This window comes from Halichoerus grypus, chromosome 5 (genome assembly GCF_964656455.1).
Source record: "Halichoerus grypus chromosome 5, mHalGry1.hap1.1, whole genome shotgun sequence".
NCBI lineage: Eukaryota > Metazoa > Chordata > Mammalia > Carnivora > Phocidae > Halichoerus > Halichoerus grypus.
The window spans coordinates 24,136,444-24,208,532 of NC_135716.1; the positions used below are offsets into that span (position 1 = coordinate 24,136,444).

The 72,089-nt window shown below is 35.2% G+C and overlaps 1 pseudogene; it reads right to left on the minus strand.

Annotated features, from left to right (window-relative positions):
• Positions 1-19,571: 19,571 nt before the first annotated feature.
• LOC118549530 (mitochondrial import inner membrane translocase subunit Tim23 pseudogene) lies at positions 19,572-20,188 on the minus strand (annotated as a pseudogene).
• Positions 20,189-72,089: the final 51,901 nt, after the last annotated feature.

Genomic DNA, 72,089 nt, shown 5'->3' on the forward strand with positions numbered 1-72,089 from the left:
TTTGATCTCCTTGAAAGTATTTCAGGATGAAGAATAATATCTCAAGAGGGTTGAGTGGTATGTGATTCTTAGGAAACAGTTTCTTCCCTGATACACAATTGTTAGATGATTACAAGTGTTTCTTTCTTCAACTTTGAATTTATAAGAGCAACTGACAATTCATTCTTTGTGAGAGGTTTTGTCTTTTCTACTTATCTCTAGGGATTTCATGAACTTATGTTTGCCAGAACTGGGAAATTTTCTCCAATCAGGTAGTGGTGAATAATGTCTTATTGATTAGTATGGATGTAGAGGGATAAGAAAGGAGTGAGGAGGGTAACAAACTGAACAATGGAATAGCTTTTTTCATGATAATAATCTTAGGAAAATTGTACATTTCTACGTTAATGTTAGATACAGATTAAAATGTTTTGGATTGCCAACATGAAGGAAATGCACTCAACTCTTCAGTTGCAAAGTCTTTGCTTTAAAAGTTCTTCTATAAATTGTTAGTTTAGGATGATAAAGGAGTACTTTAAATTATGGCAAAATTTCTGGCAACATAGAAAAACTTATTTTAAGTGGAGGAAAATTGTTATTACTTAATAAAGTCTCTGAATACAGAATGTAGTCAGGACAAATCTTTAGCCATAGTTCACTGTTTAACATCTTTCTTTTTTTAAGTCTTAATCTTGAGAATCCAAAGGATTGGTCAACCTGTACCTCTTTTATTTTCCTTGTTATGTTTGACTAGGGATATTTTCTTGAGTCAGGTGTGTAGATAGAAGTAAAATAGTAAACACAGTCAAGGAGACTTAAACATTTACTTTGAGGGGAGCCTGGGTGGCTTAGTCAGTTAAGCATCCAACTCTTGATTTTGGCTCAGATCATGATCTCAGGGTCCTGAGGTCAAGCCCCCAGTGGCCTCTGTGCTGGGTATGGAGCTTGCTTAAGATTCTCTCTCTCCCTCTCCCTCTGCCCCTCCCCCCACTCATGTGCACTCTATCTTGAAAAAAAGAAAGAGGAAGGAAAGAAAAAGAAAGAAAGAAAGAAAGAAAGAAAGAAAGAAAGAAAGAAAGAAAGAAAAGAAAGAAGAAAGAAAGAAACTTACATTGAGGAGTTGTATTTGGGGAGGAATGACCATGAGTGACTGGAAGGTTTTCCTGTCTGTCTTCCCTTTATTTCCTTTCCAACACCACTGCTGTGCACTGGACAACACAACTTCAGGCCATTTTTTAAATGTTGTTTTGCAAATAGGGGTATCTGTATTAGCAGAAAAAAAGGAAAATTAAAAGAAAATCCCAAACGGTGTTTATGGGGAATAAGCAAAATGCTTGAAGATGTAGATCCTAGCTTAACTAGACACACCACTTAGGAAGTCATGCCTCAGAGCCATTTACATGCAAGGACTATTTTCTTGGAGCAAAACTCCACAAACATAGCATAAACAGTTCAGGGTCTTGAATGCTAAGTTTTTGGTCCAAAATAAATTACTCTGTGTACAAGATGTTACTATGTAGAGTGATAATAAATTACATGAATATGTGAAGTTTTTATTATTACATAGATTTCGATTTCTTTTTAAAATGAATGGAGCCCTTGTTTGGAGTCACTGTTACAGACCATTAGAGAAAATTATACTATAATGGCATTTAAATGCAGGTAATACTGGATAAAATATCTGTCATTGGGGCGCCTGGGTGGCTCAGTCATTAAGCATCTGCCTTCGGCTCAGGTCATGATCCTGGGGTCCTGGGATCGAGCCCCGTATTGGGCTCCCTGCTCTGCAGGAAGCGTGCTTCTCCCTCTCCCACTCCTCCTGCTTGTGTTCTCTCTCTTGCTGTGTCTCTCTCTGTCAAATAAATAAATAAAATCTTTAAAAAAAAATATGTCATTACTGGGAGAATAGAAGTGCTTCACATGTTTGGATCCTGTAATTAGGAGCCAGGAATGATTTATATAAAGAATGAGTTCCTTAACTCAGAGGAAAAACTGATTGTACAGGAAGAATGTTTTTCACCTAGGGCAATTTCACAAACTGATGAAAATGGCAAATGGTAGAAGTATTAGAAGGAAATATTTAAGGAACCAAACTACCTCTATTATATTCAGTCTTGGTTCCAGGACTCAAATATACACATTATTGAACACATACCAATCTCATCTGGACAGTTCAAATGTCTCTGTACAGGTTCCAGATTGTTATGTTTTGCAGTCATGGTAATTCACATGTTGAAATTATTTTCACTTTGGTGTATTATTTTATTAAGGTTTGTCTTAGGAAATAGGATTCACCCAAAAATGGAGGAGGCAACATGACAGATACGGCAATCACTTTGGTCCCTTCATTCCTAGATTAGAGGTTAAGATTCAGCTAATTGCCTTTTCCTACAACCGATGGAATAGCAAGTATAAAATTCTTATGACATACATTAATTTAAGGTTTAAGATTTCATTTTAATGCCTCTTCTACTTGATCACTTTCTGGAGAACTGAGGATGTGGGGATGAATCCAGGACTATAGGGTTGAGTTAGTAGATAGTATTCTAGGGGGCAAAGGAATTAGATTTATTCATGGAGAAAATATTTAAATACATATGCAATGCTTACAAAAAGGCATAGTAAATGAAATGTTAGTCTGTTCTCCCAGACCCAAGGAAGAAACTATTTGTTTGAATGGATCTTTGCTTACCTCTTTTGATCAGCAAGAATGAGGTGTGGGCATGAAGAGAAGGCCTATGTTGAACGTAGGCCTATGTCAGATGAATAAAAAGGTATTTTCAAGCTGATATGGGAGTAAATGAATTAGCTCAACATGTCTAGAGTTTTTGCATTGGAGATGGGCTGAAGACTTACGAATATATTGAGGAATCATATGTAGCATTATCTCTCTGCATTTTTTCTTATTAAGCAACGGAGGCAGTAAATGCCTGAAAAAGATCTAATATTCTCACAACTGAAGGAAACAAACAAAACAGAAAGAACTTTGTACATGACATATGATGAGAATACCTCCAGTCACAAGGTTGAAATAATGCTAAGTCATGAAGCTCCTGACAGTTTTTCTACTTAGACACTGCATTGTGCTAAGTGCTGAGGAAAAGTTCACCTTGCAGAGGGAAAAGAAATAGCACACATGGCCAGTTTCACTAATTAAATTCAGATCAAAATGTAAAAGTGAATCCCAAGCAAATTCGTAGTATTCTGAAATATTTTATCTTATTCGGGGAAATCAATCAATCTGAAGGTAAGTAGACAGTGCCATTGAAGTAAGAAGGCTGCAAATTCTTTTTAAAATACCTAACTACAATTTACATGAACAGTTCTCCAAAAATATTTAAAATTTTGTTTTCTGGATTTAACATTTAATGGTTCATCCTGAAGAAAATGCCTAGATGCTTCACCAGGAAAAATAAGGGACAGATATCAATAAAGAAAATGTGTTTTCATCTTTGAGATACTTTGGAATATTTTAGTCATGTCTAAAAAATCTTTTGCCAGTCTTTTTTTTTTTTTTTTTTTTTTTTGCTCTAAAAAGTAAAGTAAGGACGCAGAATAGTAATTCAGTAAGATCTAAGTTGGTTATAAAATTATATAGTATGGGATGCTAAGACCAGATCATTCAAATGGAAAAAAAAATCACACAGTTTCTTAGCAGGATCCAGAGTGGCCATGCAAGTTACAATGAAGAAATCATAGCCCTTTGGAATGCGGAAGAAATATGTCAACAACAGAAGAGCAAACTGGTGGAATAACCTGGCAAAAATGGTATTTGACATTACCATCACAAAGCCTAATAAGGACTTGCATGATTAAAGCAATAACCATTTATTCTCTAGTGGCATGTTAAAGGTGATACTGCATTATAGGAAAATTGATAAATTTTAGAGATGCAATATTTGTAAGGGAAATAAATTTATAAATGTATTTTTTTGTTTTAGTTAAAAATGTTTTTAGAAAGTAATACTGCCCCAAATTCATTGCACTTCAGATCTATCATTTTTAAAAAATACCTACTCTGGAGTTCCACCACTGGCCTAATGACTCAGAGTTTTCCTGGGTGAAAGTCTCATTTTAAAAGTCTGTGATTTAAAACCAAACAATGAGCAAACAAATAAATAAACAATAAAAGAACTCTCTAAGGACCACTGTTCTTAAGCTTCATTTCTTCTGTAGTTCTTTCTCTGTGTTCTCTTAAGTTTTATGTCTGTATATAGTTAGATTACCATAGTTTCTTGAAATGTCTTGTTCTGCATCTGATAAATTTGCTTTCACAATACTAGAAACTTAATATCATCTCAGAAAGTATACTGCTGCTACCCAAGCCAAAAAAACCCTCCCAGAAAACAAAACAAACAAATAAAAAAAACGAAAGGATAATTTGGCGTTGGAGACACTTTGTTTCAGTGTATCTTGTATTTGTGACAAAGGATCAAGAGTGTAGTTGCCATAGAAAGTGGTTTGGAAATATTTCACACCCTTCAGGAATGTATTGTTTCAATTAATGTATTCATTCATTTATTCTACAAGATACATTGATCTTCTGAATGATGACAGGTGCTGTGGTATGTGTCGGGAATAGGGTAATGGACACTCCCTTCTCTTGCAGAGTTTTCAATGTAGCTCAGTGGTGGGAGTATCTTGTATGGAGATATGTTAAGATTTCTTTACAGATCTTAAGAATGCCAGGGTGTTGGGTTTTTTTTGTTTTGTTTTGTTTTGTTTTTCGCTTTTTGTTTTCCTAAACTGGAGGCTTCTTGAAGGAGCAATATGTAGCCAGCAGTGTCTATAAGGTATATTAGTTATGAGGTCTGGCTGACAGCAAAAGCAGATCACACCAGTGTTTGCTGCTTTGTGTCACAGTTAGCAAAATTCGGATTCCAGAGCAAGAAGACAACTCTCACAACTTCGGGCCAGTGTTACTTATTTAGGCAGTATTTTCTAGCAGTTTTGATATTATGCAGCTTCCAGTGTAAGCATATACATACTATAGAGTGTGCACTAGGTATATAATCTTTTCTGTATATGGTTTGCTTTTTCTTTTTCTGCACCTGGCTGTTCTTTTGTTTGTTTGTTTTACTTTCTTCATGATCAATTCAGTGGACTGCGTGTGATAAATTAGCTTTGGAGATTTGCTCTGATGGAAGACTGCAACATCAAGACCACAGGATATGGTATTTCTGCAATGGAATATTACTCAGCATTAAAAAAAATGAAATCCTGTCATTTGCAATAACATGGAGGGACCTACAGCGTTTAATACTAAGTGAAATAAGTCAGCCAAGAGAGACAAATACTATATGATTTCACTCATATGTGGAATTTAAGAAACAAAACAAACGAACAAAAGAAAAAAAAAAGTGACAAACAAAAAAAAACCCAAACAGACTCAAATACAAAGAACAAACTTGTGCTTGCCAGAGGGGAGGTCAGTGAGGGGGAATGGATGAACTAGAGAAAGGGAAGTGAGAGGACATTAATATTGAGGAACACTGAGAAATTTATAGAATTGTTGAATCACTATATCATACACCTGAACCTAACATAACACTTGAATATACTATATACTCTATACTGTCCCGGGGTCTGGAGCTGACTTACACAGAAATTCTATTGCAGAAGATACTTGGGCTTCCTTTGGATAGAACAACATGGCTTGGTGTTGGTTTAGGTTGCTGTTTCAAACTTGGACTGTTTGGCCATAACCTGACCTCGCCTCTGGGAAGGGTGAGATGCGGTGATGTGCACGTAAGCTACACTGTGGACTACCTCATACCATGGTTTTGGCCCCTGTGTTCTTTTCTTTTCTTTTCTTTTCTTTTTTTTTTTAAGATTTTGAATTATACTTGAGTAATAGATTATACTTGAAAAATGAAGAAAGCTATTATACTTGAATAATAATAAAAAGCTATTTAAGACACTACAACATTAGATTGAAATATCTGTCTGTAGTGGTGATGTTAGGGTCACTGGAGAAATATAATCAAGGAGGTGACAGGATCAGATTGGGTTGGAGAATCAGTTTGGCAGCAATATAAAAAACTGGAGTAGAGAAGTAGGAAACTAAACTCAGGCGGATCACCTAGTCTCCTTTTGATTGTCCAGGTGAGAAATAATGAAAATTTGTGGAGTTGGAGAGAAGGTTATCCAGAATATATTTATAAGGCAGATTTAACAGTTGTTAGGAAATAAAAGTATGGGGTAGGTGAAGTTTTACAGAGAGAAATTGTTAATATCAAGGAGGGTTGCAATTGTTTTCCTCTTCAGTAAATAGGCAGGTGGAGAAGCCACTCAATGGGTAGAAGGGAAAGAGTTGGTCTTGGGGAGAAACTGTCAAATTCAATGTTGAGTTTGCAAAGTCTCTGACTTTATATGGCAACAATAGGATATCTTCAGTAAGCAGTTAATTAAAACGAATCTCTGTCTCAGAAGATAAGTCCGAGTAAGACATGCACATTTGGGAATTACCAGTGCACAGTAGAAATTAAAATCATAGGTGCAGCGGAAGGCAATAGGGAAAATTATGTATGCTAAAAATAAACAAAGGCAAGGACAGTACCTTGGAGAATGAGAACACGAACAAAGAGGAACCTGTGAGAAGTAGTTGTCAGGGATGGAAGCAGAAAACAAGAAAACCAGAAGAAAGAGAAACTTGAGGTCCTAACAAAAAGGATTTTTACCTCACACATTTATATGTAATCTCTATGCAAGGATCCCTAAGCAGAAGATGTACTTTGAAGTAACAATCAGATCAGAGGGTACAATTGATAATTTTGCGGTTAATTTGTTATGACAATGTGATTTCTACTGGAGATCTTAAAAAGGCATAGGCAATCTCTTAAGAAAAAAGACCAGAAAAAAAAAGTAGGAGAAACAGGTTTTTTCCCCCCATTTCTCATTCCTTCTTTTCTTGCTCCACGAGCATCTGCTTCACTCTTCTGACTCTGATTTGTTTGACTTCCAATTCCCTTAGTGATAAATTGCAACTGGCAGCTCTAGAGTTAATAGCTTTTTTTGTTTAAGGGCATCAAACCGATTGAGAAAAGTTTGTCCAAATATAACAATGGATGGGCTCACTAATTCATCTGATGGCAGGTGCCTGCCAAAACCTCATCAAAAATGCCAAAGGGAGGTCATCCTTGTGGATGAACACAGATACTCATTCCAAACAGGCCTCCCAATAGAACTGAATTGCAAAGCAATATTCTTGGAGAACTTGAGTGCCTGGGCAGACAAGACTATAGATGACCATGATCTTAAAGTAGTGAAAGGATAATAGGCAATGCAGTGTTTTAAGACACAATTACTTTTTTTTTTTTTTTAAAGATTTTATTTATTTATTTGACTGAGAGAGACACAGCAAGAGAGGGAACACATGCAGGGGGAGTGGGAGAGGGAGAAGCAGGCTTCCTGAGGAGCAGGGAGCCTGACGTGGGGCTCGATCCCAGGACCCTGGGATCATGACCTGAGCCGAAGGCAGCTGCTTAACTACTGAGCCACCCAGGTGCCCCACGACACAACTACTTTTAATCACCAATCTGTTTTGTTCTTTATATCAGATAGCAAGGATTTGAAGACTGAGTATGGAGAGATAAGATGACTTTGTCATCCGGGGCACCTGGGTGGCTCAGTCGTTAAGTGTCTGCCTTTGGCTTAGATCATGATCCCAGGGTCCTGGGATCGAGCCCCGCATCGGGCTCCCTGCTCTGCGGGAAGCCTGCTTCTCTCTCTCCCACTCCCCCTGCTTGTGTTCCCTCTCTCGCTGTGTCTCTCTCTGTCAAATAAATAAATAAAATCTTTAAAAAAAAAAAAAAGATGACTTTGTCATCCAAATATATATGACTTTTGAGTTTTAGGTAAGAAATAGGAACAATGTAGATAGCAAGGGATTTTGGAATTTATGCAAATTTAACCAGGTAGCATTTGGAGAGCAAGGGATTCCTATATATAAATATTGACACTAACATGGAAACCAGCACAAATCTATGTCCTTTGAAAAAATAATCTGTCATGGGATATTTTCAAACTTATTGGTCTCAGGATCCAATTAGAACCTCAAAATTATTGCTTAGCATATAACAGAAGTGTTTTATAGGTGCTATTAGAAGTGTTTTATAGGTGCTATTTCATCACATAGCATTTTGAAAAGACATATACAGAGTGGTGGAGCTTTAATACAATTAATTTTTACTGCTTTGAAGAGCTCTTTTTGTTTTGTTTTGTTTTTGGTACTCTCTACTTACATTAACCATATTAAATATTAAAACAATAATTTTAAATATATTTCTTAATTCATTTAAAGTGACACAATAAACCTATGATATGGTAACATAAATAATATTTTTATAATACAACTATTTTGGAAAATAGAAACAAATAGTAAAGACACTGGAATTGTTTCGTATTTTTTTTTAATTTCTTTAATGTTTAGCTTTTAGAAGATATCTGGCTTGTCATAGCTCTGTCTACATTCAATATGTGACTCTATGTTGTGTTGGTTGAAGTTAATGAAGAAATATGTAGTTGAAAAAGACTTACATTGTTGGAAAAAGATTGACAGGGTACTTGAATATTGTTGAGAAAGTGAGAAATATATCAATAGCCTTTTCAGATAAGTATGAATATTTCTTATTTGATATCATACCAACAAGTTATAGTAGAGTCTCGTGTATCATATCAAGGGAGTCTTATAATAAATCCTGTGGTCTTTCTTGCACTCTCACTGCATAATTTACTCTGGGTTGATTTTGTTACATCATCACTGATCATTTGGAAAGCAAAGGTTCATTGTTATGCATATCTTCCAAATGTTGTCACATTTTACTATGGAATGTGGAAAATTATTTTTGTTGATATCACTACACATTTTACCAGAAAATAATTTAAGTGTTAGCAAGTCTCAGAGTGGCAAACTCTTTCACTTAAAAGATCAAATTCTATCATTAGCCATAAATTCTGTCAGTTGCTTTCCTTAAAATGACAGGCTTACTTTGTTCTTTTGGGAGAAAAGGCTGCCAAATACCCCAGTCTGAATAACCATTGATTGCTGGTCATTCTTTCAAGTAAGAACAATTTACCATTACAAAAGAAGCAGCTAGTTCAGCTAGCAACTCAATTGCACAGGTGCTTTTCCTCAAGACAACTCTTACATTTTAGTACATGACGGAAACACTTTATATGTACTTTCCATTTCATTACAAAAAATTTTAAAAAGCACATAGGCAGGGAGAGAGATTTAGTATAATTAATGTTTTACTGCTTCATCAGGACATTCCTAAGTAAAACGTGTTTTCATGTGAGTGTGTAGAAGTAAAAAATAAAAGGACTACTGTAGTTTAGTAACATAATTTCAATTCATGCTTTTTCCTCACCAATTCATTTTCCACCATCAGTACAACCAGTGAAAAAAAGGCAATAACGTTTTAGTATTGTGAGGAAAACAGTTTTGACCTTATGGATCCCTGAATGTATCTCAGAGACACACAGGAATCCACTGACTACACTATGGAAACCACTGAAATATAATCTCGACAAGATGAGAATATTAAACACAGACAGAAGGAACCAAAGAAACATGTGAATGTCGTTTGCTCTTTATAGACAGAATAAAATAAAGAGATTCTATCTAGGTGAAAACTTATCTGAAGGCACAATAATAGAAAACATGACTTCACTAGGTGCCTTTCAAGACTAAGATTGTTGTTTAAATGTAAAGGTAAAAGCTAATAGCTTTTTGAAAATGAAAATAAAACAGTTCAATGATGATATACTCTGTGTGTTCTTTATTCTATCATCTTGCTTTTATGACACTTAGTAATTCCAAATGTTTCCATGCTTCTCTGACTTCTCCATTCTTTTGAATGTACTGAGCATTCCTTACCTGGAACTGATATTATGTACCATTCATTACTGTCAAAGATATATGGAAAACCTATTTGTGTGTCTTAGCTACGGCTCCCTTATCATCTCTTCAATACTATCATTCTCTCCAGTCCTGTCAAAACGTGTCAGCTGTTGATTCTTCTCAACTCTATTCCTTATATTGACCAAAATACTTAGACATTAATGTGTGTTCAGAGAGCTCGCAATGACCACTAACATTAAGTAGAGTCTAGCTTTACAAGGCAATTTGGCTGTGTACTCAGCACACACACACATATGTGCGTGTGTGTGGAGAGTAGTACACTAGGTTTTCTGCCCACGTTATAACTGTTTTGCTGTTATTTGTATCTATAGTGCTTAGTTTACTTATAGAAGTAAGAAAGAAGATGTTTAGTGATTTTTTTGAACATCTGCTTTTTTCTGGTTACCATATATAATTATTTGACATTTTAAGTAGCTACTTATATGAGTCCTGGTTTTCCAGAGAAACATAACCAATACTCTGTTGCACACATAGGTATACTCATACATTTACACGTACATACACAGAGAGAGAAGAAAAGAGAGATTTAAAAAATTGGTTCACATGATTGTGGCGGTCGGCAAGTCTGAGATTTATTGGGCATATCAGGAGATCGGAAACGCCGCCAGTATTTGAGACTGCACTGTGGCAGCATTTCTTCTCTGGAAAAAAAATCAGCTTTTTGCTTTTAAGGCCTTCGACTGATTGTTTGAGGCCCACCTGTGTTATTGAGGGTAATCTTAACTTAAAATTAACTGATTGCGGGGCGGAGCAAGATGGCGGAGGAGTAGGAGACCTGGATTTCGTCTCCTCTCAGGAATTCAGCTGGATAGGGATCAAACCATTCTGAACACCTACAAACTGAACAGGAGATCGAAGAAAAGAATAGCAACAACTCTCTGAACAGAAAAGCGACCACTTTCTAGAAGGTAGGACGTGCGAAGAAGTGAATCCGAGGTGTTATTCGGGAGGATAGACGGCGGGGGAGGGGCCTCCGTCGGCCGCTTCTGGCAAGTGATAGAGCCACGGAGCACAAAATCGCAACTTTTAGAAGTCTGCTCCGCTGAGGGACGTCACTCTGGTGGCGAAGTGTGGGGTGGAACCCTCGCGGGACAGTGTGGTCTCAGGACCCTCGGGGTCACCGAAAGACCGGGGGTGCCTGAGTGCGGCAGAGCTCCCAGGTATCGGAGCAGGGAAGCCGGCTGCAGAGACGGAGCCGAGGCGCGGGCTCTCAGCTCGGGGTTGCTATAAACCGTGATCCGCGGCACAGTCGGGCCACTGCTCCTCCAGCAGGGACCCAACAAGCGGCAGATCCGGGGAGACTCACCTTCTTCCCCCGGGAGGAGAGGTGCGGGAGCGCACTGTGGGGATCTGCGGGGTTTGGAGACTCCACCCGGGGTCGGGTGCCAGATAGAAAGGCGCGGTCACAGGCCGGGTGAGCACGGAGTGTGGCCGGAGACCGGGGAGACGGGAGTGACTGACTGCTTTTCTCTGGGGGCTCGCTGAGGAGAAGGACCCCGAGTTCTCGGCTCCGCCGGGGCGGAGACTGGGAGGCCGCCATTTTCACTCTCCGTCTCCAAAGCTGTACGGAAAGCTTGCAGGGAACAAAAGCTCCCGAGAGCAAACCCGAGCAGATTACTTAGCCCAGACCGGCAAGGGCGGGACAATTCTGCCTCCGGCAAAGACATTTGGGAACCACGGCAACAGGCCCCTCCCCCAGAAGATCAGCGAGAACAGCCAGCCAAGACCAAGTTTACCGATCAATGAGAACGGCAGAACTCCAGCGCTAGGGGAATACTGCACATAGAATTCATGGCTTTTTTACCATGATTCTTTAGTCTTTCAAAGTTAATTATTTTTTTTAACTGTCTTTTTTTCTTTTTTCCTTTTTTCTTTTTTTTTGAATTTTTCTTTTTCCCTTTTTCAACCAACATCTTATCAATCCCTTTTTTAAAAAAAAAAAACATTTTTATTTTTCATTTTTAAAGCCATATTCTATCCCTTCATAGTAGTTACCCGTATTTTTGGCATATATATATAAGTTGTTCTCTCTTTAAAATCTTGAGATAGTTTCTTCTAACAGATCAAAATATACTCTAAATCTCTAGTGTATGGTTTTTTTCTACTCCCCTGCCTGATCACATTCTCTCCCTTTTTTCTTTCTTTTTTTTTTTTAATCCTATTCTTTCTTTTTTCAAACAACTTATCAAATCCTTTTTTAAAATTTTTTATAATTTCCATCTTTACAGTCATATTCCATCCCTTCATCATATCAACCCTTATTTTTGTACATATATAAGTTTTTCTTTCTTTAAAATTTTGGGAGGGACTTTCTTTTAACAGACCAAAATACACCCAAAATCTAGTGTGTGGCACTGATCTATAATCCAGCCTGATCATATTTGATCACATTCTGTTTTTGTTTTGTTTTGTTTTGTTCTGCTTTTGTTTGTTTTTATCTTTATCTTTTTCTTTTTTCTTTTTTTCTTTCCTTTTCTTTTTTCTCTCTTTCCCTTTCTTTTCCCACTGCTTCAGGTCTTTTCTGATTTGTTTAGAGTATATTTTCTGGGGACGTTGTTACCCTGCTAGCATTTTGTTCTCTCATTAATCTATTCTCCTCTGCACAAAATGACAAGACGGAAAAAATCACCTCAACAAAAAGAACAAGAGGTAGTACCGACTGCCAGGGACCTACTCAATACGGACATTAGTACGATGTCAGATCTAGAGTTCAGAATCATCACTTTAAAGATACTAGCTGGGCTTGAAAAAAACATGGAAGTTATTAGAGAAACCCTTTCTGGAGAAGTAAAAGAACTAAAATCTAACCAAGTCGAAATCAAAAAGGCTATCAATGAGGTGCAATCAAATATGGGGGTGCTAACTGCTAGGATAAATGAGGCAGAAGAAAGAATCAGTGAGATAGAAGACCAAATGATGGAAAATAAAGAAGCTGAGAAAAAGAGAGATAAACAACTACTGGATCACGAGGGCAGAATTCGAGAGATAAACGATACCATAAGACGAAACAACATTAGAATAATTGGGATCCCAGAAGAAGAAGAAAGAGAGAGAGGGGCAGAAGGTATAATGGAGCAAATTATAGCAGAGAACTTCCCTAATTTGGGGAAGGAAACAGGCATCAAAATCCAGGAAGCACAGAGAACCCCTCTCAAAATCAATAAAAATAGGTCAACACCCCGACATCTAATAGTAAAACTTACGAGTCTCAGAGACAAAGAGAAAATCCTGAAAGCAGCTCGGGAGAAGAGATATGTAACCTACAATGGTAGAAACATTAGATTGGCAACAGACTTATCCACAGAGACCTGGCAGGCCAGAAAGGACTGGCAGGACATATTCAGAGCACTAAATGAGAAAAATATGCAGCCAAGAATACTATATCCAGCTAGGCTGTCATTGAAAATAGAAGGAGAGATAAAAAGCTTCCAGGACAAACAAAAACTAAAGGAATTTGCAAACACGAAACCAGCCCTACAACAAATATTGAAAGGGGTCCTCTAAGCAAAGAGAGAGCCTAAAAGCAACATAGACCAGAAAGGAACACAAACAATATACAGTAACAGTCACTTTACAGGCAATACAATGGCACTGAATTCCTATCTTTCAATAGTTACCCTGAATGTAAATGGGCTAAATGCCCCAATCAAAAGACACAGGCTATCAGATTGGATTAAAAAACAAGACCCATCAATATGCTGTCTGCAAGAGACTCATTTTAGACCCAAAGACACCCCCAGATTGAAAGTGAGGGGGTGGAAAACCATTTACCATGCTAATGGACACCAAAAGAAAGCTGGGGTGGCAATCCTTATATCAGACAAATTAGATTTTAAACCAAAGACTGTAATAAGAGATGAGGAAGGACACTATATCCTACTTAAAGGGTCTATCCAACAAGAAGATCTAACAACTGTAAATATCTATGCCCCTAACATGGGAGCAGCCAATTATATAAGGCAATTAATAACAAAAGCAAAGAAACACATCAACAACAATACAATAATAGTGGGGGACTTTAACACTCCCCTCACTGAAATGGACAGATCATCTGAGCAAAAGATTAACAAGGAAATAAAGACTTTAAATGACACACTGGACCAAATGGACTTCACAGACATATTCAGAACATTCCATCCCAAAGCAACGGAATACACATTCTTCTCTAGTGCCCATGGAACATTCTCCAGAATAGATCACATCCTAGGTCATAAATCAGGTCTCAACCGGTACCAGAAGATTGGGATCATCCCCTGCCTATTTTCAGACCACAATGCTTTGAAACTAGAACTCAATCACAAGAGGAAAGTCGGAAAGAACTCAAATACATGGAGGCTAAAGAGCATCCTACTGAAGAATGAATGGGTCAACCAGGAAATTAAAGAAGAATTTAAAAAATTCATGGAAACCAATGAAAATGAAAACACAACTATTCAAAATCTTTGGGATACAGCAAAGGCAGTCCTAAGAGGAAAGTATATAGCAATACAAGCCTTTCTCAAGAAACAAGAAAGGTCTCAAGTACACAACCTAACCCTACACCTAAAGGAGCTGGAGAAAGAACAGCAAATAAAGCCTAAACCCAGCAGGAGAAGAGAAATAATAAAGATCAGAGCAGAAATCAATGAAATAGAAACCAAAAGAACAGTAGAACAGATCAACGAAACTAGGAGCTGGTTCTTTGAAAGAATTAACAAGATTGATAAGCCCCTGGCCAGACTTATCAAAAAGAAAAGAGAAATGACCCAAATCAACAAAATCATGAATGAAAGAGGAGAAATCACAACCAACACCAAAGAAATACAAACAATTATAAGAACATATTATGAGCAACTCTATGCCAGCAAATTAGATAACCTGGAAGTAATGGATGCATTCCTAGAGATGTATCAACTACCAAAACTGAACCAGGAAGAAATAGAAAACCTGAACAGACCTATAACCACTAAGGAAATTGAAGCAGTCATCAAAAATCTCCCAAAACACAAAAGCCCAGGGCCAGATGGCTTCCCAGGGGAATTCTACCAAACATTTCAAGAAGAATTAATACCTATCCTTCTGAAACTGTTCCAAAAAATAGAAATGGAAGGAAAACTTCCAAACTCATTTTATGAGGCCAGCATTACCTTGATCCCAAAACCAGACAAAGACCCCATCAAAAAGAATTACTGACCAATATCCCTGATGAACATGGATGCAAAAATTCTCACCAAAATACTAGCCAATAGGATCCAACAGTACATTAAAAGGATTATTCACCACAACCAAGTCGGATTTATCCCTGGGTTGCAAGGTTGGTTCAACATCCGCAAATCAATCAACGTGATACAATACATTAACAAAAGAAAGAACAAGAATCGTATGATCCTCTCAATAGATGCAGAAAAAGCATTTGACAAAGTACAGCATCCTTTCTTGATCAAAACTCTTCAGAGTATAGGGATAGAGGGTACATACCTCAATATTATAAAAGCCATCTATGAAAAACCTACAGCGAATATCATTCTCAATGGGGAAAAACTGAGAGCTTTCCCCCTAAGGTCAGGAATGCGGCAGGGATGTCCACTATCACCACTGCTATTCAACATAGTATTGGAAGTCCTAGCCACAGCAATCAGACAACAAAAAGAAATCAAAAGCATCCAAATTGGCAAAGAAGAAGTCAAACTCTCACTCTTTGCAGATGATATGATACTTTATGTGGAAAATCCCTAAGACTCCACCCCAAAACTGCTAGAACTCATACAGGAATTCAGTAAAGTGGCAGGATACAAAATCAATGCACAGAAGTCAGTGGCATTCCTATACACCAACAACAAGTCAGAAGAAAGAGAAATTAAGGAGTCGATCCCATTTACAATTGCACCCAAAACCATAAGATACCTAGGAATAAATCTAACCAAAGAGGCAAAGGATCTGTACTCAGAAAATTATAAAATACTCATGAAAGAAATTGAGGAAGACACAAAGAAATGGAAAAACGTTCCATGCTCATGGATTGGAAGAACAAATATTGTGAAGATGTCAATCCTACCTAGAGCAATCTACACATTCAATGCAATCCCCATCAAAATACCATCCACTTTCTTCAAAGAAATGGAACAAATAATCCTAAAATTTGTATGGAACCAGAAAAGACCCCGCATAGCCAGAGGAATGTTGAAAAAGAAAAGCAAAGCTGGCGGCATCACAATTCCAGACTTCCAGCTCTACTACAAAGCTGTCATCATCAAGACAGTATGGTACTGGCACAAAAACAGACACATAGATCAATGGAACAGAATAGAGAGCCCAGAAATGGACCCTCAACTATATGGCCAACTAATCTTTGACAAAGCAGGAAAGAATGTCCAATGGAAAAAAGGCAGTCTCTTCAACAAATGGTGTTGGGAAAATTGGACAGCCACATGCAGAAGAATGAAACTGGACCATTTCCTTACACCACACACAAAAATAGACTCCAAATGGTTGAAAGACCTCAATGTGAGACAGGAGTCCATCAAAATCCTAAAGGAGAACACAGGCAGCAACCTCTTCGACCTCAGCCGCAGCAACTTCTTCCTAGAAACATCGCCAAAGGCAAGGGAAGCAAGGGCAAAAATGAACTATTGGGACTTCATCAAGATAAAAAGCTTTTGCAAAGCAAAGGAAACAGTCAACAAAACCAAAAGACAACTGACAGAATGAGAGAAGATATTTGCAAATAACATATCAGATAAAGGGCTAGTATCCAAAATCTATAAAGAACTCATCAAACTCAACACCAAAAGAACAAAGAATCCAATCAAGAAATGGGCAGAAGACATGAACAGACATTTTTCCAAAGAAGACATCCAAATGGCCAACAGACACATGAAAAAGTGTTCAATATCGCTCGGCATCAGGGAAATCCAAATCAAAACCTCAATGAGATACCACCTCACACCAGTCAGAATGGCTAAAATTAACAAGTCAGGAAATGATAGATGTTGGCGGGGATGCGGAGAAAGGGGAACCCTCCTACACTGTTGGTGGGAATGCAAGCTGGTGCAGCCACTCTGGAAAACAGTATGGAGGTTCCTCAAAAAGTTGAAAATAGAGCTACGGTATGACCCAGCAATTGCACTACTGGGTATTTACCCCAAAGATACAAAAGTAGGGACACGAAAGGCTACGTGCACCCCGATGTTTATAGCAGCAATGTCCACAATAGCCAAACTGTGGAAAGAGCCAAGATGTCCATCAACAGATGAATGGATAAAGAAGAAGTGGTATATATATACAATGGAATATTATGCAGCCATCAAAAGGAATAAGATCTTGCCATTTGCAACGACGTGGATGGAACTGGAGGGTATTATGCTGAGTGAAATAAGTCAAACAGAGAAAGACATGTATCATATGAACTCACTGATATGAGGAATTCTTAATCTCAGGAAACAAACTGAGGGTTGCTGGAGTGGGGGGTGGGGTGGGAGGGATGGGGTGACTGGGTGATGGACACTGGGGAGGGTATGTGTTCTGGTAAGCGCTGTGAATTGTGCAAGACTGTTGAATCTCAGATCTGTACCTCTGAAACAAATAATGCAATATATGTTAAGAAAGAAAAAAAGAAGAAGAAGAATGTAGCAGGAGGGGAAGAATGAAGGGGGGGAAATCGGAGGGGGAGAAGAACCATGAAAGTCGATGGACTCTGAAAAACAAACTGAGGGTTCTAGAGGGGAGGGGGTTGGGAGGATGGGTTAGCCTGGTGATGGGTATTGAGGAGGGCACGTTCTGCATGGAGCACTGGGTGTTATGCACAAACAATGAATCATGGAACACTATATCTAAAACTAATGATGTAATGTATGGGGATTAACATAACAATAAAAAAATTTAAAAATAAAAAAATAAAAAAATAAAATTTACCTAACAACTAAAAAAAAAAAAAAAAAAAAAAAAATTAACTGATTGCAAATGTTAACCACATCCACAAAATTCTTTCACAGCCACACTTAGATTAGTGTTTAATTAAACAACCAATACTATTGCGTTTTCAAATTGACACATAAGACTAATCATTATATCATGAGTGGGATCCATGCTACCCAGGAGCTTCTCCTTCAGCTCTATTTCCTGATTGTTAGATATACAATCCAATTTCACTTTTTTTCCCTTCAATTTCACTTTTTAATCAAGGACTAAAACTGGACTTTGTGATAATTGCACCTCAAAGGGAATAATAGGGAAAACTTTGGTTCCTGGATCGTTTGGATTATTTTGAGAAAGAGGGTTTGAGCTGTCAAAATTCTATCTCACATGAGGCTATGGAGACTACTCTAAAGATTAAATCATAAATTGTAGTCCTCACAGTACCTTGCACTGGACAGATACAGTTATAATGATCCCACCCCTGCCCCAGGGTATTGGCATAATTTCGCTGAACAACTGTTTTATTTTAGTAAATAGAGCCCAGCTGGAGACATTCCTGGATAGGAAGCGTGAGGAGCCAAGCAAAATAGAACAGCAAAGAGCTTTATGTTGTGTTACTAATAATCATTTACTCTCTATCCTTTTTCACTCTTGTAGGAGTGCTCTGCCTAGTTTCTTTTTATTCTTAATCCCTGAAAGCGTCCCATTTCCGGCTGACACACTTTTCTTCCTCTGGGAAACAAAATACCTCTTAAAAATCTGTCTGGAAAACTCACGCTTGCTTTCCTGGCTAGCCTTGGCTTTGTTTTGTGTTCAGCTCTCTCCACTGACACTCAAACCTCATGAAGATCACAACTGCTGTATTTGGAGCCACAAAGAGTTTAGGGTTTTTTTTTTTATTATTATTAGAAAGTGAATGATTTATGATGTGCAATATTAAAACATTTTTTTTTTTTTTTTGGTTACCAAGTAACAGAGAAAAACATTAATGACCCAGTGCAAATTTCACATTAATTTGGACAAACCACTCAGAAGTCATAAATCAGTACTTTGAATACACTATATTATAACGAAGTGTCTGGATAGCACTCCTAACAACATAAATGAAGTTATTCTAATTATATAAATTATTAAATCATGCATACTAAATTGATTGTACCTGTAAAGATATTGAATTTTAATATAATAATATTGCTAAATTATGTTCTAAAAGTAGTAATTGTGGTTCAAGGCCATAAGATACTATAATGTAAACCAATTGCAGTACAACCAGATAGTTTTTATAAAATAGAAAGTGGAGCATGTTAGTAACACAAAATTTGCAATAACTTGGGGTTCTGTATTTTTAGGTTGAAAATAATGTCATGATTTTATCTCTTCCAAATGTACTAAGGGACAAGGTTTTCTTTTTTCTTTTTTTTCCCTTCTATTTTCACCTTTTATTGGGAATACAAGGCAACTTACAGCTTCAGATCATTAAGTAAAGAAATGTGGGGATACCTTACTGACAACAATCATGACCTGAATTCTGTAAGTAGTTTTCCAGTTCAGCGGGTAGGGGAGAACCACATTACTCAGCCACCAGAGGGTTCTGGCTTCCACTCTGGCTAGAAGGAATGCCAGTCCTGGTCAACCATTCATGATCTTCACCACAGCAAACTGGAATCTCCAATTTTTCAAACTAATTGTAGGAAGAAAGAGTAACTCTAGACTGACATATAAATTAATCTGGATGACTACTAAAGTGTCCTCCACTCCTAAGGTGGCAAAATCCTCAGAGCGACTGTTGGAGTCAGGAGCCTTTCACGTGCTCCCAGTTATTATATAGTGCGTAGAGGCTGGTAAGCGTTAGTCCTGCTAGACCACCTCGTGCCAGCCCTCGACGACCACCTGGACATTGATACAACATACCTGTCATGGTTCTAGCTGCTGTCGTGTTAAGGTCATCTTCTGCACCTCGTGTTTTCTCAGTGATGACACCAAATGCACCATAGAGCAAAGCCGGAGAACCTAGAGTATTAGCCCAAAGTGCCCCTTGCCTAGTCGCCATGTTCAACATCTGTACGCTTCTTGGTTTGGACCAGGACATGTTCTGGGTTTCCTTCAATCCTAGCCGTAGACCGTTCATTGCTCCAAATGCAGCCCCTGTCATACAACATCCGCCGATGGTAAAGACGGCCAGGTCAAATCTGGCCCGGGTTTTATTAGCTCCATTGATAAGATAAACTCATCTCTAACCTGAACGAGATATCGTGGATCCACATTTAAATACGGAGACAGAGGGTTCATACCAGTCAGCGGGACGCCGGCCAAATCCGCGGGCGAGAAACCTGCCCCGCCGGCTCCGAAAAAGCTGGCCAACCCCCGGGTTGGTTTTCCGGCCGGGCTCATCTGCTCCGCCGTTGCTCCCCAGAAACAGTGGGGAGACCCGCGTTACCCCTGCCTCTTTCACACGGCGACCTTCCGGGAAGGAACAATGTTTTCTCAACTCATGCAGATAACCATAAGGATTCTTTTACTTGGTATGACAGTGGTCTTAACTGAAGAAGAATTAAATTGTCAGCACAGATGTATTTAGATTTTCACCAGTAGAATGCACAAAAATCAGCCACAGTACTTGATATGAATGCGGACACCACAGCTCCACACAAGACATGCAGAATCAGAATCTCTGTTCAAACACCAGATTCATATTTTCTCCCAGGATGACACGTTGAGAAACAATGTGCCTAGATTTCACACCAATAATTATTTGCTGAGGTTTGTTAATATCGCTTAATCTATGCCATCAAACAGTAGTTACTGCTAGTTTGCTTATAAACTAAATGTCATAGTTTTCATCACATTGTGTAAAATATTTTAGGGGTGCCTGGGTATCTCTGTCCGTTTAGCCTCTGCCTTCAGCTCAGGTCATGATACCAGGGTCCTGGGATCCAGCCCTATGTGGGGCTTCCTGCTCAGCGGAGAGTCTGCTTCTCTCTTTGCCTCTGCCCCTTCCCCTTGCTTGTGTGCTCTCTCTCTCAAGTAAATAAGTAAAATCTTTAAAAATAAAATATTTTATGTCTCATTCAATTCCATTCCATATTAAAACTACCTGAATATTTATCAAACCAATTTACATATACAAATCATTTTGTATTTTAAATAAATATAAATCAATAATAAGTATTAAAATAAATTAATATAAATTATATATGATCATTTAAAGCAACATTAGGGAAAATAAAACTAAGTGGACAGGTTGGACATATTTACCCTTATTTTCACTGCTTCTTGCCTAAGTTTCATGTATTTTCCATTGTTGTTTATAACCTCATTATCCTGCATGAAAATCAGAAAGGATATCTACTGCTTTGGAATCTAGGAGTTCATATTGAAGAATTGCAAAAACTTCTTTATGATTTCTTTCCCCATTTTCAAGTTTGAAAGATCATTAATTACATACTTGGAATTATCAAATTAAGGAACAAATTTAGTTGTTTTAAAACTTAAAAATTACTTTTGTCTATATTTACTAACAATCTTTAAGTTACATTTTTTCAAGAAATATGCTAAATGTGTTGGATAAAGCCTCTTAACTGTTAACTATAGTTACAAGCTACAAGGAATGAATGCTCTGTGGACTTAAATTTCAGTAAGTAAAACAGTAAAGAACTTATAGAGAGAGCTTCTAAATTCAGTTCATTTCACTGTCTTAGAAGCAGATACTGAGACAAGGATTTGTATGTATATGATTTATTAAAGAAATATTCTCAGGAGCAAATCTAGAAATGAACAAAAGGAGGCAGGAAAAGGAAGGGGTAAAACCCAAGCAAGAACAAGATTTTGGACAAAGTCCTAGCCACAGACTAATCCCTCAGGAGAGCTCCAGAGTAAAATTTTGCTTCCACAGTTGTCCCAACTCATGGTGTGGAAGCCTGGCTTTCATTTTTCTGTACCAGTCAGTCATTAGCTAATGGCCCGGCATCTTTCTTTTACCAAAATGCATTCAAGATTCATTCATGTCCTTGCATGAGTAAATAATTATTCCTTTTTATTGCTGAGTATTATTCCAAGGTATGGATGTATCACTGTTTGTTTTTCCATTACCTTCTTTAAGTATTTCTTGGTTGTTTCCGGTTTTTGACAATTATAATTAAAGCAGTTAGGACCATTTGCATACAGGCTTTTTTGTGAACATAAAATTTCAGTTCATTTGAGTAAATACAAGGAATTTGATGGCTGGGTCATACAATCACTGCATGTTTAATTTTATAATAACTTACTGTTTCCAAAATGGCTTTACCATTTTGCATTTCTGCCATTGATGAATGAGAATTTTTATTGCTCTGTATCTTCATCAGTAGGACATATTGTCACTTTTAAAATTTTTTTAATGATTTTATCTTTATGGTCTTAATTAGGATTTACCTACTGACATTTACCTAATATTGAGTATCTTTTCATATGTTTTTTTTACTATCTCTATATTTTTGGTAAAAGATCTTTTAGATTTTTCGTACTTTCTTTTTAAAATATATTATTTGTGTTCTTGCTGTTGAGTTTTAAGTGTTATTTTTTATATTTATTCTGGATAAAAAACTCTTTTATAGAATATATGAGTTGTAAATATTTTCTCCCAGTCTGTGCATTATCTTTTCATTTTCTTAACAGTAATTTTAAACACCAAAAGTCTTACATTTTTATAATGTAATGTTTTATCATTTTTTGTCTTTTATGGATCACATGTTTGATGTTGCATCTAAAATTCACTGCAAAATCTAACTTCATAGAGATTTTTCTTCCATGTTTTATTCTAAAAATTAAGAAGTTCTACATTTTATATTTAGGTTTATGATCCTTTATGAGTTAATTTTTTGTATAAGGTATATGTTGAAGTTCTACCCTCTCAAGTGATTGTCCAATTTTTCTACCACCCTTTATGGTAAAGATAATTTTTTCTACATTGAATTGCCTTTACACCTCTGTCAAAATCAGCTGGCTATATTTGTATCAGTCAGTTGTGGACTTCAAAGTAACACAAAGAGTATTAAAATTATTTATAATTAGGAGTAAATATAAAACCTAGCTTTTCTTTTTTCTCCCACTATTTTTCAGCAAATTCATGTTGCTCATTGAATACATTGGCTTTGTTCATCCAGGTAACTGAGTTCTGTGGGACACCATTTCTAAGAATATTAAGTGCTATATACACATACATGAATTCTATGGTCAAGTAAAATCTTAAAACATCATGTTAAGCAAGCAGAAATAGTTCTCATTAAAGGGAAGTCTCATTAAATATGCAACTTGCAAGATTTCAACAATTTAAAGTAGATAAACAAGAAAGTAAAACAACAACCATAAAAACAAATATAAGAAAAAAGAAGACATAAATATTGTAGGTGATTCTGCCTACTGATCCTCTCCATTTATCCAGAATAAAATTGAGGTAGGAGATAGGAATTTGCTTTTGGCTGAACTGGTTTAAATTGCTACTCATTTTTCATGAGAGCATCTGGCCATGTTGCATATGAAACTAATGTTTAAAGATACACATTTTCAACACAATTTGGCTTCTAAATTCAAGCCAAACGTTTCATGTGATCCTCTACCAAGAAAACAATGAAATAGAGTTAGACTATATATTTTCCTCCAACATGAGCTATAAATTTAGCCATGTATGTTGCATCCTCTAGAAGATTTACGGGACTTTTAAGGATCATTTTGAGTATTCTTATTTTTGCTTTTTAAAACTTAACTCCTAAAGAAGATGCTAATTGACATATCAGAAAATACACAAGAGAGGGAGTGAAAGCAATAATTCCAAATTTATTTGATGATGGAACACTATATTCTCAAAATATTTGTCATTAATTTTTCTCAGAATTAGTTCTATGTAGAACACAGGTTTTGAAATGCGCTATTAAACTATAATCTTCTTGCAGATGGGGTGTAGTCTTTTCCATTATTTTATCTCTAGTGCCTGGTAGAGTCCTTTTAACATATCTCATTATGTATTTCTTTACATAATGAATAAATAAATGCATTCATAGCCAGATAATTTTCAGCTCCAACTATAACAAAAAACAAATGATATGTCAATATGGGAGGATATTTGGAAATTCTTTATTTCAGATTAAGGTTATTATTCCTTCTTGTATTATTTCAGTTTTAGATTTAATTGATTTTAGCCTATCATTTGAATTTATTTAGTTATAAGAAAATAACTTATGCCTTTTTCTTTGATTAAAGAAAATTTATTTCTGTCTTTGTCTTCAGCTTTAATATCGACATTTAATACTCCCTAATTTTGTTCACTGTGGGGTATGACATTTTTTTTGCACATGACTACTGTCTTTTTTTCACTTATTCATTCCAACAGACATATTTATATTTCCCCTCAGAATAGTGTTTTAATTAAATCTGATTTTCAAGTTACAAATAGTTGGAATGAATTTCTAAATTGTATTGGTTGCCAACACCAAAACTTCTGTTCTTCTGTTTCTTTCCATTGAATACCCATGAAAATATATAAATATTGATTTTATCTGCCCATTATGATATAGTCTCTGGCCACTTTACCGTCTTGTACATACCATGTATTACTTAGGGGCAGTAATATTTTGAATATGAGCCTTGCCTTCTAAAATAATAACTGTGTACACATCTACATCCCTTCTACATTTTCAATGGGTATTGAAAAAATAGTCAGCTGTGATATTTAACAGATTCTAGACATGAAGATTTGTTATCTAAGAAGTGAATATATATAGGTAACAGTAACTTAGCTTTGTCTCTTAAAGTTGGCAAATGAAAATCAACATTTCCTAGTTCACTACTCTTAGATCTATTGGTCATTCTTTCAATTGTTTCTCTTAAGCAATTATTTGAATGAAACAGACTCTCTCCTATGAACAATTATATAGTCAGGAGAAAGACTTCAGTTAATAGTGCCCATATAATTTTTTAATTTTTTTTGATGTAGTGTTCCATGATTCATTGTTTGCATATAACACCCAGTGCTCCATTCAATATGTGCCCTCTTTAATACCCATCACCAGGCTAACCCATCCCCCTACCCCCTCCCCTCTAGAACCCTCAACAGTCTCTCATGGTTCATCCCCCCTCCGATTACCCCCCCTTCATTTTTCCCTTCCTACTATCTTCTTCTTCTTTATTTTATTTTTTTAACATATAATGTATTATTTGTTTCAGAGGTACAGGTCTGTGATTCATCAGTCTTACACAATTCACAGTCTTACACAATTCACATATGATATTTTATTGACAAATATTTATACTTAAAAGTATGCAACTGTGGTTTTCAGCTTGTATATCTCCCTGAATTAAAAGTTGGGATTGTTGACTAGTCCAAGGCTAATTATAGGAAGAAGGAAATTATGCGCCTTAGGGAAGTAATAATATGTGTATTTTTTATTTGCTCTGTCATTTCTTTTAACAAAACTGCTCTTCTGTTCTGAGATCTAATGTCTTCCATCCACACCGCTTCTACTAATTAAGCATCTCTCTTGTTCCCTGTCTAATATCCGAAATCACGTAGCTATCAACCCTGTCTCCTAGGTGACAATTTCCCCTCACTTGTGACTGATATAAAGCCTCCTATCTGTTCTCAGAGCTACAGGTCTTTCTCATGAGGACAGAGTAACCTACTGTTATTCAATTATCCTCCTGCATTTTCCCTATGTTACCTACTCTTGCTGGGACTTTTTGTATTGGGCAGCAGATAGTAGGGTAATATATCATGATAGTTAAAGCTTTCAGTCAGCAATAGGACTGACTGCATTTAAATCCAGGATCTATCAGTTAAACATTGGATGATTTGGGGAGTTCCTTTTTTTAGCTTTAGTTTCCTCATCTGTACACCACCACCTCTTTAGAGTGGTAACCAAAATGGTATCTTCCCAATGGAGTTGTGAAGATTAATTTTTTAGCACGTATAAAGTACTTTGGATGGCAACTGACACATAATAAATACTACTACTACTACTAATTCCTTTGAGTAGTTTCCTAGATGCTGCCTATTTGGGTAGATAAATCCCTAGTCATTCTTACTGTTTTATTCAATCAAAATGCTAGTTTGCCAACCTGATCATCCTCAGAGTACTTGGAGCTTGGTTGTTCCATCAAAGTTGGCATGCTCTAAGTTTTTCTTAAATTTAAAACTGAGTTTTTTGTTTCATGGATAGAAAGTTGGTGACAACTTTAAAAATACATATTCAACGTGTGTGTTTCTACAGATAACATAACTTTAATTAGATTTTCATTAATCAAAAACTTTTAGGACCATTGATCGAGAGACCTTAATTGAAGGCATTAAATAGGTCTCATTCCTGATTCCTGCCCACCCTATACTCCTAAGTTGACTCCATCTCATTTATTTTAACTGTACCATAATTAGAACTATTCTGAGCTATTAATTAGTATATGCACACACATTAATGAAAATCAAATACACTATCAGAAAATGTGAAATACACAATTTATATCAACAAAAATTAGAGAACAAAACTTAAATAATCAACTAATTGCTTGTCACAGCATATTCAATAATGTTACACTCTTCCACATGCCTCTCTAATTTTTAAAAAAAATAATTCCAGTATAGTTAACATACAGTGTTAATTTCAGGTGTACAATAAAGTGATTCAACAATTACCATATGATCCAGTATACATCACTCTGCTCATTGTAAGTGTGCTCTTAATCCCCTTCACCTATCTCATCCATCGCCATCCACCTTCCCTCTGGTAACCATCTGTTTGTTCTCTATAGTAAAGAGTCTGTTTTTTTGGTTTGTCTCTCTACCTTTTTTCCCTTTGCTCATTTGTTGTTTCTTAAATTTCACATACAAGTAAAATCATATGGTATTTGTCTTTCTCTGATTGACTTATTTCACTTGGCATTATAGATCCATCCATGTTGTCATAAAAGGTAAGATTTCATTCTTTTTTATGATCGAATAATATTCCATTGTGTGTGTATATATATATATATATATATGTATATACCATCTTCTTTATCCATTCACCTATTGATGGACACTTAGGCTGCCTCCATACTTGGCTATTGTAAATAATGCTGCCATAAATATAGGGGGTATATATATCTTTTTGAATTAGTGTGTTCATATTCTTTGTGTAAACTTTCAGTAGTAGAATTGCTGAATCATATAGTAATTTAATTTTTAAGTTTTTGAGGAACCTCCATACTGTTTTCCATATTGGCTGCAGCTGTTCTCCTTTTTTTGATGTTATGTTATCAAGAGCAAGCAGAACAAAAGTTTGAAGAATTGACTTTATTACATGCACCTGATTAAGAATGTCACAATAATAGCTGAAAATAAGCTTATGCTTTTACCTATTTTAATTTGAATCAGTTGAATGAAATTACACATTCTGGTGAAATAATTATTTAATATTTCATTAATTAAAAATCTAAAAATTACATTTCTGAAATGAAAGAGAAGCATACTAATTGAAGGAAATTTCTGTGGATGAGTAGGTATTCTTTTATGGTAAATGATGTATTTCCAGAGATGATTCTACTTTTAGATGAATTCACTACTTAGAAATGGTAACTAATGCTACCTTGTGTTTGAAAAGAGTACTTCTTTCAACATACACATACACAATAAGTGCCGAATATAATTTTGCTGCAGAGGTCCTTCTGGGACCTTCAAAATATGAAATAGTCCCAAATAAAAATGTCATAAAGTTCAAACAACGTTTTCTTTTTAAGGAAATAAGACTAAGCTAAATGTGAGTGATATATAGGCATTACAAAATACAAAAGAGTGTAGGAGCAGATGACTGTAGAGAGCCATGTTTACATAAACCCTTAGGCTCATCATGTCCAATCGCCTTGCTTTACGTGTCATGAACCTTAACCTGAAACTTGTTTAATATTGTCATTCAGAGAAACATTATGTCTCATCGGAGTCTGTTGGCTTAAGAAGCTAAGAAGAAACAAGTTACAATGTTGGGTAGATAAGCTTGACCTTGTCATAAAGCATTTATTATTGTAATGGACAGATGCTGCTGGGCGAGGTGGGCTTCACTCGGACTTGTTTCTTGGCTTAGTATCCCAGGTACTCATATCTTAAGAGAATGATGAGAAAGGAAGAAAGGCAATCATAAAATTTTTGCATGGGGTTAAAATGGTGGTTTTCCCTACATGTCCGTAGTTATTAGAGAACAAGATATGCAGCCTTAGAACCACTTTGAAAGAACATCTGAAGAACAAATGGAGAGAGTAACTGATCGCTTTGCCGGAGGGCATTCTATCATAAGGGCTCCTCAAGATCAGAGTAGGATTAGCGGTGGTGTTCAACAGGAGATGGTGATACCTGCTAGAAAGCAAAGATAATCGGATAAAGATAGTTCTTGGTAGAAAATCACGAGAGGTGACAGGGAAAGGCAGAAGACAGAAGCAGCTTCCAGAAGTATGGTGGCAGTAACCTCAAGACAGTGCACTTCTCAGTGTGTGATGAGAGTATATAAATGGTATAAAACAACAGGGGACCCAGAAGTGGGAGAAAAAAAAACCCTGGAGTAGTACATCATCAGACTTTTTTATGAAGTCATATGAGAATTCTTTAGAAGCGTCTTCAAAATGAGAACTTTGCAAGAGTTTGAGGTCCGGCAATTGTAGAGATAAAATTCCAAAAGAGATATGGGTTATATACATATGACATAATAGAGCTTCAGAAAATATCATATTGCTTTAAAAAAGGTAGAAACACAGACCAGGTGTCTTGAGTCATTGGGGCCTTTTCCAAGGGTTTGTATGTTTAAGGTAATCTTCTGAGTTCTAGCATTGATGTTAAAATTCATAGTAAAATGACTTTTTCAGGTTGCTCATTAATTTGTTAAAAAGTTTCAATTTATAAAGTAAATTTAATGAGTATCAACAGAGGGATATTACCATTACAATAGGAAGCTTGCCACCTGCCTCTTCAAACCCTTTCCCAATTCGTAAAAATGATAAAGAAGAGAAGTACAAATATTCAAAGTCAAAGCTGAGGATATTATTGTATCATGATGCTGGGATGTGTTAAGGAACAACCTGGCAGGGTTAAGAGTTAGTTAAGAGTTCGTTTTCAACCATGTAAGAGAAGCTGAAGATTTTTGCATCCATTTGCCAAAGTCTTGGGATTTCTTCAAGACGTTTATTTTTTGAAGTCAGTTCTTTGGACTCCTCTTAAATCAATTTTTCTTTAAGCAGATTGGCTTCAAACTTGAGAGGCCAAACAAGAGGTGGAGGGGAGCCAGCAGGAAAAGGATGCCAGAGACCTAGGCTCATAGTTTATGAAAAAGGAGCTGTTGCAGTTCACACATATACTATTTCAGGTGATCAGAAAGGGCTAACTGAGGAACTCTAATGCAGCTGTTGGTCTTGTCTGATTTGCATGTATCTTTCTTGAGTGTCTGGAATGGGAAATCTGTGGCAATAATGGATTCAGAGTTTTGATCTTGGTTATGCTTGTCATAGCTAGTAAATAACTAAGAGGTGACAGTATGCCAAGCACTTTAATGTACATCCAAAGATTGACTCTGACCTGCCCTCGTACCAACCGACATGAAGCAGCCTGGATTAGTTTCTTTCTGCTTCCGTTGCAGTACATATCTGAACATTTTAAAGATTAGCTAAGAAGACGTTCTGCAATACAATGAAATGAGAATATAAAGCGTTAATTTAGTCAGTCATTCTATGCAACAAAATACAAATAACATACTCTGGTCTATCAGTTGTCATCTGTTAATAGGGACTATTTATTTTTTTAACGCTTTCTGTCTCAGTTGGAATGTTTTCTACCTCTTAGTATTTTGTCATAAAACTTTTCTTCATGCTAAATTGAAATATATGGTTTATAACTGGCTCCTTCGAAGAGGAAGAATGACATATACTTAATCTTACTAAATTATTTCCAAACTGGGTATATTCACAAGGGTGCATTAGGCTTTCTGTGTAACTGTGTCTTCAAGTTCCTGTGACTGAAAATCTCTGAGATTTCATTGCTTTGCCATTTTGTGCCCATTGTGGTAGGTTAGTCTCTCATTTTGGAAGAAGTAACAAGAAGGTGGTAACAACTTACAAGCTGCTTTATGTTTTTCTTCCAACATAATTATTACTGATCATATTGACTGAAATGTATTTCTCAGACTTTGTAAATTTTCTCTAAACCGGTTTGTCTTCCCATATTTCCTGTATCAATTATTAGTTTAACACCTCCTCCAAATCCCTGAGTTAAAATCCTTCTCATCTCTTTTGCTTCAAACTCTACCTTCAAGAAATCACAATACCTCATCAATTTCCATCCTCTTGATTTCAGGATTTCAGCAGTTTTTAACTCGGGTACTGTAGGAAAAGTAATTTTTTAAACCATTATCCACGATTCTAGACTTTTTGCCCTCCTGCCCATTCATCACTTTGTTATCACATGATCTTGCTAAAGTTAGACCTGATCATATTATCTCCTACCCAACACTTTCTCAATGCTCCATCCACAATCAAAACACACAAAAGCCTGAATAATGCTATTGTATCACCTGTGGGACAAATCCAAGCTTCTTGAAAAGGCATTTAAAGCTCTCAACAGATTCTGATCATCTTTTCCATCCTGTGCATCACACTTAACTGATAGAGTTAAACTTCACCTGTTCACTTGAGCATACTTTGCCAGGTGTTCTCTGGCATTTTTTTTTTTTTTTGTGAGAAAATATATACTTTAATATCCATTAAGTAGGCTTTAAAAACAAGAAAATTTTAACAGAAAGAAACACGTGTTGGATTAGAACAGAGTTTTAATGTGACATATTTCTGAAGTGGTTTGCCAAAGGGTGAGATTTTATGAATAAAAACAACACAAAAACAGGAGTTTGTTTTATAGAACATAGTCTACTTTAAAATTAAATATGGGGGTATACAAAGAAATTTCATGAAAGGATAATGAGTATATGCATCTCTTCCTGATTTCAATAAATTGCAACTATCCACAAAGTACATTTTAGTTCCACTTAGAGAGATTGAACATTTTGCAATCCAAGCTATTCCTTGGATTTCAATAAACATTCTGGTTGTCCTTGGCGTCTTTCGCTTTGTGAATGAAGAACTTTGTTCTCGCTGGTCTGGGAATACTTTTTACTGGTGATGTTTTCCTTTGGCTGGGAAACAGATTAAGGGCCTCTCTTCCTGGCAGATCCTGCTTTCTATTGGATGTAACTATTAAACTTACTTAAAAGAATACTTTTATTTATCTGGCTGCTCAAATTCATCTTGTAGATGTCTATAAATTTGAAAATTAGAGGAAATAAAAAATAGAGTTTTTCAATGTACACCTGCAATTGGGTTACCTTAAATATACCCTCGAGAGAATAAGAAAAAAAAAATAATGACGATATTTTAATGGTGAGACCTCACACAGGAGTAGTTTATAACTACAAAAGCTCTATTTTATCAAAGAAATATGTATGTAAACTTATTTTTAGTCATCAGCTTTTCTGGTTTTTCACTCTGAAATGCTTTCATCATCAGAAGAAACAAAGTCATGTGGTTTACCATAACTGTTTGCTGATTTTCCTTGAATGTATGGACTATCTTTCAACTAGAGCTGTTTGAAATAATTACGAGAAAAATGAAGCGTAGTTTTTTTCTAACCCTGAAGTGTTTTAAATTTGCCTGTTGAGAAGATCAGTTTTTCTGCCCCTGGAAAATAAGTTTTTAGACACTATAAACTTTTTTATTGTGGTGGATATTTCCTGTTGTCCTGCTGGCAGCCAGGGCTTTGGAGACTGCCATATTTTGTAATGCTGATGAGCTGCAAAAGTTTGCCAAAGAAAAATGCAGTAGACCAAAATGGAACATCTTTGCACAAGAATTTTCTAAGGTTTTCTTAGACTCTATAACTGAAAAGACAGGTAACTTCTTGTGTAAACTAAGAAAAGGAAAATGCATCCCATCCCTACAAAACTTTGAAAGCATGATGATAAAAATCTTTTAAAACATACGTCAAGTGCTATACGAAAGGTTTGGAAGCTGTCTTTTCTGGCTTTATTTCCCATCTGTGCTTCGGTTTTGAAGCATCAATGTTTATTTTGTCTCTAACCCAAAAATGATTTACCAAATATGCATACAATCAATCACTATTAATTGGAAGCAAATTCAAAAGCACAATTTCAGGGTATTCCATTTTCCACAGGAATGATAACAGTATATCTCAAGTTTTTCGTCAAAAGACTTTTTTGGGAAAGGCCAAAAAAAAGCTGTGTCTCTTTTTTTTTTCTCCATAAATGACATAATGAAAAATTATTGGTAACACAGTAGTTCCTTTTGGTCTTTAAAACAACATAATTCATGGACAGATTATCAGACTGAGAATTGTGGCTTCTATATTTTTATTTATGTGGCAAAATTTGTGTTTATTTTTAAACTGCTCTTTCTTTTCTTTTTTCCATTTGATATTCTTGATCAGGAGATGTTGAGGGGCGCCTGGGTGGTTCAGTTGGTTAAGCGTCTTACTCTTGGTTTCAGCTCAGGTCATGATCTCATAGGTCTTGGGATCTAGCCCCCGAGGGGCCCTTCCTCCCCGCCAGCCCCCATGTCAGTCAGGCTCATGCTCAGTGGGGAGTCAGCTTGAAGAGTCTCTCTGCCCCTCCCCGCCATGCATACTCCTTCCCTCCCTCTCTCTCTCTCAAATAAATAAATAAATCTTAAGAAAAGATGTTTTGCTGATATCATTGTCTAGTAACATAAAATATATATATATTAATTAGGCACATCCAATATTGTAATGCTTTCTGTGATCATATAATAATCAAGTTTCTTTCCTTCATAATATTGGATTTCTGCTAAAAATTACTGATTATCAGAAGTCTTTTTCTGAGGGGGGACATCAATCACCCCCTCCCTTAAGTAAAAAAAAAAAAAAAAATTAGCAGTAATTTTGAACTTCTAAAGAAAAAAAAAAAAGACTTCATCCCTATTTAAACCAAACTATATCTTACTTCCTGAATTTGTGCACTTTCACAGGAAATTGTTAGGGCAGGAACTCTGTCTTTTCTAATAGCTTGATTAAGCCAAGTACCTGTCATCACCTCACAAATAAATAAATGATAATAATGGTGGAAAAATGAAATATTAAAACCAAACATTTTCACTAATTCACTCGTCATTTTCCTAATACGTGGTATAATTTTAGTCAGGCTATTTATGACTAAAATAGCAAAGTCTTCATATGGGAGAAATTGCTTTTCTGTTTAGCATGTCCACTGCCCCCATTTATCATTCCTTCAATCTAGTGCCAAAAATGGCTTTCATAATTCTGGCTATAAACGGCTGACTGAGAATATCAAACCCTGCTCCACCCAACACATCACTAAAGAAAGAACTATATTTTGCAGTGTCTTATTACATTTTTAGTTTATGGGGGAATTAAGGCAGTTATAAACATTAGTTGAAAATGTTGGCAAGCAAAGTGGGGAGTGAGGAAAGGCAAAGGAGATGGAAGCATAAGGAGGTAGATATACTCTTAGCTAGGTTTTGGCATAACATATGGGAAAGCTAGTAAGTGCTTCTAGTATAAGAAATTGATATTCATTTGAGGGCCTGAATTATTCACTTTAGCTACCTTTGTTGCATAGAAAGCCAAGTTAATTAACTTCATCTTTTGCTGAGCATTTGCAGCTTCTAGATGAATTGTCTGTTAGTGTTTGTGTTTCAAATAGATACTATTTTGATTCAGGTGGAATTCTCTCCTTCAAAATTTTAGGGGAATTCATCAATTGCAATTATAATAGCCTTTGTCATTGAGAGTGCTGTCGATCTGATAGAGTTACATGGTGTTAGGGATCTGATCAATGAGGTGTGAGGAAATTATTGTGCTATGCTACTCACAAATATCCACTCCCTAATCAACCTCCAAACCCAGAGGGCGCTGAACGCATCCACGTTGTTATAAGTCACACACTCAGTCTCCACAGCCATGTTTATGTATTATATTTAAGAAAATCTCCCTCTGGGATGCCTGGTTGTCTCAGTCAGTTAAGTGTCTGCCTTTGGCTCAGGTCATGATCCCAGGATCCTGGAATTGAGTCCCGCATCTGGCTCCTTGCTCAGGAAGCCTGTTTTTCCCTCTGCCTGAAGCTCCCCCTGCTTGTGCTCTCTCTCTCTCAAATAAATAAATAAAATCTTAAAAAGAAAAGAAAAGAAAAGAAAATCTCTCTCTGCTGCCTTCATTTTATCCCTTCCCTAAAGAAGGAAGAAGAATTGTTATGTGGGGCTGCATTTTCTGCTCTATTATTAATGTCTTTTTCTGATGCACAGACATGGGACCCCAGTGCCTATGTTTGTGCTAGGTGAGCCTGCTACTTTTCAACATCTGCTTGACTTAAAAGTGGTTATCTCTTAGAAAATCAGAGTATGAGGCTGACAACTTTCAAACTTTAAACAATCAATCAGAGCATCTGTCACTCTAATAGCAAAGCCAAGAGATATAAACCTGTGCAGGTTGTCACATTTCCAATCACACAGAAAAAGTTGATCTGAGAAAATCAGGCAGAAGGAAGTGATGAAGGATGGAGAGAGCAGAGTGTTAGAAGTTCCAGTTAGCCCAGACACCCAACTAAGCAGTAAAGCAGTTATGGGACATTCCCAAGTCCTACCAGTACACTTTCCCTCATACCTGAACTACTTTACATTGGGTCTCACTTGTTTGAAATACAGTCTTGACTATTTCAACTTCCTTGACTTTATGTGACAAAGATATATCTCCCAGTTACCTGAAAATATTAGTGCTTGTTTCTCAAATTGTATTCTTCTTTTCCTCCCTTAAATAAAGACCTCCTTCAAAACAAGAATCTACTTTGCTAGAATTTAGCTATCTAGATATTTCATATTCTCTATATGTGGATAAATATATAGAATCAATATTTTGCTTATGCACAATCAATAGTCCACCTCATGGCAATTCATCCTATCTCTTGGTCAGCAGAAATGCCTTAGTATGTAAAAATGAGGCCTCCCTGCTGGCTCTCTACTACCACATAAACGCTTCAATGAGAGTGCTTAATATCATGACTATATTTAAAATATTAAGAAATAGTGAAGAAAATAACAGACTCTTAAGTCTGAAGGCCTGGCTTTGTATGTCAACTGTGTACCCACATGATGCTTTGAGAAAGTCACTTAGCCCCTCTGGGAATGAACTTCCTCCTTCGTATGGAAGGGACAGAAATATGATGCATATGGATATATGGAGATATATAATATTCCATTTGTGTAAGAATTGTTTATAAAGAGAGGCCCACTTCTTCTGAGAAGCTGTCATGATAACAGTATGTCAGGTTCAAGTACAAATGTTTGAGGCTAAGCCATCTTGCTTGGAGGCTTCAGAGAGGATATGGACAGTGCTGGTATGAGGGGGAAGAGGGATGCTTTGATGTTGGAAATGGAGAGGAAGGGAGCTGAAGAGGACAAATATTATGGATAATAACACCTGGGACAGCCTGAAATGGAAGAAATGTGGACAAGTAAAATGTTGATAGGCAATTTTGGAGACAAAGGATAAAGATAATATTCTTCCTGAGAAATGCCACTACATAATGAGTATGATTGATTTTATCGTGTCCCAAAAAGATGCAATAAAAATGGCACCAAGCTGTGTCATTCCCCCACCCTACCATTTCTAAGGAGAGAAAAAAAATCCAAGTCAGGACATTTTTCTCTGGCATAAATGAGTTTTAATTAGATGTTATTATTGATGGCTCAACCCTGCAGGTCCGTACTTTCTTTATGGGTAGAAACAGGGTCATAGTTTGGGTCTCAAGATATCAATTGACTTAATGTTTCGTCAGAATCAGGGCCTTATCCCTCACTGGCTGGCTCACTATCAGTGGATGTATAACTTCTTTTAGCTCGACTATTTTAAAGTGTCAGGAAATAAAAAAAATGAGGTCATATTTCAAATCTTAATCCATTATTATTTCCTTTGATCCATTTTAATGGGAGAGTTATAACAATTTGTTTCAAGAGAAGCATCAATGCTTTAGTTATTTTATATCAGCTCCATATTTCCATAATCTCAAACAAAACTTTAAGAAGTATTCTATGCACAAAATATGAGTTCCATGAATTTTTAACTTTTTTTTTTTGGTCATTACAATGTTCTGAATTATAGAAATCTTCCAGGTTTTGTTAGAGATAAAAATGTGGACCACTCATCCTCACTTGCTGGTTGTACTAGTAATTCTTAGATAAAGATAACATAACAAAACTAGTTCTTATCTAGACATGACAAGAGTAAATCCCTGGACTCTTTAACATTATAGACTACAAAAATATTTGAATCGATGTTTAACTTCTATTTCGTTGTTGATGCATTGTGATTAAGAGAATGGGCCATGGATCCAGTCTACCATGGCACAAAATCTGGATTTTGTTCAAGTCACTTAAATTCTATGGGCCTTCGATTTCTCATCTGTAAAAGGAACTTATTTAATAGTATCTACTATTATGATTGTTTGGAGCATTACTGAAATTATACTCATGGAGCAGTAGAACAGTGTCTGGTACACAGCAACCACTCTATTAACATTGGCAATTATTTTTGCTACTGCTACACCCCTACTGAGATATTAAACAATGTTTAACAGATCACACAGATACCTCGTGTTCTGCCCGGGACTCCTAGAAAATTCTGCATGCTGACAGTTGATGAATCTAAAGCTACTCGAAGATTTGCTTAGGATGAGCTCAGGAATAAGAATATACTGAAATGAGCAGGAAATAATCAAAACAGAAGCTACCAAAATAAATTTTTAACTCAGATAAAGTTTGTTTTATAATGAAGAATGCTTGTTTCCTCTTACTCATCATTACTCTCTTCCTTTAAGATGGGATCAACTGTGTAATTTCAGTGATCATCTCCATGTGGGTGATGACACAGTCCTTTTCCTGCCCCTCTCTGAGCTCTGTCCCTCAAGCTCCTGGTCTCCATCAGCAACAGTGTCCCAGACACTGTCCCTCATATATCCAGTTGTCATCTGAAGCCTTTTTTTCCAACTCAACATTTCCTTGCCACCAAAACTGCCTCCCACCATTGAATTCAGTGTCACCACCCACTATTCTCTTAGGATGTAAAGTATAGATCCATAATCGACTCATTCATAGCGATACCTATTCTTTGTATCCATCATGGAGAAGTCTTTCTTGAAAGAAGCCTTTTTCTGCTCACATTTCTTTACAATGCATTGCCCTGCCTCTACATAGCTTTGGAATTTATGGTTTGTGTCACAAAGTTGACACTAATATGCTATCTTTTCATCTGCATTTCAAATGCATATGAAATAGAAAAGTCCCTTCAGGACCAGAACTATAAGTAGTATAAATATGTATGTACATGTATCTGTACACACATACTTTTAATAAGCAGAGTATAAACGTAAAAATAAGTATAGTATGAATGTAAAAATACATACAGATACATATATATTTTTTAATCAGAGTAGAATTTCAGTTTTGCATACAGAAATACCTTACTATATTGACTATGTTGATTAATTTGTTAAACCTTGCTTCAGAATTTTATGGACTCATTTAAGTGCTGCACTCATTAGTAGACAAGGAAATTTAATTATCCAAGGAAGTGAACATCATTAATTTTTGTTTAAATGTAATTTTTGTTTTAAATGTAAAATCTATTTAAGAATGGATTTTTGGAAAACTAGTAGGCATTATAAAAAGGTATGCACATGTTTCATAAAATATACCAGCCAATGTACTATGGTATAATTCTACACACAGAAAATTACTGCAACATAAGTTAGAACAAGATAGACAGTCTTAATATAAATATTGTTTAAAGTGCCTTCAAAACCTCCTTTTTCTTCTTATATTTTCCCCACCTTACCGGGTTTCTTACCACCATCCAGTGCTCCTACTTCTCTTGTTAGGAAGGAAATCATTAGGCTAAATTTACGTCGCACTAAAATGTTAGTTACAATGTTTTATCTTTCCCAGAACTATTTGTTTTCCAAAAAGAAGACTTTAGGGATGGCATAATATTTTTCACAAGGGCTAAAATGCAAGGTAGCACTTCAGGTATTAGCTATGAATAAAGGGAGAAATATTTCTGCAGCAAGACCCACCATCTTCTTAAATTGCACTTTAGAGGCAATCACACATTCTACCTTTTCGACAGAAAAACAATGAAAATATGCAAGACATTTCTCACATTAAAAAAATGCTGGTTCTTTCTTCTTTGCTTTCTTTTTAATGTTGAAAGGTAAGTCCCTATTGTTCTCTCTTGTTTCCACACATCTTGTGAGGGAGACACCGATTCCCTTTGTTTTGGACTATCTTTTCAAGGATGTTTATATAGCAAACAGCTTAAGAAGACATAGTTTCTCATCTGGTGCAAAGGTCAGGTGGGCTTGCATCCAGAGAAGACATAGAGTCTTCTAGGGCAAAGGGGGAGCATATTTACTGGCCATTAAAAATGATTTCAATTCCCTAGTCTCAGATTTCTTTTTCTGCACTGTGAACCACTGCATGTTCGTTTGTCGTCTGGCCTTCTTTATGACGCCCTCTAGGAACTAGGGCTCAGGGAAACTGGAAAAAAAGTGCTGAGAATCTGGCTACTGCTATTGCTGTGAGTAACAAAGTATCCCTCTTCTCTGAGCCAGTCAGAATCTCATGTATTCTTTGAGCAACCCCTAAACCGTAACCTGCCAATTTGTTAACTTGTAAGTAGGTGAAATAACAGAGTCTTCAGGTTTTTGACATGTAAATGCTCCCATGTATTGATGAAGATTATGTTATTCTTGTTCCTTCTGTCTGAAGGCTCATTCTTTATATAATAAATAAACTAGATTTCAAGTTTTCAAATATGCTTATTACTTGTATTAGTCTGCTGGCTACCCTAACAAAATACCACAGCCTGGGTGGCTTCAACAACAGAAATTTTTTCACAGTCTGGAGCCTGGATGTCCACAACAAAGGCCTTTGGCAAGCCCTGTGGCTCCTAAGGCCTCTATTCTTGGCTTGAAGATGGCTGTCTTCTCTCTGTGTTCCCACATGGTCCTTTTTTCTGGGCATGTACATCCTTGGTGTCTCATCCCCTTCTTACGAGGACACCACTCATGATGGATTAGGGTGAACCCACATGGCATCATTCACCTTTAATCACCTCTTTAAATGCCCTATCTCCAAATACAGTCACACTGGGGTTTAGGACCTCAACAATTCAGGGGACACAACTCAGGCCATAATCCTATTCCCATATGTTCTAAGACAATTCTCCACAAATTTCTCTCATTTCTGCATGTGTTACATGCAGAGGCACCAACTAATGTTCCCTACTATCTTTTAAAGGATGTTTACATGGCCAACAGCCTTGGTTAGTCCAGGTTTGCTTACAGTTCAGCCTTATAATGACAATGTTTTCCACTGGGGCAAAGGTAAGGTAGACATGTTTATTGCCATTAGAAGAGATTTGGGTCTCCTAAATTTGGGTCCTTCTCTTGTTATGTAATGCACTTCAGTCCCTGATACCTTGCCCTTGTTGTGTGACCCTGTGGGAACTGGGGTTCTGGAACTTAGTACAAGAAAATGGATAATTTGAGCCTATTATTGTTATAAAATTCATTATATCTCTACCTTAAAAATAAAGCCTTCTAAGCAAAGGTTTGTCTGGGTTGCACAGGTAGATTTAGGCGTCTTTTAATGTAAAAGATATTGACATTTTATTAACCTGCTCACATAGATAGTTCTTTGTCATTTTTCAAATCTCAGTTCCAGAGCCACCTTTGCAAGAAGTATTCCCTAACATATTACTTGAATTTGGTCTCCTCTGTCACTTAGTATATCATCCCATTTAGTACTTTTAAATCATGTAGAAGAATCAATAGTGATCCAATTTATTCATTTCTATATATTTGCTGTTTGTTTTCCTTATCTGATGCAGGTCAGGGACCTGATTTGTCTTATCCACAGTTTTGTCGACGGCAATAATTCTCAACAGAGTATCATTTTGTCCCCCAGGAGACATTTGGCAATGTCTAGAACCAATCTCGTTTGTCAAACCTGGGAACAGGGTCCTACTGGCATCTAGTTGGTAGAGGCCAGGGATGCCGCTAAATATCCTAAAATGCATAAGACATGCCCCTGAAACAAATAATTATTCACCGCACAATGTCTATAGTGTCAAGGTAGAGAATCTCTGATTTACTGGGTCCCAACACGGTGTCTGAGAATAAGAAGTGAGTGAAGCTGTGTTGATTAATTTGAAAGACTACCTCTGTTACAGTATTTCGTAAATTATAATTTGATTACACTACTCTGGTTTCCACTGTTAGTTGCTTGAGTAAAGGCAATGTCCTCTAAACCTCAATACTCTTAAATTCAAGATAGGATATGATACATGGAAATTTGACTGAGTATAAGACATCTAAAAATAATTTATGGAGAAGTATAAAATGTACTAGAGTCACAGTCTAGACAATGCTCTGCAACTGTCATGTGGCATGACTCTCTAGATAAATTTATTTCCCATTTTATTTTGACTTCCATCTTATAAAGAAAAAAAAAATTGCTACTCATAGCTTCTTAGAAAGGATGCTGTGGAAATTAATAAGAAAATTAAGATAAAAAAACAAATTATATGCTACTTAATATAACCTATAATTATTACTGTAATATTTATACAATCTTTGTACATATGACTTACATAATGGTGACAGATTTCAAACACTTTTTTTGGTAACAAATTACTCATGTTAAAAAATGCAATGAGGTTAGTGCATTAGATGAGAATTTTAATCAGTATTGGAATTATAAATATAAAACCTGGAAAGCTTAAAGTATGTCTGAATAAGTCAAAGCTTTGAACAAACATGTCTATTAGAAAGCAAATGATCTCTTTTCTTACAATCTGACTGATTCAACATAATTCACCTTCAGTTGAAACCTTACAATTTGACTAAAACCTAATGGTCCAAATCATATAAACTTATTTCGTGAGTTTGGTCCAGCTCCTATTTAGAATCATTTCTACTTCTTGTTAGTGTCAAATATTAAATTCACCTCTTTTTTTCTCTTAAAGATTTTATTTATTCTTTTGACAGAGAGAGAGGGGGAGAGCACAAGCAGGGGGAGCAGCAGGCAGAGGAGAGGGAGAAGCAGGCTCCCCGCTGAGTAGGAAGCTCCATGTGGGGCTCCATCCCAGGACCCCAGGATCATGACCTGAGCTGAAGGCAGACACTTAACCGACTGAGCCACTCAGGTGCCCCTTAAGTTCACCTCTTTTTGGCAAAACATTGATATAGAGGTTTGGGAAAAGAAAGATATTGAACAAGAAAGATGTATAACACACAGCCCCTAGCCTAATTTAGTCAACAAAATATGATACTAAAATATATCATATTTATTCATGTTTTCCCTATCTCTAATTTAAAATCTAATATATCTTGGCCCTGTCATAATTGCATATATATGTTACCTTATTTAATCTGTTTAACAGCTTGAAAGAGTATGACATTAATATAATAGTTTGACTTTTAAAGAAATAATATATTTAAACAAAATCTCATAGCATATAATTAAAGGCTAATAATCAAACTTACATTTGTTTGCGATCAATACCTGTTGAGACTGTGACCCAACAGTACACAGACTTTAGTTGAGACCTACTGGGTGCTACAAGTTAAGAGTGAGACTGAACTAAAAATAGAAATGCATTCAAATATATGAAGCTGAATTACAAATCAGTTCAATTCTGAATTGAATTATGGTGATCTGATTCTAGCAATTCTAGTTTAACTACCTTCAGGGGCAAAATTATATGAACACTGATAGAAAACAATATGATTCAAGTCTGCAAATAATGTGTATATTTTTCCATAAAAATGTCCATAATTAAAATTAAAAAGAAAAAAAAGACTAGGTATCTTAGGGGAGAAGAATGTAAATTAAAAAACAATGGAAAAATTTTTGAAATAGCCCCAAAGAAAAATCAGATACAATTGGACCATAGAAATGGAAATTTTCAAATGGAAATTCTAAAGCTTAAAAGTAAAATCACTGAAATAGGGGGACCCAATATTTAATTCGAGGTGGCAGAAGAAAGAATCCATGAATTTGAACATAGCTCAAGAAAGATTATGCAATCTGGAAAATAGAAAGAAATAAAATAATGAAGAAATATGAACAGAGTCCAAGAGACCTGTGGGTAAACCCTCAAGCATGCCAACATATACACAGTAAGAATATCAAAAGAGGAGAATAAAACTGGAAACACACTTGAAGTAATAATTGCCAAAATCTTCCCAAATTTAATGAAAACCATCAATATATACGTCCAAGAAGACTAACAGATTCCAAGTAGAATAAACACAAAGATACCCTCATCTAGACACATCGTAGTAAAACTCTAAATGACTAAGACAAACAGAAAATCTTGAGAGACTAGACTAGTCTTTTCTTCCTTATTTCTAGAGAGTATATGAAAAACTAAGCTCATGTTCACCATATTTGCAAATGTTCTTAGTGGAGAAAGTTGATTATAGCACTCTCATTGCACGTGTGGGTCCCTGTCTTCCCTCAATTTCTTGCCTGATATTTTCCTACATTCCTACCATTCATATTTTTTTTAAATATGTGTTTAATAATGTTTTAAGTTTTTTTGGCAGACTGCTTTCTGTAGCTACTAAGACTTAGTCTTAGTCATAGGTCAGTCTAATGACAATTATTACTTTTTCCCTCTGAAGATAACAGTTCACCTTTCTATTCTCTAGTGATTTATAGGATTTGCTCTTTTCTCCACTTACAGATTTCCTCTCTAGACACATCCCTACCTCTACTTTATCTGTGCTTCCACATAACAATTACGGTTTGAAAAATAATTTGGTTCTTTCTTTGTTTTCAAGAGCTATGTGGATTACACTTGACTCTTTGGAAGACGCATGGGAAACTTCCTTCTTATATGACCTCTCTCAGGTAGTCCACATACAGTCTGCATAGGCAATGGATATATTACATAAAATTGTCTAATATAATTTTTCAAAATAATAGATCTGGAATTCTGGCTATTTCTATTCTATAATTTTTCTATGTTATTCATCAGTTTGAAAAATTTAGGTTTAGCATCTTCCTTAATGCTTTTCTGTAGTTCCTTGAATTTAATAAACTTCTTCCTATACTGCAGTCTTTGCACACACAGCTTCCTCTGCAAGAAACCCTCCTCTATCTCAGTGCTAGGTAACTCTTACCCACTTTAATCTTTTTGTGTGCATATAGATGTGTCTCAGTTCAATGTTTGTGTTGAGAATCTATAACACACTTAAATACTGCATTACTGTTAAAACTGATCAAGTTGAAAAGTTCTCCCCAAAATGTTAATTGCGAAATTATATTTTCTCATACATTTCTTACACTCATATATATGACACAATACAGTTTCTAAATTTAACTAGAATATTCTTACCCAATATATGTGATTCCATATACTTCAGAAGAGACCATGTGGAGAGTGAAAAACACCAGGTGTGTTCCTGGACCATTTCTTGCAACATATTTGATAGCTTCTTTTATTGAGTAAATTATCTGACTAGAATTTTATCTTGAGTATATCTTGGGATTTTCACTAAAGGTAAGTCAATGAAAGGAAAAGAAGATGCATGGGAAATAAAGTAAAAATCAAACCTGCTAGTTGCTGAAAATCTTAAAGAAAACATTTTTATATGATATGGACTCAATATTTGCTACTTTTCTTACAATGCAGTGTTCAATAAAATGTATTTAATTATTAATTAATATGTCATATAGAATAAATGACAAGAGCACTGTCTATCATTTTCTATCAATGAGTGCACTTTAGTTTTACAAATATTTTCTCAATCACCAAGATGTTTAATGAACGTTAGCTAGCTTATTTTGTAATATTTTCTATTTCTCTATTGACACACGACACATTTTCTTGGGGGCTGTGAATATTGAAATTTAAATTTAAAAAAGCATTTGGCTTTGCTTCCTTCTCTTCTGACAAGAGGTGAAAACACATTTTTAAATATGTTTTTATGCTCTCAAAATGTTCTTATTTTTAGGCTGTAATATACCCTATGTGAACTTAGCTCTTTATAAAGTACTGCTGTTTGAAGACAACAATTTTCTTTTAGTCCATAATTGAGACTGGCATTTATTCAAGGTCATTGATAGATTGATAGCTTTCTGGAAGGTGTATTAAACCTTGGAAAGGGTAGAAGTGTACAAATAAAGGTTATTATATAATCTATGAAGACAGAGCTAAGCATTTTGTGCCATCTATTTATCATTTTCCTAAAATTGAAGTTGCAGCTATCTCAAGGGTTTCAATGAATACTGGAGGCGAACTTGAATACATTTCATTACTGTAGACAATATTGATGCCTGCTGGCTCTATGTTTAGTAGGATCTGGCAATGCAGGGCAGGAGTTGGACAGGCTCTTCAGAGAAGGAACTGTTCTGCTACATAAGTAGCGCTATTAGTCATATCAGCATATTGGACCCTTAGCTAAGGAAAACATTCTATTTTACTATAATTCTTAATGGCTTTGAACTCTGTAGTTTCTACATAGCATTTCTGTATTCCCATTGCCCAAGGGGTGACTTAAATTTCTATGAAAATGCTTTTATGTACATAACTATCATAACTTTTTTTGAGAGCAGATACCTTTAGACAATGTCACTTGACTTACCTCATATAGAAACTTCAGCCAACTTTTGCCTCACATGCGATTTGTGAATTGTTTTTAATAAATTATTGATTAATAGTTGGTTATTATATGTGAAAATAAAATACATTTTATTAATATGTTTACATTGGCAAAGATTATTCTTCTGCTAGACAAAGTTATGGTAGAATTGCGAATCAAGCTTATTGCATCAGAACCAGTCCAAGTGACAAATGAAATATTGATATAATGAAACGGCTAAATGAACTGTTTTGGGAAAACAAAACTACCATCACTACTTTGGGAAAATTTCCTCATTGGACAAATATGTGACCTTTCTGATACTTGTCTATATGGTAAGAAAGTCTATAATACCCTTAGTCAGGGACTCAATGACTTAACCTGATTTTCTAAATGTAGGCAGTATTTGTAAAATATTGATAATCATCTACACGATTATAACATGGCCAGAGGCAGCTTCCTTGCTGTAAAAAGGAAAATTTGGTGTGTTTCAATGACTAAATACTCTTCAGTGAAACTGATCTCTTCCCTCACTGTCTGCCTTCATCACCTGGAATAACGAATAGCACAATTAATTCTTTATTGCAAAAATTCTGGGTAAGTACAAGATGGATCTTTATTTTCATTTTATAAATGAAGAAGTCAAGACTCAATGAGGTGAGGTAGTTAGCCCAAGATGATATAAGAAGTCTCAAGAATCCAGTTCTTTTTATATATATATAAATGAGATATATATATATATATATATATGAGATATATAAATCTCATATATATATATATATATATATATATATATATATATATATAAGAGAGGGAAAGTTTCTGTGAGCCCTACCTTTCCTAGAAACATTAACTAAATTAAATTTGTATCAATTAGGGGTGCCTGGATGGCTCAGTCTTTAAGCGTCTGCCTTCGGCTCAGGTCATGATCCCAGGGTCCTAGGATCGAACCCCCACATGGGGCTTCCTACTCTGCGGGAAGTCTGCTTCTCCCTCTCCCACTCCCCCTGCTTGTGTGTGTGTTCCCTCTCTCCCTGTGTCTCTCTCTGTTAAATAAATAAATGAATAAGATCTTTTAAAAAATTAAAAAATAATAAATTTGTATCAATTAGAGAACATAGCCCAAACAACAAGCGTTGTCTATAATTATGAAAGATGCCATATATTTGCACATAGGGTTGCCTTCTAAGGTGAATGTGTACTGTGTGAGAGAATTTCAATCTGAAATGGAACCGGAGGATTTAAAATGGAAAATCTCATGCGCGTGCCATCAGGAAAACAAAATGTAAAGACAGAGATTGCTTCTCCACAAATGCCTGATTTACAGAAAACTGATAATATTGGAATTTTCTTAAATGATAGACAATTGAGCAGGAGTTGCCTCAGGGCAACTTTGGGAAGTTGTGCTTATGGTTTCCAGAGGCGTGAACAAGAAATAACCCAGGTCAGGATGGTCTCAGAAAATAAGCTAAACTGAGTTTTGTTTGTATGACTAGACTGGTTCTGCTCAGGGAATTTTCAAAGCTGGTCTCCATTTGCTTTTGATTTTAGTGGACTAACTGAACTTTCCCCTCTTTACATTCCTTCCCCATAAATACAGCCTACCCCAAACTCAATGGACTCACCCGTAGTTTGTCCGAGTTTGCATGTCCTGAACTGTAGTTCCTCTGCTACTCCCAAATAATCTCATCTTTTTGACAATTTTGAGCTTTTCTTAGTTTACCTTTTTATTTAGGTCGACAAGTGTTTGCTGGTGATGTGAAAAGTACACATTTCTTTCAATAAAGCTGCATTTTTTTTCTTGGAAGTAATGTTACAGTGTGGCTTCTCGGAAAAGGTACGATTGTAATATGATTTTTGTGTTAATCTTGCCTTCCGTGAGTTATATTGCTTCTGTTCCCATCATGGTTGGGACTGAATACAGACCTATATGGCGTCCAAACCTTGGGGTTTAAAGAAATCATGGCAGATAGGGCTTCTGAGAAAAATGCATCTGTCTCCTTGCTTAGGTAATTGAATGTAAAAAGGTTCAGTATTGTTGACAAGGAACAGAAACTCATCAGCAATGGGGAAATCAACCCGGGGGATACGGCTGTTTAAAGGCCAAAATAGCCCTTTGACCCCGGCAAAAAAAACTGGCATATTTGAGAAGTTATTATTTTTTGAGAGGCCTTTGTAGAAGATTCAGGAAGGAAAACACAATCATTCTAAGTGAAAGAAAAATCATCAGAGGCAGAAAAAAAGTTTTAGATGGCATTAAAATGTACTGGAAAAGCAATGATTTAACCATCTATAACCTGATCTAATAGGAATATGTAAACGATCTTATAGAAAAAGCAATTATTTGCACTGACATTACAATAGCATTATTTCACTTTCTCAGAAAGCATTTTATATCATGTCAAGAATGCATTCATTGTTCTTTCATCTCATTAAATACTAGTTTTATCACAAATAGCATAAGAGGTAACATCTAGTGTGTATTCTTTTTAAGTCATGGGTTAAAGAGATTTACATAGGATGACACATTTAATCACTGCAAAGCAACCCTGTGAGACAGGTACAAAGTTATTATGCCCATTTTATAGGTAAGAAAACTGAGTTGGGGTGAGGTTAAGTAATTTGCCCATTATGGGAGTGGGTTTCAAACCCAGGTAGTCTGGCTCTCTCAACTCTGCTCTTAACCTACAATGCTGCTAGTTTCCTGAAGTAACAATACCAATATCACTTTGCAGTGTTTCGAAATAAAACCCCAGCAAGACATGGATTTCTACTAAAAAAAAAAAAAAAACTAATTGAAGATAATTTGGTGAAGAAAGTTACAGAAATATGTGCAGGGTTAAAGAAATCATGAAATCATGAAAGAGATACTGAGACAACTGGAAACTAACCAAAAGCAGGAAACCGTCACCACTCAAGTGTGAAGTAGCAAAGATAGTAAGGATGCACTGTGATAAGTCAGTGCCAGAGCCTTTTTCCTAGAGGGACTCAGCACCTTGCAAAAATGGGGTAACATGACAAGAAGGGAATATGCTGATGTCTCTCTGCTCCTATTTAGCAATCTTCTGCCAGTGCATCCCACCCTCTGATCATAATTAAGAACAAGAGGTCAAAGGGTTCAGGTTGACCTAGCCCACAGTGTCAGCCCATAACAAAGATAAGAAGGGCAGAGAAAGGTTCTGGAGGTAGAGTTATGGTGGTGGCAAATGGAATCAGTAACACATGAAATAAAATCACTGTATGCTTGGGGCGCCTGGGTGGCTCAGTCGTTAAGCATCTGCCTTCGGCTCAGGTCATGCTCCCAGGGTCCTGGGATCAAGCCCGGCATTGGGCTCCCTGCTCCGCGGGAAGCCTGCTTCTCCCTCTCCCACTCCCCCTGCATGTGTGCCCTCTCTCGCTGTGTCTCTCTCTGTCAAATAAATAAATAAAATCTTAAAAAAAAAAATCAGTGTATACTTGCTTCCAGTATAACCAGCAGGGTTAATCATTCACTCAATTAATTAATTATTAGATGTTATTCTAATGTAGGTTGTTTCAATAGATATTCTCTTATTCCAATTTCTCAAAGTGGATCACTACGGCAAAAGTCATTGTAAAATTAATATATCCCTATTATTGTAAGTGGCATGTAAGTCATGAAAAATTAAAACTAGCTTATTAAACAATGGTATTTTAACATCAATAGTCACAGCATTTTTAAACTAATCAATCATACTACCATAATCCAAATATTAATTTTCAAGGAGCAAGAGCTTTATTAATTTAGAAAGCATATGTGTAAGTTACATTTAATTTATCATTCGTATTATCAAAAATTGATTTGGGCATTAAAATTTCACTAATAAATTATTTTAAAACCAAAATGTAGGGTGGTTAAGCATCTGCCCTCGGCTGGGGTCATGATCCCGGGGTTGTGGGATAGGTTCCGCATCGGGCTCCCTGCTAAGCGGGGAGCCTGCTTCTTCCTCTCCCTCTACTGTTCCCCCTGCTTGTGCTCTCTCACTCTGTCAAATAAATAAATAAAATCTTAAAAAAAAGGAAAAAAGAAAAAGGAAAATCTGGACTTAAAAAAAATGTAAAGCCAACAACTCTTGTATGTTTGAATAACATAGCTACCAGATTTAATTGTGGCAAGAACACAACATGTTGGTCTTTGGGTCACACTGTGGAGGTTAGAAGAAGTTTAATAGTCAGAAACCATAATTCTTTTTCAAACCCATCGTAACTGACAATGCCTGGAGCATGCAATGCTTCTGAAGGAAAGATGCAATAATCACTAATTCATGATAATGTCCAGGAAAATGAGCTCAAGAAAGTGAAACAGATCATTGCCATGTTTAATATATTTTAAAAACACAGTAGGGTTTCCTAAGGACTTCATTTTCAGCACTGAAAACATTACCAACAATTGCACACTGTGAAATGTACGAAAATGAAAAGAATAAAAGAATAAAAAGTGATTTTTCTTCTACTGCTGCTATGGTTTATGTAAAAACATTAGGTAATACATGATCCATAGCAGGGAAAATAGCTAACATTTATTAATAATCACCATAATATTATATGACTTTTGCCTACTATTTACTTGATATTTTGATAAACATTTTATATGCGTTATTTCATGTATTCTCATAATAACTTTATGAGTTAGGACTATTATTATCCATAGTTTTCAGAAAAGGGGACTGAAATTCAGAGCAGTTAATGAATTGACCCAAGTCTCACATGTCATAAGAATTTGAGCAGAGAATAATCTCAAGGAGTATATTTACCCTAAATTTTGTTTTTAGTATATACTAGAATATAAGCTCCCCCAAAGGGCACGGACTTTAGTATGTAGCTAGATCCCTAGTGCCTGGGGCATATTAGACATTGAAATATTAATTGAAGAAATGAGTGTGAAACTAAATCTACCTAATTCTGGGTATCATACTGTCAACATCTACACTAGGCTGCATAGTAATAAAAATGGCTTGAAAAGAGGCCATTGGAATGCTTGACATATTTAAATATTTGCCTTGACAAACAAAAACTTATTTAGCTGTATAAACATTATAGGACAGTATGGTTATCTGAAACAAACATTTATCAGAAAACTAGCAAAAACTTTTGATGTGCATAAAATCTTACATATTTTATTTAAAATATTTTTTAAAATCATGAATGAAATATTAATTTTGTACATATTGAAAAAATAAGCCAACAGGAATTTTAGGAAAGTATAAAAAGTAAAAGCAATGTACAGTAAGATTGAAAGCAAAAAAACCATAAAAAACAAACTTGGGGAATATAAAGTGATCTCCCTTTCATTCTGCTGGAAAGATTTCAAATAGGACCCTACAGAGTGAAAGAAAATAAATTCAGAATTGTAATTTCAATGTGATGACTCACCTGCATGCTTTTAAGAATAATAAATTAAAAATTCGTAAACATTTTTCAGCATTCTTCAATACATTCAACTGAAATTTATCAAAAATTCAGTAAGTTGATAGTGTAATAAATCTTTTCTAAAACAGACTACATTATTTCATGTCAAACCCTCTTTAGGGGCTATTTTTTTTCTTTTTTAGTGTGTTGTCTACAAAATACTCAAAAGATTGAGATAAAACCAGAAATAAACAATTAACAGATCATGAGGATCATTACTTTTAAACTAGCTAGCTCAGTTATATAAAGCAAATATTTCAGTCCTGAACTTATTAAACAATTAATTCCTATAAGATGAAAATTATTCATATGATATGAATCATATAACAATATGCCCTAATTATTCTTTCAAATATTTTGTTTGCTCTCATGTAGCAATAGCCCGAAAAAAATATCTTTTATTTTGTGCTTGTGTGTGTGCTTACGTTTGCCTCAACCTGCATTTCACTTTAACTTCTAAATGTACAGTGATTTACCATATCTGGAATTCATTTTATTTAAAATGAAATTGTAACCCACATGAAACATTTTTCTTTAACTTGAAAAATCTTTAAAAAATATTTTAAAAATTAATGTTGGTCCTGTCTTTAATATTGCATCTGATTAAAACCATCACTTTTGCAGAATGTTGATTTAGAAAAGTAAAGTCTACTTAAATGAAGATAATACTGTCTCTAAAAGAAAATCTTCACATATGAAAAAGATTAAGCCATAACATGTAATGATGAATGATCAAAAGGAACCTTGAAATTTAATTTTATTTTAAGGTAAAAGAGAAAAATTAAAGTATGAATCGATTTCCCTTAATCACTCTGAAATATTTTGGGCCGTTAGCATAATCACCATTTGAAGATCCCTGGAGCTTCTGAGGAGTTATATACATACCAAAAATAAAAAAAACAAACAAACCAAAACTCAAGGAAAAAAATGAAATAATTCAGTGTGACTAAATGAAGTAAAATCATTAGTTTAATATTGTGTTTCCAAGAAACACAATGACTGCAATCAATGTAGACAGGTGCAAAAGGTCTTTTTACCCCAGTTCATGCTGAGCAATTGCATTCTTTGCATCTGAAATCCAGAAGGTGGAAAGACTGTAAGTGACTTATGGGATAGATTACTTCTATCTCTTAAGGTTGACTTGGTTCTTGTTTTTGTATATCTTGACACAGTTTTGGTTTTGGAATAGGTGAGGAAATGTCAATAGAAGTAACAGAATCTCATTTTCCCCTTTATTTGTAAATGAAATATAGCAGGTGCTCAGTAAGTAAATTAAATGCAGGCATTCTGGATGGTTCTGGGGGAGCAGGGGGCAGGTGTGGGGGGAGACACAATCTCTGCCCTTAAGAAGCTACGGAAAGACAGAAAAGTAAAATGAAGGTGTATAACCCTTCTTGTGAGTATGATAATAAAGGATGATTTGTAAGCATATAGGAGGTTTGCTGGGTAATGGGATATGATGCTGGAGATGGAAAAGTAGGAAGAATGAGTCAGCCAAGAGATGAACAGAGAGCAAGTCACTGTCCTCAGAGAGAAATGTTCTAAGATTAGTTTATTGTTAAGTATTGTAAGAAAGTAAGTTGTGTATGTTTTATATATTTATAAAAAGTTATATATATATATTACGATATTGGTATATAGTCATAAAATATAGGATATTTATGTTATATATGTTAAGTTATATATATTATTATATAAGTAAATATTATAATATATAAGATATTATTAAGTTTTATATGTGTGTGTGTGTGTGCATGTGTGTTAAGGAAGAAAGGAGACAGACAAAGAATGTTTTAATGTTTGTATGGCATTCTAAGGATTTTCAACTGGAATGTTATGGAAGGTACCAAAGAGATTGGGGAAAAAAAAGGTAAGAATATGAGATTTGTTTTAGAAGACCCAGTGGTAACTCTCTCAGAATTGACTGAAGGGGACACAGTATGAAATAAGGAGATGAGAAGGATTTTACTGTAATGCAGATAAGTGATGAAGCAAGATAAGATCTTTATTTGTTAAAAAACATAGACACTGGGGTTAGACTTTTCAGATTCATGCCCTCCAAATGCCCATCCTCTGACCTAGGATAACTACTAAAACTTTCTAAACCTCAATATAGATGTGATAGTAATATAAGTCTCAGAGAATATGCTTAGCTTACTTTGAGCATATTAGCTATTATTTTAATAAGACAAAAGTTATATCTCTACTGAAGTATAATTGATATACAATAAATTTCACATACTTTAAGTGTACATATTGCTCAGGTTTGACATGTCTATACACCCATGATACCAACACTACAATCACCATAAAGATTTATTTCTTTATTTTAGAGAAAGAGAGAGAGAGAGAGTACAGGGAGGAGAGAGGGAGAGGGAGAGAGAATGTTAAGCAGACTCTGTGCTGAGCATAGAGCCCTACATGGGGCTCGATCCCACAACCCAGAGATCATGACCAGAGACAAAACCAAGAGTCGGACGCCCAACTGACTGAGCCACTCAGGCGCCCAATGCTACACTCACTATAATGAACATATCCATCACTGCTGAGTTTCTTCATGCTTCTCTGTAATCCACCTTATTTAATTCTCTTTAAAGATAACTGCCTTTTATTTTTTAAAATTTTTATTTTAAAGCAATTATAAATTCATACAAGGTTGCAAAGATATTAAAGACACCTACTCAGTAGCATTTACTCAGTTTCCCTGAATGGAAACATCTTATATAATTATTGCACCATATCAAAACTAGAGATTGACTTTGGTCCAATGCGTGTGTATATTTCATTTTATCACATGTGTAGATTCATGTAACCACAACTACAATCAAAGTACAGAATATTTCTAACACCACAGAGATCTCTCTTGTGCTGACCCATTAGGGTCCCACCAATTTCTTCCCTTCACCATACCTCACTCTTGGTAACCATTATTTTGTTTTCATCTCTATAGTTTTATCATTTTAAAATATGCTCTATAAATGGAATCATACAGTATGTGACTTTTGATATTGGCTTTTTTTTTAGTAGAATAATATTCCTATTATCCATCTAAGTCGCCACATGTATCAATAGTTCATTATTTTATTGTTGAATAATATTCCATGATATACTTGTGCCACATTGCTATGAACAATTATGTGTAGATTTTTAGGTGGACATTTTTATATCTGTGGGAAAATATTCAGGACTGGAATTGATGGAGCATATGTACAATGTACATTGATCTTAGTTTCATTTTTTTTTTTTTAAGTGGCAAATCTTTTTCCAGGTTGGTTAGATCATTTGCAGTCCTACCAGCCAATGTGTATGACTGATCCATTTTCTCTGCATCATCACCAGCATTTACTATTGTCATTTTTCAAAATTTACATGTTCTAAGATGAGTGTAGTCATATCTCATCATGGTCTTAATTTGACTATTCTTGATGACTAGTGATGTTGAACCTCTCCATGTGTTTACTTTCCATCTGAATATATACTAGTATCTGTTTCATGTATCTAGCCCATTTCTAATTGGATTATCTTTGTTTTTCACTATTGAATTTTGAGAGTTCTTTATTTTTTTTAAAGATTTTATTTATTTGTCAGAGAGAGAGAGCACAAGCAGGGGGAGCAGCAGGCAGAGGGAGAAGCAGACTCCCCGCTAAGCAAGAAGCCCCATGCGGGACTTGATCCCAGGACCCTGGGATCATGACCTGCCAGAAATGGCCAGCAATCCCTATACCAATGGATGAAAGATGACTCCAAACTTTGCTGTGAAAGAGAGGAGAAGGCAAGGGGGTCAACGCTCAGAGACGAAGACCCTTAGCTCTTCTTTGCTCCCACTTTTATTGGTCCTTCAGGATAATCACAAATCCTTATCACTGGTTCTCAAGCACGTGATGTGTGAGCCATAATTGATGACAAGCTAGGGGCTCAGGGTGGACAATGACAAGAGAGTCAAAACTCCAAGGGGACCCAGTCACTGAAGAGCCCCCACACTTTTGTGAATTCTACCTCCTGAAGCTCCACAAGATTCTCACGGTGAATATATATTTTTAGAAAAATCCCCTCACACTTCCAGCAGTGGGAGAGGAAAAGGAGCCATAAGGAAATATTCCAGAGCACTCTGTTCTTAACCAGCTCTGCCCTCAGCAGAAACTATTTACCCTGAGCCTGGGCTTTTATCACAGCCTGACTGACCTAGAGGAAAGGAAATACCCAATTCCAGTCCACTCTAGCCATCCTGCCCCACGTAAGCGGGAGTTAAAAATAAAACTGAGAAGCACTTGTGAAGTCTACAATCCAGAGGTTTGTAGGACTGTAGAAAGCTTCCGCGAAGGCAACTCCCCGTGGCATTCCAAGGGCAGAGCGGTCGCGGAGGCCTCGGCTTTCCGAAGGTCCACGCCCTTCTCCGAAACCTTCCCTCGCCTCCCCCGGCGGCCTCTGTGTTACATCTCAGCAAGCCAGGTATTATGGCTGATTTCATGCTAGATTAACCCCAACAAGACCTGAGCTGAAGGCAGATGCTTAACCAACTGAGCCGTACAGGTGTCCCGAGAGAGTTAAATATTATAAATAAAAGTCTTTTGTAAGATATTTGGTTTAAAATATTTCTTCCCACTCTGTAGCTCCTCTTTTTGTCCTCTTAACGGTCTTTTCCAGAGAAAAAATTTAATTTTAATGAGCCAAATTTATCAATTTTTTTCTTCTATGAAACGTACTTGTGTCTGGTTTAAGAACTCTCCATGAAGCCCTCAATTCCACAGATTTTTAAGTATATTTTCTATTTTTTTTTAAGTTTTACAGTTTTATGTCTTACATAAATCTATAATCCATTTTGAGAAGTTTTTATGTGAGGATAGTGTTCATTTTTGCACTGTGTTGTACACACACACACGCACATACTTGCATATGCATGCATGCTTTCATATACTTATTCATGTGTCTATCCAAAATCTTTAGCTATTTTTAATGAGAGGATTATGGAAAAGTATATCTATTCCACCTTTTCAGAATGGAAGTCCTCCCCAAATTGATCTTTGAAAACACAGTAATGGCAGTGGATTCTGTGGTTATTAAATATGTAAAGTTAAAATGAATGTCAACACCACTGCAGAGGGCAGAACAGGAATGGGGGCACTGTTGTGAAGTTCTTTTATTTAATGTGGTTTTATAAGATTATTTGAATATAAACTGAGATAAGTTAAAAATGTATATTATAAACACAAACACAACCAATACAAATAAACAAAATAAAAATATATGGTTAATAAGACAAAAAAGATTATAAAATAGAATCACAAAATATACTCAATTCATAAAAATGCATTTATGAAAACAAATAACAAAATGGTAAATTTAAACCAAAACAAATAACAAATATTTATAAAAAAATTAACAGAATGGTAAATTTAAACCAAACATATCACTCATTAAAGTAAATATAACAGGTTAAAATATACTAATCAAAAGTCGTCAATTGTTAGAATGGATTCCTAGAAGCATGGTATAACTATAGGCTGCCATTTAAAAAAATGACTAAAAATGAAGCAATATATTTTAACATAAATGGATGAAAAAAGATATACCATCCCAACACTAATCAAACAGAAGCTGGAGTTACTATATCAATGTCACAGAAATTATTTAGTAGGAATAAAGAGAGTCATTAAGAATGCCAGTTGAGTCAATTCATCAGGAGGATATAAACACGTATGCGTCTAAGAACACTGATCCATGAATCATTAGGTTATAAAATTGAAAGGATGAATAGAACAATCCACAATTATGGCTATAAATTTTAAGGTCACTCTTTTAACATCAAAAGGAAAATAGAAAATTATTAAGGACATAATAAACTTAAACATTGCCAACCAACTTCATCTAATTGATATTTATAGAACACTCACACCAACAACAGCAGAGTACACATTGTTCTTAAGTGAACACAAATCATTTATCAAGATAGACCATATTTTGACGGTGATTAAGGAGTCCGTGTGTTGTAGGGAAGTGTTGAATCACTGTATTGTACACCTGAAACTAATATTACACTGTATGTAACAAACTGGCATTTAAATAAAAGCTTTAAAAAAAGACCATATTTGAGTAATAAAAAATACCTCAATAAATTCAAAAGGTTCAGATAAAACTAATATTTTCTCTGGCCATAATGCATTTGAATTAAAAATAAATAACAGAAAAATACCTGGATTATTTCCAAGTGTTTTCAAAGCTAAATAACACTGATCTCAACAATGCATGGATAAAAGAGGAAATCAAAAGGGAAAATAGAAAGTATTTTGAACAAAATGAAATAAAAACATAATGTATCAAAATCTGTCTCATTCAACCAAAGCAGAGCTGAAAGGGAAATTTATTAAACTAGAATTCCTAAAACAGAAAAGAAGACTGGTATCACATCAATGATTTAAGCTTCTATCTTTTTTTTAAAAATTTTTTTTAATTAATTAATTAATTAATTTTTTAAGCTTCTATCTTAAAAAATTGTAAAGAAACAGTAACTTACATGCAGTGTAAGCAGAACAAAGGAAATAATAGAGATAAAATCAGAAATCAAAGAAATAGAGAATAGAAAAACAATAGAAAAAAATAAAACCAGAAGCTGCTTCCTTAAGATCAATAGAATTGATAAACCTTTAATCATAATAAATAAAAATCAAATAAATTACCAGTATCAGGAATAAGAAAGATGACCCCCGATGTTATAGAAATTAGGATTATGAGAGAATATTATCAACAACTTTATGTCTATTATTTCAACAACAGATAAAATGGACATTATTTATAGACAATTTCTAAATTACTGATGCTCACTGAAAAAGAAATAGGTAAGCTGAATAGCTCAGTCTACTAAAAAAAATTAATTTTTAGCTAAAAACCTACTCACAGAGAATATTTCAGGCTCAGATGACTTCCTTGGTGAATTCTATGAAACATTTAGGAAGCAATAATAACAACTCTACACAAAATCTTCAGGAAAACTGAAGAAGAGGGAAGATTTCCCAATTCATTCTATGAGGCAAGTATTACATGATAAGAAAACTGGAAAAGTCATTATAAAGAAACCACAGACTCATATTCCTCATTAATAGAGATAAATATTTCTTAAAATTTTAGTGAATTGAATCTGATAATATATAAAAAGGATAATGCATCATGACCAATTGGACTTATCCCAGTTATACAAGAGTAATTTAACATTTAAAAATTAATCAATATTTTTCACCATATTTTCAAACTTTAAAAAACCACCTGTGATCATCTCAAGATATACAGCAAAAAGCATTTGACAAAATTCAACATTTATACATAATATAAACCCTCAGTAAACTAGAAATATATGGAAACTCCCTAAACCCAGTAAAGATATTTATGAAAAACCTACAGCTGACATCATTTTTATCTGTGAAAGAAAAGTTTCCCTCCATTTGGAACAAGGCAAGAAGAATCCTCTCAAAATATATTGTAAACAGGGCGCCTGGGTGGCTCAGTTGGTTAAGCGACTGCCTTCGGCTCAGGTCATGATCCTGGAGTCCCGGGATCGAGTCCCGCATCGGGCTCCCTGCTCGGCAGGGAGTCTGCTTTGCCCTCTGACCCTATCCCCTCTCATGTGTTCTTTCTCTCTCATTCTCTCTCTCAAATAAATAAATAAAATCTTTAAAAAAAAAAATATATTGTAAACACTGTATTGGAGCTTGTTAGCAGTGCAAGTAGGTGAGAGAAAGAATTTTCAGGCACACAGATTGAAAAGGAAGTAAACTCTATTTTTAGATATCATTGTCACCTGTGTAGGAAGTCCTTAGAAATCTAAAAGCTCCAAAGACTTAAAAAAAAAAAAATTTAGTAAGGTTGCAGGATAAAATTTCACCATACAAAAATTATTTGTATATCTAAATACTAGGAACAAGGGGTGCCTGGGTGGCTTAGTCGGTTAGGGGGTCCCGACTCTTGATTTCAGCTCAGGTCACCATCTCAGGATCGTGCGATCAAGCCCCACATGGGCTCTGTGCTCAGCGTGGAGTCTGCTTGTCCCTCTCCCTCTGCTCCTCCCCCATCCTCTCTCTAAAATAAATGAATAAATAAAATTTAAAAAAAATAAATACTCGGAACAAAAAATCAAAATTCAAAATAAAATAATGTCATTGACAATAACAGCAAATGTGTAATGCTTAGAAATAAATTTAGCAAAAAATATTTGAGATTTCTGCTCTGAAAACTATTATAATGTTGAGAGAAATAAAAAAAGACTTTTGAGAAATTTAAAGGACATAAAGCAACTTTCTATGAAGCAACTACTATTCCAAGCATCTTATCCTTTAAATCTCCCAATTAACTCCATGTGTCAGGAAACGGAGGCTCAAAAATTTATGAAAGTTGCCCAAAGTTAGGCAGTTTTTAGGTGGTAGAATGAGATTAAAATCAAGGTAGGTTGACTCCAGACCTATTTTCTATCTTCTTTTTTTTAAACCTATGTTCTTAAAGGTTCTTTTTAGAAGTTATTTATAAACTAAATGAGAATAGATTTAGTGAATAAGTAGTGCTATCACTTGCATTGAGAAGTTAAAAAATGAATGCGACATTTATTCATTTATCCATTCACTTATTTATTCATTGTATATCCATGTTATAGATTCAATATTTACTATATATATTATATATTTACTATAAGCTTGGTCCTTTGTTAGGTATTGGAAATAAAAAAAAAATGTTGAGATCTGTATGCTGGAGAAGACTATAATGTAGTAATGGAGTACATTTACACTAAAAATTTGGTCTAGGGGCCCCTGAGTGGCTCAGTCGGTTAAGCATCTGCCTTCAGTTCAGGTCATGATCCCAGGGTCCTGGGATCAAGCCCCATGTCCGGCTCCCTGCTCAGCGGGGAGCCTGCTTCTTCCTCTCCCTCTGCCACTTCCCCTGCTTGTGCACTCTCTCTTCTCTCTCTCTGTGTCAAATAAATAAATAAAATCTGATAAATAAATAAATAAAAATTTGGCTTAAGAAAAGAGTATCACTTAGCAGTTAGAAAAGAACATATCTTTTTCAAGGTGGTAAAACAGATAAACATTATCACATACTGATGCAAAACAGACCTTTAGAGAAGGAAACACTGAAGATGTAAAGCAGAGACAATGACGAGGGGATGGTCGTAGACCAAGGTTTCAGAGACATGAAGTGTGTTTACAGTTATGGACAAAACAGTTCCTGAAAGTTGTTGAAACGATACCCATGTAACCCCATCTATCACAAACTGAATGTTTGTGCCCCTGTCCCAAAGTCATATTTTAATGTTATGGTGATTAGAGGTAGGGCCTTTGGGAGGTAATTAGGTTTAGATGATGTCGTGAGGATTGGGTGCCCATAATGGGATTAGTGTTATAAGAAGAGAAAGAAATACCAGAGCTCGCTCACTCTCTGTCTCTCTCTGTGTCTCTCTCTGTGTGTGTCTCTCTCTCTTCCTCCTCTCTCTCTCACTCTCTCTCTCTTCCCTCCTCTACCATTTAAGGACAGAGCAAAAAGGCAGCAATCCTCAAGCCTGCAAGAGGGCTCTCATCAGAAACCAAATATGCCAGCACCTTGATCTTGGACTTACCTCATCCTCCGTAACTTTGAGACATCAGTGTTTCGTGTTCAAGCCGTCCAGTCTATAGTATTTTGCTACGGCCGGCAGAGCTAAGACAACTTCCTTCCTTGCTTCCATTTTGAATTAATGAGAAAAAATATAAAAATACTGTACAGTTATTAAAAAAATACAAATATCTGGTTCATTTGGGGAAGATTATCTCAGCAAGAAATGTTATGAGTTTTAACGTTTTGAAATTTATAGTTGCCTTTTCTAAGTATCTATGTTTTGTCCCTGGAGAATTCCTTATGTCAAAATTAAGCTGTATTGCAAAAAATAGAAATGAGAAATTTGAGAAACAAGCTACTATTTCTTACTCCTCAAAAAAGCTTGTTAGTTCAGAATATCTAGGATAATTGGTATCTCTAGAAAGGGAGATTCTCCAAAAACTCTTTATACTTTGTGTCTCTGCGTCAGAAAATTGTTGATTTTTTTCTAACATAAATCCTTCCTTCTACAAGTTGAGTTTATTGGATGCCCTTCTTCCATTTGCTTAAAAGTACTGAAATTAAATAAAGGTTTAAAAACCTTTGTTATTGGGGCACCTGGGTAACTCAGTCGGTTAAGAGTCTGCCTTTGGCTCAGGTCATGAGCTCAGGGTTCTGGGAACCAGCCTAGCATTGGGCTCCCTGCTCAGCGGGTAGTCTTCCTCTCCCTCTGCTCTCCCCCTGCTCATGCTTTCGCGCTCTCTCTCACTCTCTCTCTCAAATAAATAAATTCTTTAAAAAGTCTTTGTTATTAATATATTTAATATGAATACATCAATATTATCTTGGTTTTAAGATACTAAAAATTAGGTTAAATGGAGAAAGATGGGCATCTACTTTTTAAAGTTACAGAAAATAGCCAAATTAAGAACAAATAAAAAATAAGTTATAGAGAATATTTATAATAAACTAGAAAAGATAGAAAAGGTATTGTTAGTGAATAAAATAATGTATTCACCATTTTCATTTATCTCTGCATACACTACCATTACTGATTATTTCTCAAATAAATTGGAGATAGTTTAGTGTGTCAATTGCCTAGTAATTATTTGCCCAACAAACTGTTTTATAGAAATTTCTGAAGTAAATACATAAGTTATTGATTTCCAGGCTCACCATCTTGGGCAAGAATTTCCTACAGCAAATATTTAAGAAATATTAAATATTTAAGAAATATTAAAAAAATTAAGAAAAATTTTCAATCTTCATAGTTAATTAAGACAGATAGGGGTGATCTCAATTTTCAAGGGATTGTTACAAATAATCAATGAAAAGTCCCAAATCCTGAACGGGCTGGACTTTCCTTGGAAAAGCTCATTGGAAATACAGGCTCTTCTTTCATTTGCAAATAAGTCGTGGGGTGTTTCACCTTAAGTCACTAGACTGTCTATTGGCTTAAGGCTATAGGACATAAGGATAAAATAGGTATATGGAATTTGTTTATACGTAGGAGTTTGAATTAGATATAATCGCCATATTTGAAATGTAAGAGCCCAATTGTTTTTTTGGCAATTCATTTTATTTTATTATTTTTTAGTTTTTTTTATTATGTTCAGTAAGCCAACATATAGTACATCATTAGTTGCTTATAACACCCAGTGCTCATCACAACACCTGCCCTCCTTAATACGCATTTTAAATGGAAAGTTAAACTTCACAAGGAAGCATCATGGTTTCTGAATACTTGGGTTTGTTCAGTAAATACATAGACTTTACTTAGTCAAAGCTATTAAAATTCACACCCATTGATCATCTAACATTATTTCAGGAAGCAAGAAATTCATCTAGTTTGTGCTATGGGACCTTCTCTGCTATAATAAAATTCTTGGTAAAATTATTGTTCATCCTTTGAATAGGCAGGGCACGATCCAACCCTGGGGGATCTATAAGCTTTCAAAATTAAGCCTAACTCTCTTCCCTATCTTCAGTTTGTGGCCCACCCTTGCTTGTGGTGAGAAGCTAAAATTTTTGCTGTGATTTGGGTTGGAGTTCTATTATTTTTTCCCTCCACAAGGTCAGAGAAGCAAATCAGGCAGCAGTAAAGCTTTCCTGTATTCTATTTATTTATGTGACAGTGAGTTCACTACCCAAAGCCTGATTATTAATAGGATAAAATAAAACCCACTCTTGGTTCCACTCTTGGAAATCAAAAATTTGTCTTTAAAATAATACATGCTACCAACTCTCTATAGGAAATCCAGTGTGGTATTTAACCCAGAGGTCTGCCAGAACTGTATTCTAATGGCCTAATTCTGGTTCATATTGTTGACAAAGAATACACAGACTTTGGTCCTTACAATTTCTTCCCCATAACTTCTAACCACATTCTAATGACATCCAGCTCTTTGTGACTTTTTCTTTTAGGTTCCACTGAAGATTTTATAAGGGATGTTTGCGGAAGTTCATGTCATAGACCACAGAACATGCAACTTCTTAGATCCACTTCCAGTGTCTCTGCTTCCCATAGCTTCCTCTCCGTTCTCTACCACTAATAATTACCTACCCTTCCTTCTTTCCTCACTTAAGATTTTCCTCTAGCCTCTGTAACGTAGAGGGATTTAGCTCTGCTCCAAGTTTATATACCACATTCATGTTGTTCCTCAGAAATCCCACCCTGTCATCAATGGAGGTTCTACTTAAGACTTACCATAGTCTATAGAGAAAGTTTATTTCTCATTTATTTTTACTTAGGCACATAAAAATCCCTTTGAATTCCATCCCCATTGGGTTAGGAGCTGGACAGTAAAAAGAAGGCTGTCCTGAGTTCCCCCTATGGGTTTAGCATTTTATTCTTATGGCTTAAAAAAAAAAAAAATTGTATTCAAAAGACAAGTAGGTGTTCCAAGGGGGCACCACTGCTTTTCTCAAGTAAGGGAACTAAGTTTTTTTTTTTCACTCATGGAGGAAAAGAAACAAAGACATGACAATGACAGATATGCTTTTCTAATCCTATGAAAGATTTTTTTTTTTAATAACACTTTCTCCCTGGAAGGTTGGATACTAGAGATTAAATGGCCCTTTGTGAAGTCATTGGTATGTAAATATGAATGCAAATGCTGGAGAGGATCAGATAGTTTTCTTAAAAATAAATTGGATCCTATGAGGTTGGATGAAAAGAACTAAAAGATTTTTAAAAGTCCATGGACAAAATAGAGGGTAGCCCAGACGGTAGAAAACAAATATATTCAATGCTATAAACTCTTTCGATCACTTGTTTTCCAACATGTATAGTAAGATATACGCAGCTTACAATCCTTTGGATCCATTGAAACCTCTGGGCACACTGTATATGTGCTAAAGTCAATTCATAGGTTACATTGGCTGTTTTTCATATACATCTACCTTCTCAGCCTCAACTGAAACCTTCAGTTTTCTCTATGAAACTCTCTTACCTAAGGCTACAAAACCCAAAGATCACTTCCTAGTCCATTTCCCATCTTGTATATTATTCAAATGTATGGTTCCACCAAATTCACTAGACAAAGTGGTACATGGTAAAATGTATAATTAACATCCAAGTAATACAATGCCAGAAAAATAAGATTCTTAAATTTTATAGGATAGGAAAAATTTGATCACTATAAATTTCTGCCATTACAAAATTCTATACCCCTCAGAACTAAGAAAATTAATTTCTTCTATCATGTTCATACTGAGAATTTAATATTTTATTTTGATTCTCCATTCATGCCAAATGTGGCTTATCCAGAAGGGCCTTTCTAGAGTAGATTTCTTCATCATCAGAAATAGTCTGCAGTATTTTTCCTAGAACCATTCCTTAAGCAATTTCTAACTGGGGTATTTCTACTTCATGTGTTCTTTATTTTAAATTTTTTGGAAGACAAATAGCACACCAAAAAAACAAATAATACAATTGAAAAATGAGCAGAGGACCTGAATAGACATGTTTCCAAAGAAGACATACAGATGGCCAACAGACACATGAAAAGATGCTCAACATCACTCATCATCAGGGAAACACAAATCAAAACCACAATGAAATATCACCTCACACCTGCCAGAATGAATAAAATAAAAAAACACAAGAAACATCAAATGTTGGCAAGGATGTGGAGAAAAAAGAACACTTGTGCACTGTTGGTGGGGATGTAAACTGGTGCAACCACTGTGAAAAACAAAATAGAGGTTTATCAAATGATTAAAAATAGAATTATCATATGATCCAGTAATTCCACTACTGAATATTTATCTAAAGAAAATGAAAACACTAATTTAAAAATATATATGTATTCCCATATTTATTGCACTATTATTTACAATAGCCAAGGTATGGAAGCAACCCAACTATCCACTGATAAAGCAATGGATAAAGAAGATGTGGTCGGGCGCCTGGGTGGCTCAGTTGGTTAAGCGACTGCCTTCGGCTCAGGTCATGATCCTGGAGTCCCGGGATCGAGTCCCGCATCGGGCTCCCTGCTCAGCAGGGAGTCTGCTTCTCCCTCTGACCCTCCTCCCTCTCATGCTCTCTGTCTCTCATTCTCTCTCTTGCAAATAAATAAAAAATCTTAAAAAAAAAAAAAAAAAAAAGAAGATGTGGTATATTATATATATAATATTTTATATATAAATATAATATGTAAATATATATTTATAAAAATAAAATATATAATGTATAAAATATAAAATATTTATATATAAAATATATAAATATAAATATAAATACAAATAAATATATTATATATAAAATATATAATATATATGAGTACATATTTTTATAAATATATATGATATATAAGATACATAAAAATTATATATAGTATATATTATAAATAAATATAAAATACAATAATATTTTAAATAAAATATATAAAAATATATATAAAGGTATATTTATACATATGTATGCACAATAGAATATTACTCAGCCATAAAAAGAATGAGATCTTGAGGTCTTGCCATTTGCAACAATATGGATGGATCTAGAGAATATTATGGTAACTGAAATAAGTCAGATAGAGAAAGACAAATACCATATGATTTCATTCTTATGTGGAATTTAAGAAACAAACCAAATAAAGAAAAAAGAGACAAACAAAAAAACAGTCTCTTAAATACAAAGCACAAACCGGAGGTTGGCCTGGGCATAGGAGCAGTGGGTGGGGGATGGGTGGAATAGATTAAGGGGATTAAGAGTATACTTGTGATGAGCATTAAGCAATGTATAGAATTGTTAAATCACTGTATTGTACATCTGAAACTACTATAACACTATATGTTAATTATACTTCAATAAAAATAAATGCAAAAAGTGGGGCGCCTGGGGGGCTCAGTCATTAAGCGTCTGTCTTCGGCTCAGGTCATGATCCCAGGGTCTTGGGATGGAGCCCCACATCGGGCTCCCTGCTCAGCAGGAAGCCTGCTTCTCCCTCTCCCACTCCCCTTGCTTGTGTTCCTCCTCTCGCTGTGTCTCTTCTGTCAAATAAATAAATAAAATCTTCTAAAAAAATGCAAAATTAAAAGAATATAAAGAACCACTTTCATCAAATTGAGAAAACATAAGCAAGTTCTCAAACCAAACCTGGGCATTGCATAATCATTTCATCTATTGTCTTATTTAACAGTATTTCATTAACAAAAGAGGTACTCTCAAAATTAAATGCATAAATTGTATTCTGGGTCCAAATTACTGTTAAAAAGATGGCAGTCAACATCTATTAGGGAGAAATGGATAAAAGAGAATAAAAAGTATAAGACATATAGCAAAAGAGGAGAGAAGGTAATTATCTCACTAGATAGATTACCATACTTTAGGCAACAAAAATCTCACATACAATTGAACTCTTCTCCTTAGAGGCTAACATAAAATAATTTTACTTTATGGTATTTTTTCTAATTATAAACTTGCAAATAGTAGATAAATTAGTTCATGAGCTCTAATGCACAGAATAGTTGTTATAATCAACATTATATTATATATATTTCAAAACTGCTAAGAGACTAGATCTTAACTGTTCTCATTACAAAAAAAGATGATAATTATGAGACATGTTAGAGGCATTAGCTGAAGCTATAGTGGTAATCACCCTGCAATATATAAATGTATCAAATCAACATATTATATACCTTAGACTTACACAGTGATGTATGTCAATAATGTCAAAAATTCAGAAACGGCAGAAGTAAAACCACCAGATCGCTGAAACAGCAATTAGTAAGAGTTTATTGTGCACATAAAAACAATTTGCAAACTGGGACCTCTCAAACCAACAGTGAAATGAGGCTCAGAGGTATATTGTTATAAGATAGCTTATATAGTGAGAATGCAGAGGCTGCTTATTTTTTACAGTGAGTGTTTATAACATTTGAGCTTCCCTAGTGATAGAGGACTGGTTAAATGTGGTTACCTCCTGTCAATTTTGGAGAACAGTTTGAGTTTTGTCTATAGTTTTCAGTGATATTTACAAGAAGCAGTGCAAGTTAAGTTTTGATTGTTTTGCAGAATAAGGTAGATTAAACTTTGCTTATATGGCTTAGTTGGTTTTGTCCTCTTAGTAAATTTTCAAGTCCAGTAGCTATTTTGTGCTTGATTTTAACAATTATATCTCAATTTTAAAAATGCTTGTTAGTATAATACCCTCTAGCTCCATCCACATCTTTGCAAGTGGCAAGATTTCATTCTTTTTTATGGCTGAGTAATATTTTATATATATATCCACCACATCTTCTTTTTCCATTCATCAGTTGTAAGTGGAGCTAGAGAGTATTACGCTAAGTGATGAAAGTCAGTCAGAGAAGGACAAATACCATATGATTTCACTCATATGTGGAATTTAAGAAACAAAACAAATGAGCAAAGAGAAAAACAAAGAGCAAGGGAGGAAAACCAAGAAAGAGACTCTTAACTATAGAGCTCAGACTGATGGCTACCAGAAGGGAAGTGGGTGGGGGGTGGGTTAAATAGGTGATGGGGATTAAGGAGTGCCCTTGCTGTGATGAGCACAGGGTGATGAGCACAGGGTGATGTATGGAAGTGTTGAATTACTATACTGTACACCTGAAACTAATATAATAGTGTATGTTAACTAACTGGAATTAAAATAAAAAAATTTAAAATGTGATATCTTCAAGCCTTGGATTTTTATAGAGGTCCCTTCTTTTTCATATCCATTCTGTATATTTACTATGTATTAATTTACCTTTATTATGGGTAAGTCATAGTGCTCTAGGCATCCCAATGGCTAGGCTGAATTCTAGACGTGCTTAGAAGCACAGTCTATATGGTCTCTAAAAATGGCAAATATATTTAAAATAAGAAGCATATATAGAGACATACATATCATATATGATATAGTATATCCATGTATATATTATCATATATGATACAACAGATCTATGTATATATAATGTGTGTGTGTGTATATATTTAAATTCACAGGTGTTGCTGTTTGTAGTATCAAAGCTACTATTCCAAAGTCCCAAACCAAATGGATATATTAACTACTTAGTGATCCCTCATGAATCCTTTTCCTTTGCTAGATTTGGAATTACTCTGAAAACTTTGAACAAACTTGATAGCGACAACACTGAAATCCTTTTTTATTACCTCTTTTTACACAGCAGTTATTCCTGTCAGTACTTGTTCTGATGTTTCAAGTCACTGTACTTCTCTGATTCGTATTTCTTTCTCATATTCTATGTTTACTTCCCTCTAGAAATTTTCTGTAACTTCAATTTAGCATCATATAGCTTGTTAGGTGGGTTTTTGCTCTTCTTTGCCATGTGTATGGATAATCTGTTAATTAGATTCTAGTGTCTTCCTCTGATTTTTCTCTCATTGTTTTTGTCTTAACTAAGAGCGTCATAAAATTCTTAATTTTTTTCACAATTTATGATATGTTCTTTCCAAGGCCAAAACAATAATATTGTTTACATTCTAATAACTGAAAACATTTCACCCACTATGGTTTTTCCTCTGCCTTTGAGGAAACGTGATACCTAAAGTTTTAAAGTTATAAACATAGATTGGTTTTATTTTTTAATTAGGCAGTGAATTTGTGATAATGCTGTTAGGTGTGTTCTTTATTTCAGGTCAAGAGTTCCAAAGATCTTCGTAATACCAAGGCCCCTCATTCCTTTTATCTTTTTCATTTACTTCTTTACTTTAAATACTATCATTTTTTAAAAATACTATCATTTTTACTATTTTTCATGTGCTAAAGAATGTGAATGAACTACGTAAGGTTCATGACATCAAGTGGGCAAGCTTTTCATTAACAGAAATCTAATTATGGATCCTGAATAAGAAGCACTTATTATCAGTGATTTTTGTTCTGGGATCACCACTAAAAACACTGAACAAAGTAGTTAGGTCCTTGTATTAATGGTGTGTATATAGGGAGTGAAATGGCTAAAAGAATATAACCCCATTCATTCATTTATTTTATTTTCTTAACAAAAATTGCAAAGTAGCTTAAACCACCAAAAATTCACAAAGAGTAGTATAACGAACATCTGTGTTAATTATGACCTAGTATAAGAAAAAGAAATGAAAAATGTAGAATCTATGTATGCTTCTCTCCTCAATACAAAATATAGTTTCCTGCCCACCTGAAATAACAACTTGTATGTATTTATTATGTTGAATTTGGTGTTTTCCATAGCTTAAAACTTTTATGTACATAATATATATATACATATATATAATGTAAACCATATGTATTATACAAACTATATATAGACATTCATCTATGTGATATACATGTATATATGTATACGTATTTGCAATCTTCACTTTGCACAATAGCATGGGATCATAATAATAACTACACAGGCTGAAACCATGACTATTGATCTTAATAATCAATGGAAAAAATTACAATTTTCCAAAACTTTTGAAAAATTGTCAAGTGTTAAAAATCTTTCTTACTGTCGGTGACAAATGTATAGGGAAATAAAGAAAGCTAGTAAAACCAATATTTATTTGGTACCCTGTAATCTAAAATTTAGAAATTTTGATAATTAAAGTATCTTATTTCTTTGAAAAAAAATAGTATGTTTTGAACAGCACTTGCCTTCTCATCATCTGGATTATGATACAGATTGAGCATATTTTCTGTCTTCAGAATTGTCATAATTTTTTCTAAGTTTTTGTGAGCTCCCAACATTTATCTTTTGTGCTCTTTCAATGTTGTGAAATATCTCTAACAATTCCTTTAATATGAACATTTTTGCCGATGTCGCTCCCTCTAGGACATCATCTTTCTTTTCCCCACAATCATTTTTTTCTCATTTATTGCAATAAATGCAGTAACTAACAAATGATTGAAAAAACTTAACTAAGTTCCTCTAGCCGCATACCTATAGCCTCTTGAAAAGCAAGTGTCAACATTCCAATGGTCAAGTTATTTCTTCTATATTTACATTTAGTTTGAATTTTACTTCCAGCACCATCCCATGTTATTTCTTTGCTGTACTTTTATCTTTGCTGGCCACTTTCCCTTTTCAATTACCCATTTAAAAATATAGATAATGTGGGTTTATCACCGGGAGACAAAAAGACAACTCAACTATGTGATTTGCTGTCCGCATGAACAGAATTAACAGATGTGCAGTGACCTACAACAGATAGGCTTTGAAAGAAGGGATGTGGTTGGTCACTGATCATGATGCACATCTGTTATTTACAGAGTGAACTGCAGACAGAAGAGCTGGCAGCAAAGTTTGTACTTTATATAATTATTCACAGATATTATATCATGGTAACTGAAATTTGAATTGTGTTGTTGTGTGACTGATGTATTTTTAACTATGCTAAGTGAATTTCATGCATATTAAAACCATGCAAAGTGAGTAATATTCTACATATTTTTATACTTTTTATAAATGATATCATACTCAGTTTTCGTGTACAAGTTACTTTATCCTCATGAATATGTTTGTACGATGTTTTTGCGCTTATATGTGTACTTTTAGTTCATTAATTTTCATGGTTCTATTTAATGCAATTAAAAAAACAAAACACACTTCTATGCTTAGTCTTATATTGATAGCCATTTATATTTCCTCAAATATTTTGTCATTACATACAGTACTACTATGAATATTTTCCTCTATCATTGGTTCTTTAGATTTTATGTGCATAAGAATCATCTGGGTAGATATCAGGATATAGAAAAAGCCAATTTCCGTGCCTAGAAATTCTAATTCAAATAATTTGATTTGGGGCCCTGAACATTGGTTATTATTAATTAATTTCTAGAAACTTCTCCTTATCATTAGTGTACAGTATGGATTGATAACAATTATTCTGAGATGTATTAATTAGAGTGAAATTGCTAAATTGTGGTTTATATGCATCTTTAGTTTTATAATATGCCCCCCAAAGTTGTCATAACAATTTCTACTTTCACCAGAAAAATATTAGATGTGTTCCCACATTCTTGAAGGAAATTTGAGTTTTTTGACATATAGTGGTTATAAATTTTGCTACTATATGGTTTGATCATAGGTCCATATGGCAGACCATGGAATTTCTTGGCTTCCACAACCATGTAAGCCAATTCCTATAATAAATTTCTGCTTAGGTATATCTATGTATCTCCTATTGTTTCTCTGGGAAACCCTGTCTAATACAGATTAAAAGAGCATTTCAGTAAATAGAGTGTTAATTATTCTCTTAGAAAGATATGGGTCCAGGGGCACCTGGGTGGCTCAGTCGGTTAAGCGGCTGCCTTCGGCTCAGGTCATGATCCCAGGGTCCTGGGATTGAGCCCCGCATCGGGCTCCCTGATCAGCAGAGAGCCTGCTTCTCCCTTTCCCTCTGCCTGCCGCTCTGCCTACTTGTGCTATCTCTCTGTCAAATAAATAAATTAAAAATATCTTTAAAAAAAAAAAAAGAAAGCTATGGATCCAAGGACTAACTGTGAGATTTTATTGGTGTGCTAGGTGTGAGTCATGCCTGGTTATTTTTTTTTATAGACTGTTCAGAAACTTTAATTTTTTTTCATCATGATAAGTGCACTCTTTAATCCCCATCACCTATTTCATCCATCCCCCCACTCACCTTCCATCTGGTAACCATCGTGCTTTTAAAATTAAAATGTGAAGCCTGTCTTTTCTTTTCTTTCTTTCTTTTTTTCCTTTTTTTTTTAAAGCCTATTTTTTTTCTTGATTTTTCTTCTAGGAGACTAGAATTTACTTCTCTAGGCACAACATAAAAGTATTGATTTGGAGGATACTGAGAAAAGACTATTCATAGTTTGTACTTTGGATGATAAGACTGGGTTTGTTAGAGAAGTCCCTTGCAATGTTTGTCATATCTATTTGCAGTAGGGCAGTACCTAAGGAGAAAGTAATACTGGTAGATATGTGTTTTTGTCTGTATCTCGATAAGGGGAGAGTTGATGAACACCTTCAGGGATCAATTCCATCTTTACAGCCGGTGGCATATCCCAAGTAATGGAAGCTCAAGTGTCTCGGAGAATATCACTAGTATTAGTTTTAGTATTCTGCCTTTTTTACCTTTCCTAAATATTAAAGGTGATATGGTAGTGAAATTTCTTATTAAGTGGAAAAGTTTCCAAAGCTGTTTAATGAAAGTATCAGCAAAATGTGCCTCCTGATTACTGAGTGAGTTGGAATTCTTAAGATTTGGAGACACCATATCAAAAAATTATTTTTGTGACCTTCAGAGCTGTAACTCTCTGGCAAGGCAAATCATCAGTTCATTGTGCAAATAAGTAAATAGAGAGTAGCTCATTTGCAAAACCTATGAAGGAGATGGAGTAGAGTTTAGATCTATTTGGAGATGATCAAGGATCTTAAAGCTTGGGGTCTTGCTCATGTCCAATATTGTCACTTTTACCAGGATTATGCTTGTGATAAGTGAAACATGTACCAGAAGCTACATCAGCAATTCATGTGGTTTCCCTACAAAATATTAAATATACAGCAATTTTTCTTGCTGCAATGGATAATTTCATACAACTTTATAAGGTTCCATTTGAGGCCATCCTTTTGGGTGATTTATAATCAGATTTTCCAACCTTTTTTTGCTCTATTTTTGGAGCCAATCACTGTCATTCCATAATAGTTTTTTTTTTTTTTTTTTTTTTTTGGTACCTCTCCAAAGATTTGGCCTTTGAGTGTTATTACGGATTCAAAAATCTTAGTAAAGTCTATCTGTATGGTATAATTATCAGTTAGGGTACTTTCCTTTAGTCTTCTCCTCATCTCTTTTTGCATGGCTTGTACTATTATAGTAGTCAAATCCTCAGAAAACACTGAGAGTTCTTTAATCTCTTTAATTTTTAAAATTGGAGTGCCTGTTGGGGTCAAGACCTCAATTTTTGAAGCATTCCAAAATCATGGGTATATCATCATTACACATATTAACTCATTTATCTCTTGCTAATTGGCAAGCTCTGTTGAGTGCAATGAGTGAAGTATTATCACCCAGGTTGATTTTGCTTCAAGCAAGGTGTATTGTTATAGTGAAGCAAATTAAAATCTGTAAAGGTAGTTCCAGCCTGTTAATTCTCTGTTTTTTTTTGTTTTTTTTTTTTTTGTTG